Here is a 72,089-nt window from a genome sequence, read left to right on the forward strand (position 1 = left end):
GTCAGGGGTTAATGGGAGTCGTCCCCGTCCCCCCAGTATACGCCCAGAACCATGGACCCGGTACTTGTGGTTCGGACTGTCTCCAACCAGCCATAATGTTGTGAGAGTGAAATTATGTCTAAGTCCAGCTTTGGTACATTAGATGCAACTCTGAAACTTAACCTAAGCGTTTTTCGAAGCTACTTTTTGGCTAACTTCTTATAGGAAGGTCTAGGAGCTCTGAAAATGAAAGTGCGCGTCTTTCACTCTTCCCGAGGGACTTAGAAGAATTTTGTGATATTTTTTATTAAAATGGTGTATAAGGGTATATATATATAAATATATTTTATGCACTGTATATGAGCTGGCGATTTCTAAGTCTGTGGTTCCGAGAGGGGGTAACCAGGCTCACTAATAAAGGTCAAGCCACTTGGCTGCCAGAATGCCCTGCTTCAGCACAGACCAGAAAGGCATTGTGATAAGCGTATCCCCGGTATAGTCAGGGGATAATGGGAGTCGTCCCCGTCCCCCCAGTATACGGCCAGAACCATGGACCCGGTACTTGTGGTTCGGACTCTCTCCAACCAGCCATAATGTTGTGAGAGTGAAATTATGTCTAAGTCCAGCTTTGGTACATTAGAAGCAACTCTGAAACTTAACCTAAGCGTTTTTCGAAGCTACTTTTTGGCTAACTTCTTATAGGAAGGTCTAGGAGCTCTGAAAATGAACGTGCGCGTCTTTCACTCTTCCCGAGGGACTCAGAAGAATTTTGTGATATTTTTTATTAAAATGGCGTATAAGGGTATATATATAAATATATTTTATGCACTGTACAGTATATGAGCTGGCGATTTCTAAATCTGTGGTTCCGAGAGGGGGTAACCAGGCTCACTAATAAAGGTCAAGCCACTTGGCTGCCAGAATGCCCTGCTTCAGCACAGACCAGAAAGGCATTGTGATAAGCGTATCCCCTGTATAGTCAGGGGTTAATGGGAGTCGTCCCCGTTCCCCCAGTATACGTCCAGAACCATGGACCCGGTACTTGTGGTTCGGACTCTCTCCAACCAGCCATAATGTTCTGAAAGTGAAATTATGTCTAAGTCCAGCTTTGGTACATTAGATGCAACTCTGAAACTTAACCTAAGCGTTTTTCGAAGCTACTTTTTGGCTAACTTCTTATAAGAAGGTCTAGGAGCTCTCAAAATGAACGTGCGCGTCTTTCACTCTTCCCGAGGGACTTAGAAGAATTTTGTGATATTTTTTATTAAAATGGTGTATAACGGTATATATATAAATATATTTTATGCACTGTATATGAGCTGGCGATTTCTAAGTCTGTGGTTCCGAGAGGGGGTAACCAGGCTCACTAATAAAGGTCAAGCCACTTGGCTGCCAGAATGCCCTGCTTCAGCACAGACCAGAAAGGCATTGTGATAAGCGTATCCCCGGTATAGTCAGGGGTTAATGGGAGTCGTCCCCGTCCCCCCAGTATACGCCCAGAACCATGGACCCGGTACTTGTGGTTCGGACTGTCTCCAACCAGCCATAATGTTGTGAGAGTGAAATTATGTCTAAGTCCAGCTTTGGTACATTAGATGCAACTCTGAAACTTAACCTAAGCGTTTTTCGAAGCTACTTTTTGGCTAACTTCTTATAGGAAGGTCTAGGAGCTCTGAAAAAAAACGTGCGCGTCTTTCACTCTTCCCGAGGGACTTAGAAGAATTTTGTGATATTTTTTATTAAAATGGTGTATAAGGGTATATATATAAATATATTTTATGCACTGTATATGAGCTGGCGATTTCTAAGTCTGTGGTTCCGAGAGGGGGTAACCAGGCTCACTAATAAAGGTCAAGCCACTTGGCTGCCAGAATGCCCTGCTTCAGCACAGACCAGAAAGGCATTGTGATAAGCGTATCCCCGGTATAGTCAGGGGATAATGGGAGTCGTCCCCGTCCCCCCAGTATACGGCCAGAACCATGGACCCGGTACTTGTGGTTCGGACTGTCTCCAACCAGCCATAATGTTGTGAGAGTGAAATTATGTCTAAGTCCAGCTTTGGTACATTAGATGCAACTCTGAAACTTAACCTAAGCGTTTTTCGAAGCTACTTTTTGGCTAACTTCTTATAGGAAGGTCTAGGAGCTCTGAAAATGAACATGCGCGTCTTTCACTCTTCCCGAGGGACTTAGAAGAATTTTGTGATATTTTTTATTAAAATGGTGTATAAGGGTATATATATATAAATATATTTTATGCACTGTATATGAGCTGGCGATTTCTAAGTCTGTGGTTCCGAGAGGGGGTAACCAGGCTCACTAATAAAGGTCAAGCCACTTGGCTGCCAGAATGCCCTGCTTCAGCACAGACCAGAAAGGCATTGTGATAAGCGTATCCCCGGTATAGTCAGGGGTTAATGGGAGTCGTCCCCGTCCCCCCAGTATACGGCCAGAACCATGGACCCGGTACTTGTGGTTCGGACTGTCTCCAACCAGCCATAATGTTGTGAGAGTGAAATTATGTCTAAGTCCAGCTTTGGTACATTAGATGCAACTCTGAAACTTAACCTAAGCGTTTTTCGAAGCTACTTTTTGGCTAACTTCTTATAGGAAGGTCTAGGAGCTCTGAAAATGAACGTGCGCGTCTTTTACTTTTCCAGAGGGACTTAGAAGAATTTTGTGATATTTTTTATTAAAATGGTGTATAAGGGTATATATATATACATATATTTTATGCACTGTATATGAGCTGGCGATTTCTAAGTCTGTGGTTCCGAGAGGGGGTAACCAGGCTCACTAATAAAGGTCAAGCCACTTGGCTGCCAGAATGCCCTGCTTCAGCACAGACCAGAAAGGCATTGTGATAAGCGTATCCCCGGTATAGTCAGGGGTTAATGGGAGTCGTCCCCGTCCCCCCAGTATACGGCCAGAACCATGGACCCGGTACTTGTGGTTCGGACTCTCTCCAACCAGCCATAATGTTGTGAGAGTGAAATTATGTCTAAGTCCAGCTTTGGTACATTAGAAGCAACTCTGAAACTTAACCTAAGCGTTTTTCGAAGCTACTTTTTGGCTAACTTCTTATAGGAAGGTCTAGGAGCTCTGAAAATGAACGTGCGCGTCTTTCACTCTTCCCGAGGGACTCAGAAGAATTTTGTGATATTTTTTATTAAAATGGCGTATAAGGGTATATATATAAATATATTTTATGCACTGTACAGTATATGAGCTGGCGATTTCTAAATCTGTGGTTCCGAGAGGGGGTAACCAGGCTCACTAATAAAGGTCAAGCCACTTGGCTGCCAGAATGCCCTGCTTCAGCACAGACCAGAAAGGCATTGTGATAAGCGTATCCCCGGTATAGTCAGGGGTTAATGGGAGTCGTCCCCGTTCCCCCAGTATACGTCCAGAACCATGGACCCGGTACTTGTGGTACGGACTGTCTCCAACCAGCCATAATGTTGTGAGAGTGAAATTATGTCTAAGTCCAGCTTGGTACATTAGATGCAACTCTGAAACTTAACCTAAGCGTTTTTCGAAGCTACTTTTTGGCTAACTTCTTATAAGAAGGTCTAGGAGCTCTGAAAATGAACGTGCGCGTCTTTCACTATTCCCGAGGGACTTAGAAGAATTTTGTGATATTTTTTATTAAAATGGTGTATAAGGGTATATATATAAATATATTTTATGCACTGTATATGAGCTGGCGATTTCTAAGTCTGTGGTTCCGAGAGGGGGTAACCAGGCTTACTAATAAAGGTCAAGCCACTTGGCTGCCAGAATGCCCTGCTTCAGCACAGACCAGAAAGGCATTGTGATAAGCGTATCCCCGGTATAGTCAGGGGTTAATGGGAGTCGTCCCCGTCCCCCCAGTATACGGCCAGAACCATGGACCCGGTACTTGTGGTTCGGACTGTCTCCAACCAGCCATAATGTTGTGAGAGTGAAATTATGTCTAAGTCCAGCTTTGGTACATTAGATGCAACTCTGAAACTTAACCTAAGCGTTTTTCGAAGCTACTTTTTGGCTAACTTCTTATAGGAAGGTCTAGGAGCTCTGAAAATGAACGTGCGCGTCTTTCACTCTTCCCGAGGGACTTAGAAGAATTTTGTGATATTTTTTATTAAAATGGTGTATAAGGGTATATATATAAATATATTTTATGCACTGTATATGAGCTGGCGATTTCTAAGTCTGTGGTTCCGAGAGGGGGTAACCAGGCTCACTAATAAAGGTCAAGCCACTTGGCTGCCAGAATGCCCTGCTTCAGCACAGACCAGAAAGCCATTGTGATAAGCGTATCCCCGGTATAGTCAGGGGTTAATGGGAGTCGTCCCCGTCCCCCCAGTATACGGCCAGAACCATGGACCCGGTACTTGTGGTTCGGACTCTCTCCAACCAGCCATAATGTTGTGAGAGTGAAATTATGTCTAAGTCCAGCTTTGGTACATTAGAAGCAACTCTGAAACTTAACCTAAGCGTTTTTCGAAGCTACTTTTTGGCTAACTTCTTATAGGAAGGTCTAGGAGCTCTGAAAATGAACGTGTGCGTCTTTCACTCTTCCCGAGGGACTCAGAAGAATTTTGTGATATTTTTTATTAAAATGGCGTATAAGGGTATATATATAAATATATTTTATGCACTGTACAGTATATGAGCTGGCGATTTCTAAATCTGTGGTTCCGAGAGGGGGTAACCAGGCTCACTAATAAAGGTCAAGCCACTTGGCTGCCAGAATGCCCTGCTTCAGCACAGACCAGAAAGGCATTGTGATAAGCGTATCCCCGGTATAGTCAGGGGTTAATGGGAGTCGTCCCCGTCCCCCCAGTATACGGCCAGAACCATGGACCCGGTACTTGTGGTTCGGACTGTCTCCAACCAGCCATAATGTTGTGAGAGTGAAATTATGTCTAAGTCCAGCTTTGGTACATTAGATGCAACTCTGAAACTTAACCTAAGCGTTTTTCGAAGCTACTTTTTGGCTAACTTCTTATAGGAAGGTCTAGGAGCTCTGAAAATGAACGTGCGCGTCTTTCACTCTTCCCGAGGGACTTAGAAGAATTTTGTGATATTTTTTATTAAAATGGTGTATAAGGGTATATATATATATAAATATTTTATGCACTGTATATGAGCTGGCAATTTCTAAGTCTGTGGTTCCGAGAGGGGGTAACCAGGCTCACTAATAAAGGTCAAGCCACTTGGCTGCCAGAATGCCCTGCTTCAGCACAGACCAGAAAGGCATTGTGATAAGCGTATCCCCGGTATAGTCAGGGGTTAATGGGAGTCGTCCCCGTCCCCCCAGTATACGGCCAGAACCATGGACCCGGTACTTGTGGTTCGGACTCTCTCCAACCAGCCATAATGTTGTGAGACTGAAATTATGTCTAAGTCCAGCTTTGGTACATTAGAAGCAACTCTGAAACTTAACCTAAGCGTTTTTCGAAGCTACTTTTTGGCTAACTTCTTATAGGAAGGTCTAGGAGCTCTGAAAATGAACGTGCGCGTCTTTCACTCTTCCCGAGGGACTCAGAAGAATTTTGTGATATTTTTTATTAAAATGGCGTATAAGGGTATATATATAAATATATTTTATGCACTGTACAGTATATGAGCTGGCGATTTCTAAATCTGTGGTTCTGAGAGGGGGTAACCAGGCCCACTAATAAAGGTCAAGCCACTTGGCTGCCAGAATGCCCTGCTTCAGCACAGACCAGAAAGGCATTGTGATAAGCGTATCCCCGGTGTAGTCAGGGGTTAATGGGAGTCCCCCCCGTCCCCCCAGTATCCGCCCAGAACCATGGACCCGGTACTTGTGGTTCGGACTCTCTCCAACCAGCCATAATGTTCTGAGAGTGAAATTATGTCTAAGTAAAGCTTTGGTACATTAGAAGCAACTCTGAAACTTAACCTAAGCGTTTTTCGAAGCTACTTTTTGGCTAACTTCTTATAGGAAGGTCTAGGAGCTCTGAAAATGAACGTGCGCGTCTTTCTCTCTTCCCGAGGGACTTAGAAGAATTTTGTGATATTTTTTATTAAAATGGTGTATAAGGGTATATATATAAATATATTTTATGCACTGTATATGAGCTGGCGATTTCTAAGTCTGTGGTTCCGAGAGGGGGTAACCAGGCTCACTAATAAAGGTCAAGCCACTTGGCTGCCAGAATGCCCTGCTTCAGCACAGACCAGAAAGGCATTGTGATAAGCGTATCCCCGGTATAGTCAGGGGTTAATGGGAGTCGTCCCCGTCCCCCCAGTATACGGCCAGAACCATGGACCCGGTACTTGTGGTTCGGACTCTCTCCAACCAGCCATAATGTTGTGAGAGTGAAATTATGTCTAAGTCCAGCTTTGGTACATTAGATGCAACTCTGAAACTTAACCTAAGCGTTTTTCGAAGCTACTTTTTGGCTAACTTCTTATAGGAAGGTCTAGGAGCTCTGAAAATGAACGTGCGCGTCTTTCACTCTTCCCGAGGGACTTAGAAGAATTTTGTGATATTTTTTATTAAAATGGTGTATAAGGGTATATATATAAATATATTTTATGCACTGTATATGAGCTGGCGATTTCTAAGTCTGTGGTTCCGAGAGGGGGTAACCAGGCTCACTAATAAAGGTCAAGCCACTTGGCTGCCAGAATGCCCTGCTTCAGCACAGACCAGAAAGGCATTGTGATAAGCGTATCCCCGGTATAGTCAGGGGTTAATGGGAGTCGTCCCCGTCCCCCCAGTATACGGCCAGAACCATGGACCCGGTACTTGTGGTTCGGACTCTCTCCAACCAGCCATAATGTTCTGAGAGTGAAATTATGTCTATGTCCAGCTTTGGTACATTAGAAGCGACTCTGAAACTTAACCTAAGCGTTTTTCGAATCTACTTTTTGGCTAACTTCTTATAGGAAGGTCTAGGAGCTCTGAAAATGAACGTGCGCGTCTTTCACTCTTCCCGAGGGACTTAGAAGAATTTTGTGATATTTTTTATTAAAATGGTGTATAAGGGTATATATATAAATATATTTTATGCACTGTATATGAGCTGGCGATTTCTAGGTCTGTGGTTCCGAGAGGGGGTAACCAGGCTCACTAATAAAGGTCAAGCCACTTGGCTGCCAGAATGCCCTGCTTCAGTACAGACCAGAAAGGCATTGTGATAAGCGTATCCCCGGTATAGTCAGGGGTTAATGGGAGTCGTCCCCGTTCCCCCAGTATACGTCCAGAAAAATGGACCCGGTACTTGTGGTACGGACTGTCTCCAACCAGCCATAATGTTGTGAGAGTGAAATTATGTCTAAGTCCAGCTTTGGTACATTAGATGCAACTCTGAAACTTAACCTAAGCGTTTTTCGAAGCTACTTTTTGGCTAACTTCTTATAAGAAGGTCTAGGAGCTCTCAAAATGAACGTGCGCGTCTTTCACTCTTCCCGAGGGACTTAGAAGAATTTTGTGATATTTTTTATTAAAATGGTGTATAAGGGTATATATATAAATATATTTTATGCACTGTATATGAGCTGGCGATTTCTAAGTCTGTGGTTCCGAGAGGGGGTAACCAGGCTCACTAATAAAGGTCAAGCCACTTGGCTGCCAGAATGCCCTGCTTCAGCACAGACCAGAAAGGCATTGTGATAAGCGTATCCCCGGTATAGTCAGGGGTTAATGGGAGTCGTCCCCGTCCCCCCAGTATACGGCCAGAACCATGGACCCGGTACTTGTGGTTCGGACTCTCTCCAACCAGCCATAATGTTGTGAGAGTGAAATTATGTCTAAGTCCAGCTTTGGTACATTAGAAGCAACTCTGAAACTTAACCTAAGCGTTTTTCAAAGCTACTTTTTGGCTAACTTCTTATAGGAAGGTCTAGGAGCTCTGAAAATGAACGTGCGCGTCTTTCACTCTTCCCGAGGGACTCAGAAGAATTTTGTGATATTTTTTATTAAAATGGCGTATAAGGGTATATATATAAATATATTTTATGCACTGTACAGTATATGAGCTGGCGATTTCTAAATCTGTGGTTCCGAGAGGGGGTAACCAGGCTCACTAATAAAGGTCAAGCCACTTGGCTGCCAGAATGCCCTGCTTCAGCACAGACCAGAAAGGCATTGTGATAAGCGTATCCCCGGTATAGTCAGGGGTTAATGGGAGTCGTCCCCGTCCCCCCAGTATACGGCCAGAACCATGGACCCGGTACTTGTGGTTCGGACTGTCTCCAACCAGCCATAAAGTTGTGAGAGTGAAATTATGTCTAAGTCCAGCTTTGCTACATTAGAAGCAACTCTGAAACTTAACCTAAGCGTTTTTCGAAGCTACTTTTTGGCTAACTTCTTATAGGAAGGTCTAGGAGCTCTGAAAATGAACGTGCGCGTCTTTCACTCTTCCCGAGGGACTTAGAAGAATTTTGTGATATTTTTTATTAAAATGGTGTATAAGGGTATATATATAAATATATTTTATGCACTGTATATGAGCTCGCGATTTCTAAGTCTGTGGTTCCGAGAGGGGGTAACCAGGCTCACTAATAAAGGTCAAGCCACTTGGCTGCCAGAATGCCCTGCTTCAGCACAGACCAGAAAGGCATTGTGATAAGCGTATCCCCGGTATAGTCAGGGGTTATGGAAGTCGTCCCCGTCCCCCCAGTATACGGCCAGAACCATGGACCCGGTACTTGTGGTTCGGACTGTCTCCAACCAGCCATAATGTTGTGAGAGTGAAATTATGTCTAAGTACAGCTTTTGTACATTAGATGCAACTCTGAAACTTAACCTAAGCGTTTTTCGAAGCTACTTTTTGGCTAACTTCTTATAGGAAGGTCTAGGAGCTCTGAAAATGAACGTGCGCGTCTTTCACTCTACTCGAGGGACTTAGAAGAATTTTGTGATATTTTTTATTAAAATGGTGTATAAGGGTATATATATAAATATATTTTATGCACTGTATATGAGCTGGCGAATTCTAAGTCTGTGGTTCCGAGAGGGGGTAACCAGGCTCACTAATAAAGGTCAAGCCACTTGGCTGCCAGAATGCCCTGCTTCAGCACAGACCAGAAAGGCATTGTGATAAGCGTATCCCCGGTATAGTCAGGGGTTAATGGGAGTCGTCCCCGTCCCCCCAGTATACGGCCAGAACCATGGACCCGGTACTTGTGGTTCGGACTCTCTCCAACCAGCCATAATGTTGTGAGAGTGAAATTATGTCTAAGTCCAGCTTTGGTACATTAGAAGCAACTCTGAAACTTAACCTAAGCGTTTTTCGAAGCTACTTTTTGGCTAACTTCTTATAGGAAGGTCTAGGAGCTCTGAAAATGAACGTGCGCGTCTTTCACTCTTCCCGAGGGACTCAGAAGAATTTTGTGATATTTTTTATTAAAATGGCGTATAAGGGTATATATATAAATATATTTTATGCACTGTACAGTATATGAGCTGGCGATTTCTAAATCTGTGGTTCCGAGAGGGGGTAACCAGGCCCACTAATAAAGGTCAAGCCACTTGGCTGCCAGAATGCCCTGCTTCAGCACAGACCAGAAAGGCATTGTGATAAGCGTATCCCCGGTATAGTCAGGGGTTAATGGGAGTCCCCCCCGTCCCCCCAGTATCCGCCCAGAACCATGGACCCGGTACTTGTGGTTCGGACTCTCTCCAACCAGCCATAATGTTCTGAGAGTGAGATTATGTCTAAGTAAAGCTTTGGTACATTAGAAGCAACTCTGAAACTTAACCTAAGCGTTTTTCGAAGCTACTTTTTGGCTAACTTCTTATAGGATGGTCTAGGAGCTCTGAAAATGAACGTGCGCGTCTTTCACTCTTCCCGAGGGACTTAGAAGAATTTTGTGATATTTTTTTATTAAAATGGTGTATAAGGGTATATATATAAATATATTTTATGCACTGTATATGAGCTGGCGATTTCTAAGTCTGTGGTTCCGAGAGGGGGTAACCAGGCTCACTAATAAAGGTCAAGCCACTTGGCTGCCAGAATGCCCTGCTTCAGCACAGACCAGAAAGGCATTGTGATAAGCGTATCCCCGGTATAGTCAGGGGTTAATGGGAGTCGTCCCCGTCCCCCCAGTATACGGCCAGAACCATGGACCCGGTACTTGTGGTTCGGACTCTCTCCAACCAGCCATAATGTTGTGAGAGTGAAATTATGTCTAAGTCCAGCTTTGGTACATTAGATGCAACTCTGAAACTTAACCTAAGCGTTTTTCGAAGCTACTTTTTGGCTAACTTCTTATAGGAAGGTCTAGGAGCTCTGAAAATGAACGTGCGCGTCTTTCACTCTTCCCGAGGGACTTAGAAGAATTTTGTGATATTTTTTATTAAAATGGTGTATAAGGGTATATATATAAATATATTTTATGCACTGTATATGAGCTGGCGATTTCTAAGTCTGTGGTTCCGAGAGGGGGTAACCAGGCTCACTAATAAAGGTCAAGCCACTTGGCTGCCAGAATGCCCTGCTTCAGCACAGACCAGAAAGGCATTGTGATAAGCGTATCCCCGGTATAGTCAGGGGTTAATGGGAGTCGTCCCCGTCCCCCCAGTATACGGCCAGAACCATGGACCCGGTACTTGTGGTTCGGACTCTCTCCAACCAGCCATAATGTTCTGAGAGTGAAATTATGTCTATGTCCAGCTTTGGTACATTAGAAGCGACTCTGAAACTTAACCTAAGCGTTTTTCGAATCTACTTTTTGGCTAACTTCTTATAGGAAGGTCTAGGAGCTCTGAAAATGAACGTGCGCGTCTTTCACTCTTCCCGAGGGACTTAGAAGAATTTTGTGATATTTTTTATTAAAATGGTGTATAAGGGTATATATATAAATATATTTTATGCACTGTATATGAGCTGGCGATTTCTAGGTCTGTGGTTCCGAGAGGGGGTAACCAGGCTCACTAATAAAGGTCAAGCCACTTGGCTGCCAGAATGCCCTGCTTCAGCACAGAACAGAAAGGCATTGTGATAAGCATATTCCCGGTATAGTCAGGGGTTAATTGGAGTCGTCCCCGTCCACCCAGTATACGCCCAGAACCATGGACCCGGTACTTGTGGTTCGGACTGTCTCCAACCAGCCATAATGTTGTGAGAGTGAAATTATGTCTAAGTCCAGCTTTGGTACATTAGAAGCAACTCTGAAACTTAACCTAAGCGTTTTTCGAAGCTACTTTTTGGCTAACTTCTTATAGGAAGGTCTAGGAGCTCTGAAAATGAACGTGCGCGTCTTTCACTCTTCCCGAGGGACTCAGAAGAATTTTGTGATATTTTTTATTAAAATGGCGTATAAGGGTATATATATAAATATATTTTATGCACTGTACAGTATATGAGCTGGCGATTTCTAAATCTGTGGTTCCGAGAGGGGGTAACCAGGCCCACTAATAAAGGTCAAGCCACTTGGCTGCCAGAATGCCCTGCTTCAGCACAGACCAGAAAGGCATTGTGATAAGCGTATCCCCGGTATAGTCAGGGGTTAATGGGAGTCCCCCCCGTCCCCCCAGTATCCGCCCAGAACCATGGACCCGGTACTTGTGGTTCGGACTCTCTCCAACCAGCCATAATGTTCTGAGAGTGAGATTATGTCTAAGTAAAGCTTTGGTACATTAGAAGCAACTCTGAAACTTAACCTAAGCGTTTTTCGAAGCTACTTTTTGGCTAACTTCTTATAGGATGGTCTAGGAGCTCTGAAAATGAACGTGCGCGTCTTTCACTCTTCCCGAGGGACTTAGAAGAATTTTGTGATATTTTTTTATTAAAATGGTGTATAAGGGTATATATATAAATATATTTTATGCACTGTATATGAGCTGGCGATTTCTAAGTCTGTGGTTCCGAGAGGGGGTAACCAGGCTCACTAATAAAGGTCAAGCCACTTGGCTGCCAGAATGCCCTGCTTCAGCACAGACCAGAAAGGCATTGTGATAAGCGTATCCCCGGTATAGTCAGGGGTTAATGGGAGTCGTCCCCGTCCCCCCAGTATACGGCCAGAACCATGGACCCGGTACTTGTGGTTCGGACTCTCTCCAACCAGCCATAATGTTGTGAGAGTGAAATTATGTCTAAGTCCAGCTTTGGTACATTAGAAGCAACTCTGAAACTTAACCTAAGCGTTTTTCGAAGATACTTTTTGGCTAACTTCTTATAGGAAGGTCTAGGAGCTCTGAAAATGAACGTGCGCGTCTTTCACTCTTCCCGAGGGACTCAGAAGAATTTTGTGATATTTTTTATTAAAATGGCGTATAAGGGTATATATATAAATATATTTTATGCACTGTACAGTATATGAGCTGGCGATTTCTAAATCTGTGGTTCCGAGAGGGGGTAACCAGGCCCACTAATAAAGGTCAAGCCACTTGGCTGCCAGAATGCCCTGCTTCAGCACAGACCAGAAAGGCATTGTGATAAGCGTATCCCCGGTATAGTCAGGGGTTAATGGGAGTCCCCCCCGTCCCCCCAGTATCCGCCCAGAACCATGGACCCGGTACTTGTGGTTCGGACTCTCTCCAACCAGCCATAATGTTCTGAGAGTGAGATTATGTCTAAGTAAAGCTTTGGTACATTAGAAGCAACTCTGAAACTTAACCTAAGCGTTTTTCGAAGCTACTTTTTGGCTAACTTCTTATAGGATGGTCTAGGAGCTCTGAAAATGAACGTGCGCGTCTTTCACTCTTCCCGAGGGACTTAGAAGAATTTTGTGATATTTTTTTATTAAAATGGTGTATAAGGGTATATATATAAATATATTTTATGCACTGTATATGAGCTGGCGATTTCTAAGTCTGTGGTTCCGAGAGGGGGTAACCAGGCTCACTAATAAAGGTCAAGCCACTTGGCTGCCAGAATGCCCTGCTTCAGCACAGACCAGAAAGGCATTGTGATAAGCGTATCCCCGGTATAGTCAGGGGTTAATGGGAGTCGTCCCCGTCCCCCCAGTATACGGCCAGAACCATGGACCCGGTACTTGTGGTTCGGACTCTCTCCAACCAGCCATAATGTTGTGAGAGTGAAATTATGTCTAAGTCCAGCTTTGGTACATTAGATGCAACTCTGAAACTTAACCTAAGCGTTTTTCGAAGCTACTTTTTGGCTAACTTCTTATAGGAAGGTCTAGGAGCTCTGAAAATGAACGTGCGCGTCTTTCACTCTTCCCGAGGGACTTAGAAGAATTTTGTGATATTTTTTATTAAAATGGTGTATAAGGGTATATATATAAATATATTTTATGCACTGTATATGAGCTGGCGATTTCTAAGTCTGTGGTTCCGAGAGGGGGTAACCAGGCTCACTAATAAAGGTCAAGCCACTTGGCTGCCAGAATGCCCTGCTTCAGCACAGACCAGAAAGGCATTGTGATAAGCGTATCCCCGGTATAGTCAGGGGTTAATGGGAGTCGTCCCCGTCCCCCCAGTATACGGCCAGAACCATGGACCCGGTACTTGTGGTTCGGACTCTCTCCAACCAGCCATAATGTTCTGAGAGTGAAATTATGTCTATGTCCAGCTTTGGTACATTAGAAGCGACTCTGAAACTTAACCTAAGCGTTTTTCGAATCTACTTTTTGGCTAACTTCTTATAGGAAGGTCTAGGAGCTCTGAAAATGAACGTGCGCGTCTTTCACTCTTCCCGAGGGACTTAGAAGAATTTTGTGATATTTTTTATTAAAATGGTGTATAAGGGTATATATATAAATATATTTTATGCACTGTATATGAGCTGGCGATTTCTAGGTCTGTGGTTCCGAGAGGGGGTAACCAGGCTCACTAATAAAGGTCAAGCCACTTGGCTGCCAGAATGCCCTGCTTCAGCACAGAACAGAAAGGCATTGTGATAAGCATATTCCCGGTATAGTCAGGGGTTAATTGGAGTCGTCCCCGTCCACCCAGTATACGCCCAGAACCATGGACCCGGTACTTGTGGTTCGGACTGTCTCCAACCAGCCATAATGTTGTGAGAGTGAAATTATGTCTAAGTCCAGCTTTGGTACATTAGAAGCAACTCTGAAACTTAACCTAAGCGTTTTTCGAAGCTACTTTTTGGCTAACTTCTTATAGGAAGGTCTAGGAGCTCTGAAAATGAACGTGCGCGTCTTTCACTCTTCCCGAGGGACTCAGAAGAATTTTGTGATATTTTTTATTAAAATGGCGTATAAGGGTATATATATAAATATATTTTATGCACTGTACAGTATATGAGCTGGCGATTTCTAAATCTGTGGTTCCGAGAGGGGGTAACCAGGCCCACTAATAAAGGTCAAGCCACTTGGCTGCCAGAATGCCCTGCTTCAGCACAGACCAGAAAGGCATTGTGATAAGCGTATCCCCGGTATAGTCAGGGGTTAATGGGAGTCCCCCCCGTCCCCCCAGTATCCGCCCAGAACCATGGACCCGGTACTTGTGGTTCGGACTCTCTCCAACCAGCCATAATGTTCTGAGAGTGAGATTATGTCTAAGTAAAGCTTTGGTACATTAGAAGCAACTCTGAAACTTAACCTAAGCGTTTTTCGAAGCTACTTTTTGGCTAACTTCTTATAGGATGGTCTAGGAGCTCTGAAAATGAACGTGCGCGTCTTTCACTCTTCCCGAGGGACTTAGAAGAATTTTGTGATATTTTTTTATTAAAATGGTGTATAAGGGTATATATATAAATATATTTTATGCACTGTATATGAGCTGGCGATTTCTAAGTCTGTGGTTCCGAGAGGGGGTAACCAGGCTCACTAATAAAGGTCAAGCCACTTGGCTGCCAGAATGCCCTGCTTCAGCACAGACCAGAAAGGCATTGTGATAAGCGTATCCCCGGTATAGTCAGGGGTTAATGGGAGTCGTCCCCGTCCCCCCAGTATACGGCCAGAACCATGGACCCGGTACTTGTGGTTCGGACTCTCTCCAACCAGCCATAATGTTGTGAGAGTGAAATTATGTCTAAGTCCAGCTTTGGTACATCAGATGCAACTCTGAAACTTAACCTAAGCGTTTTTCGAAGCTACTTTTTGGCTAACTTCTTATAGGAAGGTCTAGGAGCTCTGAAAATGAACGTGCGCGTCTTTCACTCTTCCCGAGGGACTTAGAAGAATTTTGTGATATTTTTTATTAAAATGGTGTATAAGGGTATATATATAAATATATTTTATGCACTGTATATGAGCTGGCGATTTCTAAGTCTGTGGTTCCGAGAGGGGGTAACCAGGCTCACTAATAAAGGTCAAGCCACTTGGCTGCCAGAATGCCCTGCTTCAGCACAGACCAGAAAGGCATTGTGATAAGCGTATCCCCGGTATAGTCAGGGGTTAATGGGAGTCGTCCCCGTCCCCCCAGTATACGGCCAGAACCATGGACCCGGTACTTGTGGTTCGGACTCTCTCCAACCAGCCATAATGTTCTGAGAGTGAAATTATGTCTATGTCCAGCTTTGGTACATTAGAAGCGACTCTGAAACTTAACCTAAGCGTTTTTCGAATCTACTTTTTGGCTAACTTCTTATAGGAAGGTCTAGGAGCTCTGAAAATGAACGTGCGCGTCTTTCACTCTTCCCGAGGGACTTAGAAGAATTTTGTGATATTTTTTATTAAAATGGTGTATAAGGGTATATATATAAATATATTTTATGCACTGTATATGAGCTGGCGATTTCTAGGTCTGTGGTTCCGAGAGGGGGTAACCAGGCTCACTAATAAAGGTCAAGCCACTTGGCTGCCAGAATGCCCTGCTTCAGTACAGACCAGAAAGGCATTGTGATAAGCGTATCCCCGGTATAGTCAGGGGTTAATGGGAGTCGTCCCCGTTCCCCCAGTATACGTCCAGAAAAATGGACCCGGTACTTGTGGTACGGACTGTCTCCAACCAGCCATAATGTTGTGAGAGTGAAATTATGTCTAAGTCCAGCTTTGGTACATTAGATGCAACTCTGAAACTTAACCTAAGCGTTTTTCGAAGCTACTTTTTGGCTAACTTCTTATAAGAAGGTCTAGGAGCTCTGAAAATGAACGTGCGCGTCTTTCACTCTTCCCGAGGGACTTAGAAGAATTTTGTGATATTTTTTATTAAAATGGTGTATAAGGGTATATATATAAATATATTTTATGCACTGTATATGAGCTGGCGATTTCTAAGTCTGTGGTTCCGAGAGGGGGTAACCAGGCTCACTAATAAAGGTCAAGCCACTTGGCTGCCAGAATGCCCTGCTTCAGCACAGACCAGAAAGGCATTGTGATAAGCGTATCCCCGGTATAGTCAGGGGTTAATGGGAGTCGTCCCCGTCCCCCCAGTATACGGCCAGAACCATGGACCCGGTACTTGTGGTTCGGACTCTCTCCAACCAGCCATAATGTTGTGAGAGTGAAATTATGTCTAAGTCCAGCTTTGGTACATTAGAAGCAACTCTGAAACTTAACCTAAGCGTTTTTCGAAGCTACTTTTTGGCTAACTTCTTATAGGAAGGTCTAGGAGCTCTGAAAATGAACGTGCGCGTCTTTCACTCTTCCCGAGGGACTCAGAAGAATTTTGTGATATTTTTTATTAAAATGGCGTATAAGGGTATATATATAAATATATTTTATGCACTGAACAGTATATGAGCTGGCGATTTCTAAATCTGTGGTTCCGAGAGGGGGTAACCAGGCTCACTAATAAAGGTCAAGCCACTTGGCTGCCAGAATGCCCTGCTTCAGCACAGACCAGAAAGGCATTGTGATAAGCGTATCCCCGGTATAGTCAGGGGTTAATGGGAGTCGTCCCCGTCCCCCCAGTATACGGCCAGAACCATGGACCCGGTACTTGTGGTTCGGACTGTCTCCAACCAGCCATAAAGTTGTGAGAGTGAAATTATGTCTAAGTCCAGCTTTGCTACATTAGAAGCAACTCTGAAACTTAACCTAAGCGTTTTTCGAAGCTACTTTTTGGCTAACTTCTTATAGGAAGGTCTAGGAGCTCTGAAAATGAACGTGCGCGTCTTTCACTCTTCCCGAGGGACTTAGAAGAATTTTGTGATATTTTTTATTAAAATGGTGTATAAGGGTATATATATAAATATATTTTATGCACTGTATATGAGCTGGCGATTTCTAAGTCTGTGGTTCCGAGAGGGGGTAACCAGGCTCACTAATAAAGGTCAAGCCACTTGGCTGCCAGAATGCCCTGCTTCAGCACAGACCAGAAAGGCATTGTGATAAGCGTATCCCCGGTATAGTCAGGGGTTATGGAAGTCGTCCCCGTCCCCCCAGTATACGGCCAGAACCATGGACCCGGTACTTGTGGTTCGGACTGTCTCCAACCAGCCATAATGTTGTGAGAGTGAAATTATGTCTAAGTACAGCTTTTGTACATTAGATGCAACTCTGAAACTTAACCTAAGCGTTTTTCGAAGCTACTTTTTGGCTAACTTCTTATAGGAAGGTCTAGGAGCTCTGAAAATGAACGTGCGCGTCTTTCACTCTTCCCGAGGGACTCAGAAGAATTTTGTGATATTTTTTATTAAAATGGCGTATAAGGGTATATATATAAATATATTTTATGCACTGTACAGTATATGAGCTGGCGATTTCTAAATCTGTGGTTCCGAGAGGGGGTAACCAGGCTCACTAATAAAGGTCAAGCCACTTGGCTGCCAGAATGCCCTGCTTCAGCACAGACCAGAAAGGCATTGTGATAAGCGTATCCCCGGTATAGTCAGGGGTTAATGGGAGTCGTCCCCGTCCCCCCAGTATACGGCCAGAACCATGGACCCGGTACTTGTGGTTCGGACTGTCTCCAACCAGCCATAAAGTTGTGAGAGTGAAATTATGTCTAAGTCCAGCTTTGGTACATTAGAAGCAACTCTGAAACTTAACCTAAGCGTTTTTCGAAGCTACTTTTTGGCTAACTTCTTATAGGAAGGTCTAGGAGCTCTGAAAATGAACGTGCGCGTCTTTCACTCTTCCCGAGGGACTTAGAAGAATTTTGTGATATTTTTTATTAAAATGGTGTATAAGGGTATATATATAAATATATTTTATGCACTGTATATGAGCTGGCGATTTCTAAGTCTGTGGTTCCGAGAGGGGGTAACCAGGCTCACTAATAAAGGTCAAGCCACTTGGCTGCCAGAATGCCCTGCTTCAGCACAGACCAGAAAGGCATTGTGATAAGCGTATCCCCGGTATAGTCAGGGGTTATGGAAGTCGTCCCCGTCCCCCCAGTATACGGCCAGAACCATGGACCCGGTACTTGTGGTTCGGACTGTCTCCAACCAGCCATAATGTTGTGAGAGTGAAATTATGTCTAAGTACAGCTTTTGTACATTAGATGCAACTCTGAAACTTAACCTAAGCGTTTTTCGAAGCTACTTTTTGGCTAACTTCTTATAGGAAGGTCTAGGAGCTCTGAAAATGAACGTGCGCGTCTTTCACTCTACTCGAGGGACTTAGAAGAATTTTGTGATATTTTTTATTAAAATGGTGTATAAGGGTATATATATAAATATATTTTATGCACTGTATATGAGCTGGCGAATTCTAAGTCTGTGGTTCCGAGAGGGGGTAACCAGGCTCACTAATAAAGGTCAAGCCACTTGGCTGCCAGAATGCCCTGCTTCAGCACAGACCAGAAAGGCATTGTGATAAGCGTATCCCCGGTATAGTCAGGGGTTAATGGGAGTCGTCCCCGTCCCCCCAGTATACGGCCAGAACCATGGACCCGGTACTTGTGGTTCGGACTCTCTCCAACCAGCCATAATGTTGTGAGAGTGAAATTATGTCTAAGTCCAGCTTTGGTACATTAGAAGCAACTCTGAAACTTAACCTAAGCGTTTTTCGAAGCTACTTTTTGGCTAACTTCTTATAGGAAGGTCTAGGAGCTCTGAAAATGAACGTGCGCGTCTTTCTCTCTTCCCGAGGGACTCAGAAGAATTTTGTGATATTTTTTATTAAAATGGCGTATAAGGGTATATATATAAATATATTTTATGCACTGTACAGTATATGAGCTGGCGATTTCTAAATCTGTGGTTCCGAGAGGGGGTAACCAGGCCCACTAATAAAGGTCAAGCCACTTGGCTGCCAGAATGCCCTGCTTCAGCACAGACCAGAAAGGCATTGTGATAAGCGTATCCCCGGTATAGTCAGGGGTTAATGGGAGTCCCCCCCGTCCCCCCAGTATCCGCCCAGAACCATGGACCCGGTACTTGTGGTTCGGACTCTCTCCAACCAGCCATAATGTTCTGAGAGTGAGATTATGTCTAAGTAAAGCTTTGGTACATTAGAAGCAACTCTGAAACTTAACCTAAGCGTTTTTCGAAGCTACTTTTTGGCTAACTTCTTATAGGATGGTCTAGGAGCTCTGAAAATGAACGTGCGCGTCTTTCACTCTTCCCGAGGGACTTAGAAGAATTTTGTGATATTTTTTTATTAAAATGGTGTATAAGGGTATATATATAAATATATTTTATGCACTGTATATGAGCTGGCGATTTCTAAGTCTGTGGTTCCGAGAGGGGGTAACCAGGATCACTAATAAAGGTCAAGCCACTTGGCTGCCAGAATGCCCTGCTTCAGCACAGACCAGAAAGGCATTGTGATAAGCGTATCCCCGGTATAGTCAGGGGTTAATGGGAGTCGTCCCCGTCCCCCCAGTATACGGCCAGAACCATGGACCCGGTACTTGTGGTTCGGACTGTCTCCAACCAGCCATAATGTTGTGAGAGTGAAATTATGTCTAAGTCCAGCTTTGGTACATTAGATGCAACTCTGAAACTTAACCTAAGCGTTTTTCGAAGCTACTTTTTGGCTAACTTCTTATAGGAAGGTCTAGGAGCTCTGAAAATGAACGTGCGCGTCTTTCACTCTTCCCGAGGGACTTAGAAGAATTTTGTGATATTTTTTATTAAAATGGTGTATAAGGGTATATATATATAAATATATTTTATGCACTGTATATGAGCTGGCGATTTCTAAGTCTGTGGTTCCGAGAGGGGGTAACCAGGCTCACTAATAAAGGTCAAGCCACTTGGCTGCCAGAATGCCCTGCTTCAGCACAGACCAGAAAGGCATTGTGATAAGCGTATCCCCGGTATAGTCAGGGGTTAATGGGAGTCGTCCCCGTCCCCCCAGTATACGGCCAGAACCATGGACCCGGTACTTGTGGTTCGGACTCTCTCCAACCAGCCATAATGTTGTGAGAGTGAAATTATGTCTAAGTCCAGCTTTGGTACATTAGATGCAACTCTGAAACTTAACCTAAGCGTTTTTCGAAGCTACTTTTTGGCTAACTTCTTATAGGAAGGTCTAGGAGCTCTGAAAATGAACGTGCGCGTCTTTTACTCTTCCCGAGGGACTTAGAAGAATTTTGTGATATTTTTTATTAAAATGGTGTATAAGGGTATATATATAAATATATATTATGCACTGTATATGAGCTGGCGATTTCTAAGTCTGAGGTTCCGAGAGGGGGTAACCAGGCTCACTAATAAAGGTCAAGCCACTTGGCTGCCAGAATGCCCTGCTTCAACACAGACCAGAAAGGCATTGTGATAAGCGTATCCCCGGTATAGTCAGGGGTTAATGGGAGTCGTCCCCATCCCCCCAGTATACGGCCAGAACCATGGACCCGGTACTTGTGGTTCGGACTCTCTCCAACCAGCCATAATGTTGTGAGAGTGAAATTATGTCTAAGTCCAGCTTTGGTACATTAGAAGCAACTCTGAAACTTAACCTAAGCGTTTTTCGAAGCTACTTTTTGGCTAACTTCTTATAGGAAGGTCTAGGAGCTCTGAAAATGAACGTGCGCGTCTTTCACTCTTCCCGAGGGACTTAGAAGAATTTTGTGATATTTTTTATTAAAATGGTGTATAAGGGTATATATATATAAATATATTTTATGCACTGTATATGAGCTGGCGATTTCTAAGTCTGTGGTTCCGAGAGGGGGTAACCAGGCTCACTAATAAAGGTCAAGCCACTTGGCTGCCAGAATGCCCTGCTTCAGCACAGACCAGAAAGGCATTGTGATAAGCGTATCCCCGGTATAGTCAGGGGTTAATGGGAGTCGTCCCCGTCCCCCCAGTATACGGCCAGAACCATGGACCCGGTACTTGTGGTTCGGACTGTCTCCAACCAGCCATAATGTTGTGAGAGTGAAATTATGTCTAAGTCCAGCTTTGGTACATTAGATGCAACTCTGAAACTTAACCTATGCGTTTTTCGAAGCTACTTTTTGGCTAACTTCTTATAGGAAGGTCTAGGAGCTCTGAAAATGAACGTGCGCGTCTTTCACTCTTCCCGAGGGACTTAGAAGAATTTTGTGATATTTTTTATTAAAATGGTGTATAAGGGTATATATACAGTATATAAATATATTTTATGCACTGTATATGAGCTGGCGATTTCTAAGTCTGTGGTTCCGAGAGGGGGTAACCAGGCTCACTAATAAAGGTCAAGCCACTTGGCTGCCAGAATGCCCTGCTTCAGCACAGACCAGAAAGGCATTGTGATAAGCGTATCCCCGGTATAGTCAGGGGTTAATGGGAGTCGTCCCCGTCCCCCCAGTATACGGCCAGAACCATGGACCCGGTACTTGTGGTTCGGACTCTCTCCAACCAGCCATAATGTTGTGAGAGTGAAATTATGTCTAAGTCCAGCTTTGGTACATTAGAAGCAACTCTGAAACTTAACCTAAGCGTTTTTCGAAGCTACTTTTTGGCTAACTTCTTATAGGAAGGTCTAGGAGCTCTGAAAATGAACGTGCGCGTCTTTCACTCTTCCCGAGGGACTTAGAAGAATTTTGTGATATTTTTTATTAAAATGGTGTATAAGGGTATATATATATAAATATATTTTATGCACTGTATATGAGCTGGCGATTTCTAAGTCTGTGGTTCCGAGAGGGGGTAACCAGGCTCACTAATAAAGGTCAAGCCACTTGGCTGCCAGAATGCCCTGCTTCAGCACAGACCAGAAAGGCATTGTGATAAGCGTATCCCCGGTATAGTCAGGGGTTAATGGGAGTCGTCCCCGTCCCCCCAGTATACGGCCAGAACCATGGACCCGGTACTTGTGGTTCGGACTGTCTCCAACCAGCCATAATGTTGTGAGAGTGAAATTATGTCTAAGTCCAGCTTTGGTACATTAGATGCAACTCTGAAACTTAACCTATGCGTTTTTCGAAGCTACTTTTTGGCTAACTTCTTATAGGAAGGTCTAGGAGCTCTGAAAATGAACGTGCGCGTCTTTCACTCTTCCCGAGGGACTTAGAAGAATTTTGTGATATTTTTTATTAAAATGGTGTATAAGGGTATATATATATAAATATATTTTATGCACTGTATATGAGCTGGCGATTTCTAAGTCTGTGGTTCCGAGAGGGGGTAACCAGGCTCACTAATAAAGGTCAAGCCACTTGGCTGCCAGAATGCCCTGCTTCAGCACAGACCAGAAAGGCATTGTGATAAGCGTATCCCCGGTATAGTCAGGGGTTAATGGGAGTCGTCCCCGTCCCCCCAGTATACGGCCAGAACCATGGACCCGGTACTTGTGGTTCGGACTCTCTCCAACCAGCCATAATGTTGTGAGAGTGAAATTATGTCTAAGTCCAGCTTTGGTACATTAGAAGCAACTCTGAAACTTAACCTAAGCGTTTTTCGAAGCTACTTTTTGGCTAACTTCTTATAGGAAGGTCTAGGAGCTCTGAAAATGAACGTGCGCGTCTTTCACTCTTCCCGAGGGACTCAGAAGAATTTTGTGATATTTTTTATTAAAATGGCGTATAAGGTTATATATATAAATATATTTTATGCACTGTACAGTATATGAGCTGGCGATTTCTAAATCTGTGGTTCCGAGAGGGGGTAACCAGGCTCACTAATAAAGGTCAAGCCACTTGGCTGCCAGAATGCCCTGCTTCAGCACAGACCAGAAAGGCATTGTGATAAGCGTATCCCCGGTATAGTCAGGGGTTAATGGGAGTTGTCCCCGTCCCCCCAGTATACGGCCAGAACCATGGACCCGGTACTTGTGGTTCGGACTCTCTCCAACCAGCCATAATGTTGTGAGAGTGAAATTATGTCTAAGTCCAGCTTTGGTACATTAGAAGCAACTCTGAAACTTAACCTAAGCGTTTTTCGAAGCTACTTTTTGGCTAACTTCTTATAGGAAGGTCTAGGAGCTCTGAAAATGAACGTGCGCGTCTTTCACTCTTCCCGAGGGACTTAGAAGAATTTTGTGATATTTTTTATTAAAATGGTGTATAAGGGTATATATAAATATATTTTATGCACTGTATATGAGCTGGCGATTTCTAAGTCTGTGGTTCCGAGAGGGGGTAACCAGGCTCACTAATAAAGGTCAAGCCACTTGGCTGCCAGAATGCCCTGCTTCAGCACAGACCAGAAAGGCATTGTGATAAGCGTATCCCCGGTATAGTCAGGGGTTAATGGGAGTCGTCCCCGTCCCCCCAGTATACGGCCAGAACCATGGACCCGGTACTTGTGGTTCGGACTGTCTCCAACCAGCCATAATGTTGTGAGAGTGAAATTATGTCTAAGTCCAGCTTTGGTACATTAGATGCAACTCTGAAACTTAACCTAAGCGTTTTTCGAAGCTACTTTTTGGCTAACTTCTTATAGGAAGGTCTAGGAGCTCTGAAAATGAACGTGCGCGTCTTTCACTCTTCCCGAGGGACTTAGAAGAATTTTGTGATATTTTTTATTAAAATGGTGTATAAGGGTATATATATATAAATATATTTTATGCACTGTATATGAGCTGGCGATTTCTAAGTCTGTGGTTCCGAGAGGGGGTAACCAGGCTCACTAATAAAGGTCAAGCCACTTGGCTGCCAGAATGCCCTGCTTCAGCACAGACCAGAAAGGCATTGTGATAAGCGTATCCCCGGTATAGTCAGGGGTTAATGGGAGTCGTCCCCGTTCCCCCAGTATACGTCCAGAACCATGGACCCGGTACTTGTGGTACGGACTGTCTCCAACCAGCCATAATGTTGTGAGAGTGAAATTATGTCTAAGTCCAGCTTTGGTACATTAGATGCAACTCTGAAACTTAACCTAAGCGTTTTTCGAAGCTACTTTTTGGCTAACTTCTTATAAGAAGGTCTAGGAGCTCTCAAAATGAACGTGCGCGTCTTTCTCTCTTCCCGAGGGACTTAGAAGAATTTTGTGATATTTTTTATTAAAATGGTGTATAAGGGTATATATATAAATATATATCATGCACTGTATATGAGCTGGCGATTTCTAAGTTTGAGGTTCCGAGAGGGGGTAACCAGGCTCACTAATAAAGGTCAAGCCACTTTGCTGCCAGAATGCCCTGCTTCAGCACAGACCAGAAAGGCATTGTGATAAGCGTATCCCCGGTATAGTCAGGGGTTAATGGGAGTCGTCCCCGTCCCCCCAGTATACGGCCAGAACCATGGACCCGGTACTTGTGGTTCGGACTCTCTCCAACCAGCCATAATGTTGTGAGAGTGAAATTATGTCTAAGTCCAGCTTTGGTACATTAGATGCAACTCTGAAACTTAACCTAAGCGTTTTTCGAAGCTACTTTTTGGCTAACTTCTTATAGGAAGGTCTAGGAGCTCTGAAAATGAACGTGCGCGTCTTTTACTCTTCCCGAGGGACTTAGAAGAATTTTGTGATATTTTTTATTAAAATGGTGTATAAGGGTATATATATAAATATATATTATGCACTGTATATGAGCTGGCGATTTCTAAGTCTGAGGTTCCGAGAGGGGGTAACCAGGCTCACTAATAAAGGTCAAGCCACTTGGCTGCCAGAATGCCCTGCTTCAACACAGACCAGAAAGGCATTGTGATAAGCGTATCCCCGGTATAGTCAGGGGTTAATGGGAGTCGTCCCCGTCCCCCCAGTATACGGCCAGAACCATGGACCCGGTACTTGTGGTTCGGACTCTCTCCAACCAGCCATAATGTTGTGAGAGTGAAATTATGTCTAAGTCCAGCTTTGGTACATTAGAAGCAACTCTGAAACTTAACCTAAGCGTTTTTCGAAGCTACTTTTTGGCTAACTTCTTATAGGAAGGTCTAGGAGCTCTGAAAATGAACGTGCGCGTCTTTCACTCTTCCCGAGGGACTTAGAAGAATTTTGTGATATTTTTTATTAAAATGGTGTATAAGGGTATATATATATAAATATATTTTATGCACTGTATATGAGCTGGCGATTTCTAAGTCTGTGGTTCCGAGAGGGGGTAACCAGGCTCACTAATAAAGGTCAAGCCACTTGGCTGCCAGAATGCCCTGCTTCAGCACAGACCAGAAAGGCATTGTGATAAGCGTATCCCCGGTATAGTCAGGGGTTAATGGGAGTCGTCCCCGTCCCCCCAGTATACGGCCAGAACCATGGACCCGGTACTTGTGGTTCGGACTGTCTCCAACCAGCCATAATGTTGTGAGAGTGAAATTATGTCTAAGTCCAGCTTTGGTACATTAGATGCAACTCTGAAACTTAACCTATGCGTTTTTCGAAGCTACTTTTTGGCTAACTTCTTATAGGAAGGTCTAGGAGCTCTGAAAATGAACGTGCGCGTCTTTCACTCTTCCCGAGGGACTTAGAAGAATTTTGTGATATTTTTTATTAAAATGGTGTATAAGGGTATATATATAAATATATATCATGCACTGTATATGAGCTGGCGATTTCTAAGTTTGAGGTTCCGAGAGGGGGTAACCAGGCTCACTAATAAAGGTCAAGCCACTTTGCTGCCAGAATGCCCTGCTTCAGCACAGACCAGAAAGGCATTGTGATAAGCGTATCCCCGGTATAGTCAGGGGTTAATGGGAGTCGTCCCCGTCCCCCCAGTATACGGCCAGAACCATGGACCCGGTACTTGTGGTTCGGACTCTCTCCAACCAGCCATAATGTTGTGAGAGTGAAATTATGTCTAAGTCCAGCTTTGGTACATTAGATGCAACTCTGAAACTTAACCTAAGCGTTTTTCGAAGCTACTTTTTGGCTAACTTCTTATAGGAAGGTCTAGGAGCTCTGAAAATGAACGTGCGCGTCTTTTACTCTTCCCGAGGGACTTAGAAGAATTTTGTGATATTTTTTATTAAAATGGTGTATAAGGGTATATATATAAATATATATTATGCACTGTATATGAGCTGGCGATTTCTAAGTCTGAGGTTCCGAGAGGGGGTAACCAGGCTCACTAATAAAGGTCAAGCCACTTGGCTGCCAGAATGCCCTGCTTCAACACAGACCAGAAAGGCATTGTGATAAGCGTATCCCCGGTATAGTCAGGGGTTAATGGGAGTCGTCCCCGTCCCCCCAGTATACGGCCAGAACCATGGACCCGGTACTTGTGGTTCGGACTCTCTCCATCCAGCCATAATGTTGTGAGAGTGAAATTATGTCTAAGTCCAGCTTTGGTACATTAGAAGCAACTCTGAAACTTAACCTAAGCGTTTTTCGAAGCTACTTTTTGGCTAACTTCTTATAGGAAGGTCTAGGAGCTCTGAAAATGAACGTGCGCGTCTTTCACTCTTCCCGAGGGACTTAGAAGAATTTTGTGATATTTTTTATTAAAATGGTGTATAAGGGTATATATATATAAATATATTTTATGCACTGTATATGAGCTGGCGATTTCTAAGTCTGTGGTTCCGAGAGGGGGTAACCAGGCTCACTAATAAAGGTCAAGCCACTTGGCTGCCAGAATGCCCTGCTTCAGCACAGACCAGAAAGGCATTGTGATAAGCGTATCCCCGGTATAGTCAGGGGTTAATGGGAGTCGTCCCCGTCCCCCCAGTATACGGCCAGAACCATGGACCCGGTACTTGTGGTTCGGACTGTCTCCAACCAGCCATAATGTTGTGAGAGTGAAATTATGTCTAAGTCCAGCTTTGGTACATTAGATGCAACTCTGAAACTTAACCTATGCGTTTTTCGAAGCTACTTTTTGGCTAACTTCTTATAGGAAGGTCTAGGAGCTCTGAAAATGAACGTGCGCGTCTTTCACTCTTCCCGAGGGACTTAGAAGAATTTTGTGATATTTTTTATTAAAATGGTGTATAAGGGTATATATATATAAATATATTTTATGCACTGTATATGAGCTGGCGATTTCTAAGTCTGTGGTTCCGAGAGGGGGTAACCAGGCTCACTAATAAAGGTCAAGCCACTTGGCTGCCAGAATGCCCTGCTTCAGCACAGACCAGAAAGGCATTGTGATAAGCGTATCCCCGGTATAGTCAGGGGTTAATGGGAGTCGTCCCCGTCCCCCCAGTATACGCCCAGAACCATGGACCCGGTACTTGTGGTTCGGACTCTCTCCAACCAGCCATAATGTTGTGAGAGTGAAATTATGTCTAAGTCCAGCTTTGGTACATTAGAAGCAACTCTGAAACTTAACCTAAGCGTTTTTCGAAGCTACTTTTTGGCTAACTTCTTATAGGAAGGTCTAGGAGCTCTGAAAATGAACGTGCGCGTCTTTCACTCTTCCCGAGGGACTTAGAAGAATTTTGTGATATTTTTTATTAAAATGGTGTATAAGGGTATATATAAATATATTTTATGCACTGTATATGAGCTGGCGATTTCTAAGTCTGTGGTTCCGAGAGGGGGTAACCAGGCTCACTAATAAAGGTCAAGCCACTTGGCTGCCAGAATGCCCTGCTTCAGCACAGACCAGAAAGGCATTGTGATAAGCGTATCCCCGGTATAGTCAGGGGTTAATGGGAGTCGTCCCCGTCCCCCCAGTATACGGCCAGAACCATGGACCCGGTACTTGTGGTTCGGACTGTCTCCAACCAGCCATAATGTTGTGAGAGTGAAATTATGTCTAAGTCCAGCTTTGGTACATTAGATGCAACTCTGAAACTTAACCTAAGCGTTTTTCGAAGCTACTTTTTGGCTAACTTCTTATAGGAAGGTCTAGGAGCTCTGAAAATGAACGTGCGCGTCTTTCACTCTTCCCGAGGGACTTAGAAGAATTTTGTGATATTTTTTATTAAAATGGTGTATAAGGGTATATATATATAAATATATTTTATGCACTGTATATGAGCTGGCGATTTCTAAGTCTGTGGTTCCGAGAGGGGGTAACCAGGCTCACTAATAAAGGTCAAGCCACTTGGCTGCCAGAATGCCCTGCTTCAGCACAGACCAGAAAGGCATTGTGATAAGCGTATCCCCGGTATAGTCAGGGGTTAATGGGAGTCGTCCCCGTTCCCCCAGTATACGTCCAGAACCATGGACCCGGTACTTGTGGTACGGACTGTCTCCAACCAGCCATAATGTTGTGAGAGTGAAATTATGTCTAAGTCCAGCTTTGGTACATTAGATGCAACTCTGAAACTTAACCTAAGCGTTTTTCGAAGCTACTTTTTGGCTAACTTCTTATAAGAAGGTCTAGGAGCTCTCAAAATGAACGTGCGCGTCTTTCTCTCTTCCCGAGGGACTTAGAAGAATTTTGTGATATTTTTTATTAAAATGGTGTATAAGGGTATATATATAAATATATATCATGCACTGTATATGAGCTGGCGATTTCTAAGTTTGAGGTTCCGAGAGGGGGTAACCAGGCTCACTAATAAAGGTCAAGCCACTTGGCTGCCAGAATGCCCTGCTTCAGCACAGACCAGAAAGGCATTGTGATAAGCGTATCCCCGGTATAGTCAGGGGTTAATGGGAGTCGTCCCCGTCCCCCCAGTATACGGCCAGAACCATGGACCCGGTACTTGTGGTTCGGACTCTCTCCAACCAGCCATAATGTTGTGAGAGTGAAATTATGTCTAAGTCCAGCTTTGGTACATTAGATGCAACTCTGAAACTTAACCTAAGCGTTTTTCGAAGCTACTTTTTGGCTAACTTCTTATAGGAAGGTCTAGGAGCTCTGAAAATGAACGTGCGCGTCTTTTACTCTTCCCGAGGGACTTAGAAGAATTTTGTGATATTTTTTATTAAAATGGTGTATAAGGGTATATATATAAATATATATTATGCACTGTATATGAGCTGGCGATTTCTAAGTCTGAGGTTCCGAGAGGGGGTAACCAGGCTCACTAATAAAGGTCAAGCCACTTGGCTGCCAGAATGCCCTGCTTCAACACAGACCAGAAAGGCATTGTGATAAGCGTATCCCCGGTATAGTCAGGGGTTAATGGGAGTCGTCCCCGTCCCCCCAGTATACGGCCAGAACCATGGACCCGGTACTTGTGGTTCGGACTCTCTCCAACCAGCCATAATGTTGTGAGAGTGAAATTATGTCTAAGTCCAGCTTTGGTACATTAGAAGCAACTCTGAAACTTAACCTAAGCGTTTTTCGAAGCTACTTTTTGGCTAACTTCTTATAGGAAGGTCTAGGAGCTCTGAAAATGAACGTGCGCGTCTTTCACTCTTCCCGAGGGACTTAGAAGAATTTTGTGATATTTTTTATTAAAATGGTGTATAAGGGTATATATATATAAATATATTTTATGCACTGTATATGAGCTGGCGATTTCTAAGTCTGTGGTTCCGAGAGGGGGTAACCAGGCTCACTAATAAAGGTCAAGCCACTTGGCTGCCAGAATGCCCTGCTTCAGCACAGACCAGAAAGGCATTGTGATAAGCGTATCCCCGGTATAGTCAGGGGTTAATGGGAGTCGTCCCCGTCCCCCCAGTATACGGCCAGAACCATGGACCCGGTACTTGTGGTTCGGACTGTCTCCAACCAGCCATAATGTTGTGAGAGTGAAATTATGTCTAAGTCCAGCTTTGGTACATTAGATGCAACTCTGAAACTTAACCTATGCGTTTTTCGAAGCTACTTTTTGGCTAACTTCTTATAGGAAGGTCTAGGAGCTCTGAAAATGAACGTGCGCGTCTTTCACTCTTCCCGAGGGACTTAGAAGAATTTTGTGATATTTTTTATTAAAATGGTGTATAAGGGTATACTGTATATATATAAATATATTTTATGCACTGTATATGAGCTGGCGATTTCTAAGTCTGTGGTTCCGAGAGGGGGTAACCAGGCTCACTAATAAAGGTCAAGCCACTTGGCTGCCAGAATGCCCTGCTTCAGCACAGACCAGAAAGGCATTGTGATAAGCGTATCCCCGGTATAGTCAGGGGTTAATGGGAGTCGTCCCCGTCCCCCCAGTATACGGCCAGAACCATGGACCCGGTACTTGTGGTTCGGACTCTCTCCAACCAGCCATAATGTTGTGAGAGTGAAATTATGTCTAAGTCCAGCTTTGGTACATTAGAAGCAACTCTGAAACTTAACCTAAGCGTTTTTCGAAGCTACTTTTTGGCTAACTTCTTATAGGAAGGTCTAGGAGCTCTGAAAATGAACGTGCGCGTCTTTCACTCTTCCCGAGGGACTCAGAAGAATTTTGTGATATTTTTTATTAAAATGGCGTATAAGGTTATATATATAAATATATTTTATGCACTGTACAGTATATGAGCTGGCGATTTCTAAATCTGTGGTTCCGAGAGGGGGTAACCAGGCTCACTAATAAAGGTCAAGCCACTTGGCTGCCAGAATGCCCTGCTTCAGCACAGACCAGAAAGGCATTGTGATAAGCGTATCCCCGGTATAGTCAGGGGTTAATGGGAGTTGTCCCCGTCCCCCCAGTATACGGCCAGAACCATGGACCCGGTACTTGTGGTTCGGACTCTCTCCAACCAGCCATAATGTTGTGAGAGTGAAATTATGTCTAAGTCCAGCTTTGGTACATTAGAAGCAACTCTGAAACTTAACCTAAGCGTTTTTCGAAGCTACTTTTTGGCTAACTTCTTATAGGAAGGTCTAGGAGCTCTGAAAATGAACGTGCGCGTCTTTCACTCTTCCCGAGGGACTTAGAAGAATTTTGTGATATTTTTTATTAAAATGGTGTATAAGGGTATATATAAATATATGTTATGCACTGTATATGAGCTGGCGATTTCTAAGTCTGTGGTTCCGAGAGGGGGTAACCAGGCTCACTAATAAAGGTCAAGCCACTTGGCTGCCAGAATGCCCTGCTTCAGCACAGACCAGAAAGGCATTGTGATAAGCGTATCCCCGGTATAGTCAGGGGTTAATGGGAGTCGTCCCCGTCCCCCCAGTATACGGCCAGAACCATGGACCCGGTACTTGTGGTTCGGACTGTCTCCAACCAGCCATAATGTTGTGAGAGTGAAATTATGTCTAAGTCCAGCTTTGGTACATTAGATGCAACTCTGAAACTTAACCTATGCGTTTTTCGAAGCTACTTTTTGGCTAACTTCTTATAGGAAGGTCTAGGAGCTCTGAAAATGAACGTGCGCGTCTTTCACTCTTCCCGAGGGACTTAGAAGAATTTTGTGATATTTTTTATTAAAATGGTGTATAAGGGTATATATATATAAATATATTTTATGCACTGTATATGAGCTGGCGATTTCTAAGTCTGTGGTTCCGAGAGGGGGTAACCAGGCTCACTAATAAAGGTCAAGCCACTTGGCTGCCAGAATGCCCTGCTTCAGCACAGACCAGAAAGGCATTGTGATAAGCGTATCCCCGGTATAGTCAGGGGTTAATGGGAGTCGTCCCCGTCCCCCCAGTATACGGCCAGAACCATGGACCCGGTACTTGTGGTTCGGACTCTCTCCAACCAGCCATAATGTTGTGAGAGTGAAATTATGTCTAAGTCCAGCTTTGGTACATTAGAAGCAACTCTGAAACTTAACCTAAGCGTTTTTCGAAGCTACTTTTTGGCTAACTTCTTATAGGAAGGTCTAGGAGCTCTGAAAATGAACGTGCGCGTCTTTTACTCTTCCCGAGGGACTTAGAAGAATTTTGTGATATTTTTTATTAAAATGGTGTATAAGGGTATATATATATAAATATATATTATGCACTGTATATGAGCTGGCGATTTCTAAGTCTGAGGTTCCGAGAGGGGGTAACCAGGCTCACTAATAAAGGTCAAGCCACTTGGCTGCCAGAATGCCCTGCTTCAACACAGACCAGAAAGGCATTGTGATAAGCGTATCCCCGGTATAGTCAGGGGTTAATGGGAGTCGTCCCCGTCCCCCCAGTATACGGCCAGAACCATGGACCCGGTACTTGTGGTTCGGACTCTCTCCAACCAGCCATAATGTTGTGAGAGTGAAATTATGTCTAAGTCCAGCTTTGGTACATTAGAAGCAACTCTGAAACTTAACCTAAGCGTTTTTCGAAGCTACTTTTTGGCTAACTTCTTATAGGAAGGTCTAGGAGCTCTGAAAATGAACGTGCGCGTCTTTCACTCTTCCCGAGGGACTTAGAAGAATTTTGTGATATTTTTTATTAAAATGGTGTATAAGGGTATATATATATAAATATATTTTATGCACTGTATATGAGCTGGCGATTTCTAAGTCTGTGGTTCCGAGAGGGGGTAACCAGGCTCACTAATAAAGGTCAAGCCACTTGGCTGCCAGAATGCCCTGCTTCAGCACAGACCAGAAAGGCATTGTGATAAGCGTATCCCCGGTATAGTCAGGGGTTAATGGGAGTCGTCCCCGTCCCCCCAGTATACGGCCAGAACCATGGACCCGGTACTTGTGGTTCGGACTGTCTCCAACCAGCCATAATGTTGTGAGAGTGAAATTATGTCTAAGTCCAGCTTTGGTACATTAGATGCAACTCTGAAACTTAACCTATGCGTTTTTCGAAGCTACTTTTTGGCTAACTTCTTATAGGAAGGTCTAGGAGCTCTGAAAATGAACGTGCGCGTCTTTCACTCTTCCCGAGGGACTTAGAAGAATTTTGTGATATTTTTTATTAAAATGGTGTATAAGGGTATATATATATAAATATATTTTATGCACTGTATATGAGCTGGCGATTTCTAAGTCTGTGGTTCCGAGAGGGGGTAACCAGGCTCACTAATAAAGGTCAAGCCACTTGGCTGCCAGAATGCCCTGCTTCAGCACAGACCAGAAAGGCATTGTGATAAGCGTATCCCCGGTATAGTCAGGGGTTAATGGGAGTCGTCCCCGTCCCCCCAGTATACGGCCAGAACCATGGACCCGGTACTTGTGGTTCGGACTCTCTCCAACCAGCCATAATGTTGTGAGAGTGAAATTATGTCTAAGTCCAGCTTTGGTACATTAGAAGCAACTCTGAAACTTAACCTAAGCGTTTTTCGAAGCTACTTTTTGGCTAACTTCTTATAGGAAGGTCTAGGAGCTCTGAAAATGAACGTGCGCGTCTTTCACTCTTCCCGAGGGACTCAGAAGAATTTTGTGATATTTTTTATTAAAATGGCGTATAAGGTTATATATATAAATATATTTTATGCACTGTACAGTATATGAGCTGGCGATTTCTAAATCTGTGGTTCCGAGAGGGGGTAACCAGGCTCACTAATAAAGGTCAAGCCACTTGGCTGCCAGAATGCCCTGCTTCAGCACAGACCAGAAAGGCATTGTGATAAGCGTATCCCCGGTATAGTCAGGGGTTAATGGGAGTTGTCCCCGTCCCCCCAGTATACGGCCAGAACCATGGACCCGGTACTTGTGGTTCGGACTCTCTCCAACCAGCCATAATGTTGTGAGAGTGAAATTATGTCTAAGTCCAGCTTTGGTACATTAGAAGCAACTCTGAAACTTAACCTAAGCGTTTTTCGAAGCTACTTTTTGGCTAACTTCTTATAGGAAGGTCTAGGAGCTCTGAAAATGAACGTGCGCGTCTTTCACTCTTCCCGAGGGACTTAGAAGAATTTTGTGATATTTTTTATTAAAATGGTGTATAAGGGTATATATAAATATATTTTATGCACTGTATATGAGCTGGCGATTTCTAAGTCTGTGGTTCCGAGAGGGGGTAACCAGGCTCACTAATAAAGGTCAAGCCACTTGGCTGCCAGAATGCCCTGCTTCAGCACAGACCAGAAAGGCATTGTGATAAGCGTATCCCCGGTATAGTCAGGGGTTAATGGGAGTCGTCCCCGTCCCCCCAGTATACGGCCAGAACCATGGACCCGGTACTTGTGGTTCGGACTCTCTCCAACCAGCCATAATGTTGTGAGAGTGAAATTATGTCTAAGTCCAGCTTTGGTACATTAGAAGCAACTCTGAAACTTAACCTAAGCGTTTTTCGAAGCTACTTTTTGGCTAACTTCTTATAGGAAGGTCTAGGAGCTCTGAAAATGAACGTGCGCGTCTTTCACTCTTCCCGAGGGACTCAGAAGAATTTTGTGATATTTTTTATTAAAATGGCGTATAAGGTTATATATATAAATATATTTTATGCACTGTACAGTATATGAGCTGGCGATTTCTAAATCTGTGGTTCCGAGAGGGGGTAACCAGGCTCACTAATAAAGGTCAAGCCACTTGGCTGCCAGAATGCCCTGCTTCAGCACAGACCAGAAAGGCATTGTGATAAGCGTATCCCCGGTAAAGACAGGGGTTAATGGGAGTCCCCCCCGTCCCCCCAGTATCCGCAAAGAACCATGGACCCGGTACTTGTGGTTCGGACTCTCTCCAACCAGCCATAATGTTCTGAGAGTGAAATTATGTCTAAGTCCAGCTTTGGTACATTAGAAGCAACTCTGAAACTTAACCTAAGCGTTTTTCGAAGCTACTTTTTGGCTAACTTCTTATAGGAAGGTCTAGGAGCTCTGAAAATGAACGTGCGCGTCTTTCACTCTTCCCGAGGGACTTAGAAGAATTTTGTGATATTTTTTATTAAAATGGTGTATAAGGGTATATATATATAAATATATTTTATGCACTGTATATGAGCTGGCGATTTCTAAGTCTGTGGTTCCGAGAGGGGGTAACCAGGCTCACTAATAAAGGTCAAGCCACTTGGCTGCCAGAATGCCCTGCTTCAGCACAGACCAGAAAGGCATTGTGATAAGCGTATCCCCGGTATAGTCAGGGGTTAATGGGAGTCGTCCCCGTCCCCCCAGTATACGGCCAGAACCATGGACCCGGTACTTGTGGTTCGGACTGTCTCCAACCAGCCATAATGTTGTGAGAGTGAAATTATGTCTAAGTCCAGCTTTGGTACATTAGATGCAACTCTGAAACTTAACCTATGCGTTTTTCGAAGCTACTTTTTGGCTAACTTCTTATAGGAAGGTCTAGGAGCTCTGAAAATGAACGTGCGCGTCTTTCACTCTTCCCGAGGGACTTAGAAGAATTTTGTGATATTTTTTATTAAAATGGTGTATAAGGGTATATATATATAAATATATTTTATGCACTGTATATGAGCTGGCGATTTCTAAGTCTGTGGTTCCGAGAGGGGGTAACCAGGCTCACTAATAAAGGTCAAGCCACTTGGCTGCCAGAATGCCCTGCTTCAGCACAGACCAGAAAGGCATTGTGATAAGCGTATCCCCGGTATAGTCAGGGGTTAATGGGAGTCGTCCCCGTCCCCCCAGTATACGGCCAGAACCATGGACCCGGTACTTGTGGTTCGGACTCTCTCCAACCAGCCATAATGTTGTGAGAGTGAAATTATGTCTAAGTCCAGCTTTGGTACATTAGAAGCAACTCTGAAACTTAACCTAAGCGTTTTTCGAAGCTACTTTTTGGCTAACTTCTTATAGGAAGGTCTAGGAGCTCTGAAAATGAACGTGCGCGTCTTTCACTCTTCCCGAGGGACTCAGAAGAATTTTGTGATATTTTTTATTAAAATGGCGTATAAGGTTATATATATAAATATATTTTATGCACTGTACAGTATATGAGCTGGCGATTTCTAAATCTGTGGTTCCGAGAGGGGGTAACCAGGCTCACTAATAAAGGTCAAGCCACTTGGCTGCCAGAATGCCCTGCTTCAGCACAGACCAGAAAGGCATTGTGATAAGCGTATCCCCGGTATAGTCAGGGGTTAATGGGAGTTGTCCCCGTCCCCCCAGTATACGGCCAGAACCATGGACCCGGTACTTGTGGTTCGGACTCTCTCCAACCAGCCATAATGTTGTGAGAGTGAAATTATGTCTAAGTCCAGCTTTGGTACATTAGAAGCAACTCTGAAACTTAACCTAAGCGTTTTTCGAAGCTACTTTTTGGCTAACTTCTTATAGGAAGGTCTAGGAGCTCTGAAAATGAACGTGCGCGTCTTTCACTCTTCCCGAGGGACTTAGAAGAATTTTGTGATATTTTTTATTAAAATGGTGTATAAGGGTATATATAAATATATTTTATGCACTGTATATGAGCTGGCGATTTCTAAGTCTGTGGTTCCGAGAGGGGGTAACCAGGCTCACTAATAAAGGTCAAGCCACTTGGCTGCCAGAATGCCCTGCTTCAGCACAGACCAGAAAGGCATTGTGATAAGCGTATCCCCGGTATAGTCAGGGGTTAATGGGAGTCGTCCCCGTCCCCCCAGTATACGGCCAGAACCATGGACCCGGTACTTGTGGTTCGGACTCTCTCCAACCAGCCATAATGTTGTGAGAGTGAAATTATGTCTAAGTCCAGCTTTGGTACATTAGAAGCAACTCTGAAACTTAACCTAAGCGTTTTTCGAAGCTACTTTTTGGCTAACTTCTTATAGGAAGGTCTAGGAGCTCTGAAAATGAACGTGCGCGTCTTTCACTCTTCCCGAGGGACTCAGAAGAATTTTGTGATATTTTTTATTAAAATGGCGTATAAGGTTATATATATAAATATATTTTATGCACTGTACAGTATATGAGCTGGCGATTTCTAAATCTGTGGTTCCGAGAGGGGGTAACCAGGCTCACTAATAAAGGTCAAGCCACTTGGCTGCCAGAATGCCCTGCTTCAGCACAGACCAGAAAGGCATTGTGATAAGCGTATCCCCGGTAAAGACAGGGGTTAATGGGAGTCCCCCCCGTCCCCCCAGTATCCGCAAAGAACCATGGACCCGGTACTTGTGGTTCGGACTCTCTCCAACCAGCCATAATGTTCTGAGAGTGAAATTATGTCTAAGTCCAGCTTTGGTACATTAGAAGCAACTCTGAAACTTAACCTAAGCGTTTTTCGAAGCTACTTTTTGGCTAACTTCTTATAGGAAGGTCTAGGAGCTCTGAAAATGAACGTGCGCGTCTTTCACTCTTCCCGAGGGACTTAGAAGAATTTTGTGATATTTTTTATTAAAATGGTGTATAAGGGTATATATATAAATATATTTTATGCACTGTATATGAGCTGGCGATTTCTAAGTCTGTGGTTCCGAGAGGGGGTAACCAGGCTCACTAATAAAGGTCAAGCCACTTGGCTGCCAGAATGCCCTGCTTCAGCACAGACCAGAAAGGCATTGTGATAAGCGTATCCCCGGTATAGTCAGGGGTTAATGGGAGTCGTCCCCGTCCCCCAGTATACGGCCAGAACCATGGACCCGGTACTTGTGGTTCGGACTCTCTCCAACCAGCCATAATGTTGTGAGAGTGAAATTATGTCTAAGTCCAGCTTTGGTACATTAGAAGCAACTCTGAAACTTAACCTAAGCGTTTTTCGAAGCTACTTTTTGGCTAACTTCTTATAGGAAGGTCTAGGAGCTCTGAAAATGAACGTGCGCGTCTTTCACTCTTCCCGAGGGACTCAGAAGAATTTTGTGATATTTTTTATTAAAATGGCGTATAAGGTTATATATATAAATATATTTTATGCACTGTACAGTATATGAGCTGGCGATTTCTAAATCTGTGGTTCCGAGAGGGGGTAACCAGGCTCACTAATAAAGGTCAAGCCACTTGGCTGCCAGAATGCCCTGCTTCAGCACAGACCAGAAAGGCATTGTGATAAGCGTATCCCCGGTAAAGACAGGGGTTAATGGGAGTCCCCCCCGTCCCCCCAGTATCCGCAAAGAACCATGGACCCGGTACTTGTGGTTCGGACTCTCTCCAACCAGCCATAATGTTCTGAGAGTGAAATTATGTCTAAGTCCAGCTTTGGTACATTAGAAGCAACTCTGAAACTTAACCTAAGCGTTTTTCGAAGCTACTTTTTGGCTAACTTCTTATAGGAAGGTCTAGGAGCTCTGAAAATGAACGTGCGCGTCTTTCACTCTTCCCGAGGGACTTAGAAGAATTTTGTGATATTTTTTATTAAAATGGTGTATAAGGGTATATATATAAATATATTTTATGCACTGTATATGAGCTGGCGATTTCTAAGTCTGTGGTTCCGAGAGGGGGTAACCAGGCTCACTAATAAAGGTCAAGCCACTTGGCTGCCAGAATGCCCTGCTTCAGCACAGACCAGAAAGGCATTGTGATAAGCGTATCCCCGGTATAGTCAGGGGTTAATGGGAGTCGTCCCCGTCCCCCCAGTATACGGCCAGAACCATGGACCCGGTACTTGTGGTTCGGACTGTCTCCAACCAGCCATAATGTTGTGAGAGTGAAATTATGTCTGAGTCCAGCTTTGGTACATTAGATGCAACTCTGAAACTTAACCTAAGCGTTTTTCGAAGCTACTTTTTGGCTAACTTCTTATAGGAAGGTCTAGGAGCTCTGAAAATGAACGTGCGCGTCTTTCACTCTTCCCGAGGGACTTAGAAGAATTTTGTGATATTTTTTATTAAAATGGTGTATAAGGGTATATATATATAAATATATTTTATGCACTGTATATGAGCTGGCGATTTCTAAGTCTGTGGTTCCGAGAGGGGGTAACCAGGCTCACTAATAAAGGTCAAGCCACTTGGCTGCCAGAATGCCCTGCTTCAGCACAGACCAGAAAGGCATTGTGATAAGCGTATCCCCGGTATAGTCAGGGGTTAATGGGAGTCGTCCCCGTCCCCCCAGTATACGGCCAGAACCATGGACCCGGTACTTGTGGTTCGGACTCTCTCCAACCAGCCATAATGTTGTGAGAGTGAAATTATGTCTAAGTCCAGCTTTGGTACATTAGAAGCAACTCTGAAACTTAACCTAAGCGTTTTTCGAAGCTACTTTTTGGCTAACTTCTTATAGGAAGGTCTAGGAGCTCTGAAAATGAACGTGCGCGTCTTTCACTCTTCCCGAGGGACTCAGAAGAATTTTGTGATATTTTTTATTAAAATGGCGTATAAGGGTATATATATAAATATATTTTATGCACTGTACAGTATATGAGCTGGCGATTTCTAAATCTGTGGTTCCGAGAGGGGGTAACCAGGCTCACTAATAAAGGTCAAGCCACTTGGCTGCCAGAATGCCCTGCTTCAGCACAGACCAGAAAGGCATTGTGATAAGCGTATCCCCGGTAAAGACAGGGGTTAATGGGAGTCCCCCCCGTCCCCCCAGTATCCGCAAAGAACCATGGACCCGGTACTTGTGGTTCGGACTCTCTCCAACCAGCCATAATGTTCTGAGAGTGAAATTATGTCTAAGTCCAGCTTTGGTACATTAGAAGCAACTCTGAAACTTAACCTAAGCGTTTTTCGAAGCTACTTTTTGGCTAACTTCTTATAGGAAGGTCTAGGAGCTCTGAAAATGAACGTGCGCGTCTTTCACTCTTCCCGAGGGACTTAGAAGAATTTTGTGATATTTTTTATTAAAATGGTGTATAAGGGTATATATATAAATATATTTTATGCACTGTATATGAGCTCGCGATTTCTAAGTCTGTGGTTCCGAGAGGGGGTAACCAGGCTCACTAATAAAGGTCAAGCCACTTGGCTGCCAGAATGCCCTGCTTCAGCACAGACCAGAAAGGCATTGTGATAAGCGTATCCCCGGTATAGTCAGGGGTTAATGGGAGTCGTCCCCGTCCCCCCAGTATACGGCCAGAACCATGGACCCGGTACTTGTGGTTCGGACTGTCTCCAACCAGCCATAATGTTGTGAGAGTGAAATTATGTCTAAGTCCAGCTTTGGTACATTAGATGCAACTCTGAAACTTAACCTAAGCGTTTTTCGAAGCTACTTTTTGGCTAACTTCTTATAGGAAGGTCTAGGAGCTCTGAAAATGAACGTGCGCGTCTTTCACTCTTCCCGAGGGACTCAGAAGAATTTTGTGATATTTTTTATTAAAATGGCGTATAAGGGTATATATATAAATATATTTTATGCACTGTACAGTATATGAGCTGGCGATTTCTAAATCTGTGGTTCCGAGAGGGGGTAACCAGGCCCACTAATAAAGGTCAAGCCACTTGGCTGCCAGAATGCCCTGCTTCAGCACAGACCAGAAAGGCATTGTGATAAGCGTATCCCCGGTATAGTCAGGGGTTAATGGGAGTCCCCCCCGTCCCCCCAGTATCCGCCCAGAACCATGGACCCGGTACTTGTGGTTCGGACTCTCTCCAACCAGCCATAATGTTCTGAGAGTGAGATTATGTCTAAGTAAAGCTTTGGTACATTAGAAGCAACTCTGAAACTTAACCTAAGCGTTTTTCGAAGCTACTTTTTGGCTAACTTCTTATAGGATGGTCTAGGAGCTCTGAAAATGAACGTGCGCGTCTTTCACTCTTCCCGAGGGACTTAGAAGAATTTTGAGATATTTTTTTATTAAAATGGTGTATAAGGGTATATATATAAATATATTTTATGCACTGTATATGAGCTGGCGATTTCTAAGTCTGTGGTTCCGAGAGGGGGTAACCAGGCTCACTAATAAAGGTCAAGCCACTTGGCTGCCAGAATGCCCTGCTTCAGCACAGACCAGAAAGGCATTGTGATAAGCGTATCCCCGGTATAGTCAGGGGTTAATGGGAGTCGTCCCCGTCCCCCCAGTATACGGCCAGAACCATGGACCCGGTACTTGTGGTTCGGACTGTCTCCAACCAGCCATAATGTTGTGAGAGTGAAATTATGTCTAAGTCCAGCTTTGGTACATTAGATGCAACTCTGAAACTTAACCTAAGCGTTTTTCGAAGCTACTTTTTGGCTAACTTCTTATAGGAAGGTCTAGGAGCTCTGAAAATGAACGTGCGCGTCTTTCACTCTTCCCGAGGGACTTAGAAGAATTTTGTGATATTTTTTATTAAAATGGTGTATAAGGGTATATATATATATAAATATATTTTATGCACTGTATATGAGCTGGCGATTTCTAAGTCTGTGGTTCCGAGAGGGGGTAACCAGGCTCACTAATAAAGGTCAAGCCACTTGGCTGCCAGAATGCCCTGCTTCAGCACAGACCAGAAAGGCATTGTGATAAGCGTATCCCCGGTATAGTCAGGGGTTAATGGGAGTCGTCCCCGTTCCCCCAGTATACGTCCAGAACCATGGACCCGGTACTTGTGGTACGGACTGTCTCCAACCAGCCATAATGTTGTGAGAGTGAAATTATGTCTAAGTCCAGCTTTGGTACATTAGATGCAACTCTGAAACTTAACCTAAGCGTTTTTCGAAGCTACTTTTTGGCTAACTTCTTATAAGAAGGTCTAGGAGCTCTCAAAATGAACGTGCGCGTCTTTCTCTCTTCCCGAGGGACTTAGAAGAATTTTGTGATATTTTTTATTAAAATGGTGTATAAGGGTATATATATAAATATATATTATGCACTGTATATGAGCTGGCGATTTCTAAGTCTGAGGTTCCGAGAGGGGGTAACCAGGCTCACTAATAAAGGTCAAGCCACTTGGCTGCCAGAATGCCCTGCTTCAGCACAGACCAGAAAGGCATTGTGATAAGCGTATCCCCGGTATAGTCAGGGGTTAATGGGAGTCGTCCCCGTCCCCCCAGTATACGGCCAGAACCATGGACCCGGTACTTGTGGTTCGGACTCTCTCCAACCAGCCATAATGTTGTGAGAGTGAAATTATGTCTAAGTCCAGCTTTGGTACATTAGATGCAACTCTGAAACTTAACCTAAGCGTTTTTCGAAGCTACTTTTTGGCTAACTTCTTATAGGAAGGTCTAGGAGCTCTGAAAATGAACGTGCGCGTCTTTTACTCTTCCCGAGGGACTTAGAAGAATTTTGTGATATTTTTTATTAAAATGGTGTAAGGGTATATATATAAATATATATTATGCACTGTATATGAGCTGGCGATTTCTAAGTCTGAGGTTCCGAGAGGGGGTAACCAGGCTCACTAATAAAGGTCAAGCCACTTGGCTGCCAGAATGCCCTGCTTCAACACAGACCAGAAAGGCATTGTGATAAGCGTATCCCCGGTATAGTCAGGGGTTAATGGGAGTCGTCCCCGTCCCCCCAGTATACGGCCAGAACCATGGACCCGGTACTTGTGGTTCGGACTCTCTCCAACCAGCCATAATGTTGTGAGAGTGAAATTATGTCTAAGTCCAGCTTTGGTACATTAGAAGCAACTCTGAAACTTAACCTAAGCGTTTTTCGAAGCTACTTTTTGGCTAACTTCTTATAGGAAGGTCTAGGAGCTCTGAAAATGAACGTGCGCGTCTTTCACTCTTCCCGAGGGACTTAGAAGAATTTTGTGATATTTTTTATTAAAATGGTGTATAAGGGTATATATATATAAATATATTTTATGCACTGTATATGAGCTGGCGATTTCTAAGTCTGTGGTTCAGAGAGGGGGTAACCAGGCTCACTAATAAAGGTCAAGCCACTTGGCTGCCAGAATGCCCTGCTTCAGCACAGACCAGAAAGGCATTGTGATAAGCGTATCCCCGGTATAGTCAGGGGTTAATGGGAGTCGTCCCCGTCCCCCCAGTATACGGCCAGAACCATGGACCCGGTACTTGTGGTTCGGACTGTCTCCAACCAGCCATAATGTTGTGAGAGTGAAATTATGTCTAAGTCCAGCTTTGGTACATTAGATGCAACTCTGAAACTTAACCTATGCGTTTTTCGAAGCTACTTTTTGGCTAACTTCTTATAGGAAGGTCTAGGAGCTCTGAAAATGAACGTGCGCGTCTTTCACTCTTCCCGAGGGACTTAGAAGAATTTTGTGATATTTTTTATTAAAATGGTGTATAAGGGTATATATATATAAATATATTTTATGCACTGTATATGAGCTGGCGATTTCTAAGTCTGTGGTTCCGAGAGGGGGTAACCAGGCTCACTAATAAAGGTCAAGCCACTTGGCTGCCAGAATGCCCTGCTTCAGCACAGACCAGAAAGGCATTGTGATAAGCGTATCCCCGGTATAGTCAGGGGTTAATGGGAGTCGTCCCCGTCCCCCCAGTATACGGCCAGAACCATGGACCCGGTACTTGTGGTTCGGACTCTCTCCAACCAGCCATAATGTTGTGAGAGTGAAATTATGTCTAAGTCCAGCTTTGGTACATTAGAAGCAACTCTGAAACTTAACCTAAGCGTTTTTCGAAGCTACTTTTTGGCTAACTTCTTATAGGAAGGTCTAGGAGCTCTGAAAATGAACGTGCGCGTCTTTCACTCTTCCCGAGGGACTCAGAAGAATTTTGTGATATTTTTTATTAAAATGGCGTATAAGGTTATATATATAAATATATTTTATGCACTGTACAGTATATGAGCTGGCGATTTCTAAATCTGTGGTTCCGAGAGGGGGTAACCAGGCTCACTAATAAAGGTCAAGCCACTTGGCTGCCAGAATGCCCTGCTTCAGCACAGACCAGAAAGGCATTGTGATAAGCGTATCCCCGGTAAAGACAGGGGTTAATGGGAGTCCCCCCCGTCCCCCCAGTATCCGCAAAGAACCATGGACCCGGTACTTGTGGTTCGGACTCTCTCCAACCAGCCATAATGTTCTGAGAGTGAAATTATGTCTAAGTCCAGCTTTGGTACATTAGAAGCAACTCTGAAACTTAACCTAAGCGTTTTTCGAAGCTACTTTTTGGCTAACTTCTTATAGGAAGGTCTAGGAGCTCTGAAAATGAACGTGCGCGTCTTTCACTCTTCCCGAGGGACTTAGAATAATTTTGTGATATTTTTTATTAAAATGGTGTATAAGGGTATATATATAAATATATTTTATGCACTGTATATGAGCTGGCGATTTCTAAGTCTGTGGTTCCGAGAGGGGGTAACCAGGCTCACTAATAAAGGTCAAGCCACTTGGCTGCCAGAATGCCCTGCTTCAGCACAGACCAGAAAGGCATTGTGATAAGCGTATCCCCGGTATAGTCAGGGGTTAATGGGAGTCGTCCCCGTCCCCCCAGTATACGGCCAGAACCATGGACCCGGTACTTGTGGTTCGGACTCTCTCCAACCAGCCATAATGTTGTGAGAGTGAAATTATGTCTAAGTCCAGCTTTGGTACATTAGAAGCAACTCTGAAACTTAACCTAAGCGTTTTTCGAAGCTACTTTTTGGCTAACTTCTTATAGGAAGGTCTAGGAGCTCTGAAAATGAACGTGCGCGTCTTTCACTCTTCCCGAGGGACTTAGAAGAATTTTGTGATATTTTTTATTAAAATGGTGTATAAGGGTATATATACTGTATATAAATATATTTTATGCACTGTATATGAGCTGGCGATTTCTAAGTCTGTGGTTCCGAGAGGGGGTAACCAGGCTCACTAATAAAGGTCAAGCCACTTGGCTGCCAGAATGCCCTGCTTCAGCACAGACCAGAAAGGCATTGTGATAAGCGTATCCCCGGTATAGTCAGGGGTTAATGGGAGTCGTCCCCGTCCCCCCAGTATACGGCCAGAACCATGGACCCGGTACTTGTGGTTCGGACTGTCTCCAACCAGCCATAATGATGTGAGAGTGAAATTATGTCTAAGTCCAGCTTTGGTACATTAGATGCAACTCTGAAACTTAACCTAAGCGTTTTTCGAAGCTACTTTTTGGCTAACTTCTTATAGGAAGGTCTAGGAGCTCTGAAAATGAACGTGCGCGTCTTTCACTCTTCCCGAGGGACTTAGAAGAATTTTGTGATATTTTTTATTAAAATGGTGTATAAGGGTATATATATATAAATATATTTTATGCACTGTATATGAGCTGGCGATTTCTAAGTCTGTGGTTCCGAGAGGGGGTAACCAGGCTCACTAATAAAGGTCAAGCCACTTGGCTGCCAGAATGCCCTGCTTCAGCACAGACCAGAAAGGCATTGTGATAAGCGTATCCCCGGTATAGTCAGGGGTTAATGGGAGTCGTCCCCGTCCCCCCAGTATACGGCCAGAACCATGGACCCGGTACTTGTGGTTCGGACTGTCTCCAACCAGCCATAATGTTGTGAGAGTGAAATTATGTCTAAGTCCAGCTTTGGTACATTAGAAGCAACTCTGAAACTTAACCTAAGCGTTTTTCGAAGCTACTTTTTGGCTAACTTCTTATAGGAAGGTCTAGGAGCTCTGAAAATGAACGTGCGCGTCTTTCACTCTTCCCGAGGGACTCAGAAGAATTTTGTGATATTTTTTATTAAAATGGCGTATAAGGGTATATATATAAATATATTTTATGCACTGTACAGTATATGAGCTGGCGATTTCTAAATCTGTGGTTCCGAGAGGGGGTAACCAGGCTCACTAATAAAGGTCAAGCCACTTGGCTGCCAGAATGCCCTGCTTCAGCACAGACCAGAAAGGCATTGTGATAAGCGTATCCCCGGTAAAGACAGGGGTTAATGGGAGTCCCCCCCGTCCCCCCAGTATCCGCAAAGAACCATGGACCCGGTACTTGTGGTTCGGACTCTCTCCAACCAGCCATAATGTTCTGAGAGTGAAATTATGTCTAAGTCCAGCTTTGGTACATTAGAAGCAACTGTGAAACTTAACCTAAGCGTTTTTCGAAGCTACTTTTTGGCTAACTTCTTATAGGAAGGTCTAGGAGCTCTGAAAATGAACGTGCGCGTCTTTCACTCTTCCCGAGGGACTTAGAAGAATTTTGTGATATTTTTTATTAAAATGGTGTATAAGGGTATATATATAAATATATTTTATGCACTGTATATGAGCTCGCGATTTCTAAGTCTGTGGTTCCGAGAGGGGGTAACCAGGCTCACTAATAAAGGTCAAGCCACTTGGCTGCCAGAATGCCCTGCTTCAGCACAGACCAGAAAGGCATTGTGATAAGCGTATCCCCGGTATAGTCAGGGGTTAATGGGAGTCGTCCCCGTCCCCCCAGTATACGGCCAGAACCATGGACCCGGTACTTGTGGTTCGGACTGTCTCCAACCAGCCATAATGTTGTGAGAGTGAAATTATGTCTAAGTCCAGCTTTGGTACATTAGATGCAACTCTGAAACTTAACCTAAGCGTTTTTCGAAGCTACTTTTTGGCTAACTTCTTATAGGAAGGTCTAGGAGCTCTGAAAATGAACGTGCGCGTCTTTCACTCTTCCCGAGGGACTCAGAAGAATTTTGTGATATTTTTGATTAAAATGGCGTATAAGGGTATATATAAATATATTTTATGCACTGTACAGTATATGAGCTGGCGATTTCTAAATCTGTGGTTCCGAGAGGGGGTAACCAGGCTCACTAATAAAGGTCAAGCCACTTGGCTGCCAGAATGCCCTGCTTCAGCACAGACCAGAAAGGCATTGTGATAAGCGTATCCCCGGTATAGTCAGGGGTTAATGGGAGTCCCCCCCGTCCCCCCAGTATCCGCCCAGAACCATGGACCCGGTACTTGTGGTTCGGACTCTCTCCAACCAGCCATAATGTTGTGAGAGTGAAATTATGTCTAAGTCCAGCTTTGGTACATTAGAAGCAACTCTGAAACTTAACCTAAGCGTTTTTCGAAGCTACTTTTTGGCTAACTTCTTATAGGAAGGTCTAGGAGCTCTGAAAATGAACGTGCGCGTCTTTCACTCTTCCCGAGGGACTTAGAAGAATTTTGTGATATTTTTTATTAAAATGGTGTATAAGGGTATATATATAAATATATTTTATGCACTGTATATGAGCTGGCGATTTCTAAGTCTGTGGTTCCGAGAGGGGGTAACCAGGCTCACTAATAAAGGTCAAGCCACTTGGCTGCCAGAATGCCCTGCTTCAGCACAGACCAGAAAGGCATTGTGATAAGCGTATCCCCGGTATAGTCAGGGGTTAATGGGAGTCGTCCCCGTCCCCCCAGTATACGGCCAGAACCATGGACCCTGTACTTGTGGTTCGGACTGTCTCCAACCAGCCATAATGTTGTGAGAGTGAAATTATGTCTAAGTCCAGCATTGGTACATTAGATGCAACTCTGAAACTTAACCTAAGCGTTTTTCGAAGCTACTTTTTGGCTAACTTCTTATAGGAAGGTCTTGGAGCTCTGAAAATGAACGTGCGCGTCTTTCACTCTTCCCGAGGGACTTAGAAGAATTTTGTGATATTTTTTATTAAAATGGTGTATAAGGGTATATATATATAAATATATTTTATGCACTGTATATGAGCTGGCGATTTCTAAGTCTGTGGTTCCGAGAGGGGGTAACCAGGCTCACTAATAAAGGTCAAGCCACTTGGCTGCCAGAATGCCCTGCTTCAGCACAGACCAGAAAGGCATTGTGATAAGCGTATCCCCGGTATAGTCAGGGGTTAATGGGAGTCGTCCCCGTCCCCCCAGTATACGGCCAGAACCATGGACCCGGTACTTGTGTTTCGGACTCTCTCCAACCAGCCATAATGTTGTGAGAGTGAAATTATGTCTAAGTCCAGCTTTGGTACATTAGAAGCAACTCTGAAACTTAACCTAAGCGTTTTTCGAAGCTACTTTTTGGCTAACTTCTTATAGGAAGGTCTAGGAGCTCTGAAAATGAACGTGCGCGTCTTTCACTCTTCCCGAGGGACTCAGAAGAATTTTGTGATATTTTTTATTAAAATGGCGTATAAGGGTATATATATAAATATATTTTATGCACTGTACAGTATATGAGCTGGCGATTTCTAAATCTGTGGTTCCGAGAGGGGGTAACCAGGCTCACTAATAAAGGTCAAGCCACTTGGCTGCCAGAATGCCCTGCTTCAGCACAGACCAGAAAGGCATTGTGATAAGCGTATCCCCGGTAAAGACAGGGGTTAATGGGAGTCCCCCCCGTCCCCCCAGTATCCGCAAAGAACCATGGACCCGGTACTTGTGGTTCGGACTCTCTCCAACCAGCCATAATGTTCTGAGAGTGAAATTATGTCTAAGTCCAGCTTTGGTACATTAGAAGCAACTCTGAAACTTAACCTAAGCGTTTTTCGAAGCTACTTTTTGGCTAACTTCTTATAGGAAGGTCTAGGAGCTCTGAAAATGAACGTGCGCGTCTTTCACTCTTCCCGAGGGACTTAGAAGAATTTTGTGATATTTTTTATTAAAATGGTGTATAAGGGTATATATATAAATATATTTTATGCACTGTATATGAGCTCGCGATTTCTAAGTCTGTGGTTCCGAGAGGGGGTAACCAGGCTCACTAATAAAGGTCAAGCCACTTGGCTGCCAGAATGCCCTGCTTCAGCACAGACCAGAAAGGCATTGTGATAAGCGTATCCCCGGTATAGTCAGGGGTTAATGGGAGTCGTCCCCGTCCCCCCAGTATACGGCCAGAACCATGGACCCGGTACTTGTGGTTCGGACTGTCTCCAACCAGCCATAATGTTGTGAGAGTGAAATTATGTCTAAGTCCAGCTTTGGTACATTAGATGCAACTCTGAAACTTAACCTAAGCGTTTTTCGAAGCTACTTTTTGGCTAACTTCTTATAGGAAGGTCTAGGAGCTCTGAAAATGAACGTGCGCGTCTTTCACTCTTCCCGAGGGACTCAGAAGAATTTTGTGATATTTTTTATTAAAATGGCGTATAAGGGTATATATAAATATATTTTATGCACCGTACAGTATATGAGCTGGCGATTTCTAAATCTGTGGTTCCGAGAGGGGGTAACCAGGCTCACTAATAAAGGTCAAGCCACTTGGCTGCCAGAATGCCCTGCTTCAGCACAGACCAGAAAGGCATTGTGATAAGCGTATCCCCGGTATAGTCAGGGGTTAATGGGAGTCGTCCCCGTCCCCCCAGTATCCGCCCAGAACCATGGACCCGGTACTTGTGGTTCGGACTCTCTCCAACCAGCCATAATGTTGTGAGAGTGAAATTATGTCTAAGTCCAGCTTTGGTACATTAGAAGCAACTCTGAAACTTAACCTAAGCGTTTTTCGAAGCTACTTTTTGGCTAACTTCTTATAGGAAGGTCTACCTGTAGGAGCTCTGAAAATGAACGTGCGCGTCTTTCACTCTTCCCGAGGGACTCAGAAGAATTTTGTGATATTTTTTATTAAAATGGCGTATAAGGGTATATATATAAATATATTTTATGCACTGTACAGTATATGAGCTGGCGATTTCTAAATCTGTGGTTCCGAGAGGGGGTAACCAGGCTCACTAATAAAGGTCAAGCCACTTGGCTGCCAGAATGCCCTGCTTCAGCACAGACCAGAAAGGCATTGTGATAAGCGTATCCCCGGTAAAGACAGGGGTTAATGGTAGTCCCCCCCGTCCCCCCAGTATCCGCAAAGAATCATGGACCCGGTACTTGTGGTTCGGACTCTCTCCAACCAGCCATAATGTTCTGAGAGTGAAATTATGTCTAAGTCCAGCTTTGGTACATTAGAAGCAACTCTGAAACTTAACCTAAGCGTTTTTCGAAGCTACTTTTTGGCTAACTTCTTATAGGAAGGTCTAGGAGCTCTGAAAATGAACGTGCGCGTCTTTCACTCTTCCCGAGGGACTTAGAAGAATTTTGTGATATTTTTTATTAAAATGGTGTATAAGGGTATATATATAAATATATTTTATGCACTGTATATGAGCTCGCGATTTCTAAGTCTGTGGTTCCGAGAGGGGGTAACCAGGCTCACTAATAAAGGTCAAGCCACTTGGCTGCCAGAATGCCCTGCTTCAGCACAGACCAGAAAGGCATTGTGATAAGCGTATCCCCGGTATAGTCAGGGGTTAATGGGAGTCGTCCCCGTCCCCCCAGTATACGGCCAGAACCATGGACCCGGTACTTGTGGTTCGGACTGTCTCCAACCAGCCATAATGTTGTGAGAGTGAAATTATGTCTAAGTCCAGCTTTGGTACATTAGATGCAACTCTGAAACTTAACCTAAGCGTTTTTCGAAGCTACTTTTTGGCTAACTTCTTATAGGAAGGTCTAGGAGCTCTGAAAATGAACGTGCGCGTCTTTCACTCTTCCCGAGGGACTCAGAAGAATTTTGTGATATTTTTGATTAAAATGGCGTATAAGGGTATATATAAATATATTTTATGCACTGTACAGTATATGAGCTGGCGATTTCTAAATCTGTGGTTCCGAGAGGGGGTAACCAGGCTCACTAATAAAGGTCAAGCCACTTGGCTGCCAGAATGCCCTGCTTCAGCACAGACCAGAAAGGCATTGTGATAAGCGTATCCCCGGTATAGTCAGGGGTTAATGGGAGTCGTCCCCGTCCCCCCAGTATCCGCCCAGAACCATGGACCCGGTACTTGTGGTTCGGACTCTCTCCAACCAGCCATAATGTTGTGAGAGTGAAATTATGTCTAAGTCCAGCTTTGGTACATTAGAAGCAACTCTGAAACTTAACCTAAGCGTTTTTCGAAGCTACTTTTTGGCTAACTTCTTATAGGAAGGTCTAGGAGCTCTGAAAATGAACGTGCGCGTCTTTCACTCTTCCCGAGGGACTTAGAAGAATTTTGTGATATTTTTTATTAAAATGGTGTATAAGGGTATATATATAAATATATTTTATGCACTGTATATGAGCTGGCGATTTCTAAGTCTGTGGTTCCGAGAGGGGGTAACCAGGCTCACTAATAAAGGTCAAGCCACTTGGCTGCCAGAATGCCCTGCTTCAGCACAGACCAGAAAGGCATTGTGATAAGCGTATCCCCGGTATAGTCAGGGGTTAATGGGAGTCGTCCCCGTCCCCCCAGTATACGGCCAGAACCATGGACCCGGTACTTGTGGTTCGGACTGTCTCCAACCAGCCATAATGTTGTGAGAGTGAAATTATGTCTAAGTCCAGCTTTGGTACATTAGATGCAACTCTGAAACTTAACCTAAGCGTTTTTCGAAGCTACTTTTTGGCTAACTTCTTATAGGAAGGTCTTGGAGCTCTGAAAATGAACGTGCGCGTCTTTCACTCTTCCCGAGGGACTTAGAAGAATTTTGTGATATTTTTTATTAAAATGGTGTATAAGGGTATATATATAAATATATTTTATGCACTGTATATGAGCTGGCGATTTCTAAGTCTGTGGTTCCGAGAGGGGGTAACCAGGCTCACTAATAAAGGTCAAGCCACTTGGCTGCCAGAATGCCCTGCTTCAGCACAGACCAGAAAGGCATTGTGATAAGCGTATCCCCGTTATAGTCAGGGGTTAATGGGAGTCGTCCCCGTCCCCCCAGTATACGGCCAGAACCATGGACCCGGTACTTGTGGTTCGGACTGTCTCCAACCAGCCATAATGTTGTGAGAGTGAAATTATGTCTAAGTCCAGCTTTGGTACATTAGAAGCAACTCTGAAACTTAACCTAAGCGTTTTTCGAAGCTACTTTTTGGCTAACTTCTTATAGGAAGGTCTAGCAGCTCTGAAAATGAACGTGCACGTCTTTCACTCTTCCCGAGGGACTTAGAAGAATTTTGTGATATTTTTTATTAAAATGGCGTTTAAGGGTATATATATAAATATATTTTATGCACTGTATATGAGCTGGCGATTTCTAAGTCTGTGGTTCCGAGAGGGGGTAACCAGGCTCACTAATAAAGGTCAAGCCACTTGGCTGCCAGAATGCCCTGCTTCAGCACAGACCAGAAAGGCATTGTGATAAGCGTATCCCCGGTATAGTCAGGGGTTATTGGGAGTCGTCCCCGTCCCCCCAGTATACGGCCAGAACCATGGACCCGGTACTTGTGGTTCGGACTCTCTCCAACCAGCCATAATGTTGTGAGAGTGAAATTATGTCTAAGTCCAGCTTTGGTACATTAGAAGCAACTCTGAAACTTAACCTAAGCGTTTTTCGAAGCTACTTTTTGGCTAACTTCTTATAGGAAGGTCTAGGAGCTCTGAAAATGAACGTGCGCGTCTTTCACTCTTCCCGAGGGACTCAGAAGAATTTTGTGATATTTTTTATTAAAATGGCGTATAAGGGTATATTTTTAAATATATTTCATGCACTGTACAGTATATGAGCTGGCGATTTCTAAATCTGTGGTTCCGAGAGGGGTTAACCAGGCTCACTAATAAAGGTCAAGCCACTTGGCTGCCAGAATGCCCTGCTTCAGCACAGACCAGAAAGGCATTGTGATAAGCGTATCCCCGGTATAGTCAGGGGTTAATGGGAGTCCCCCCCGTCCCCCCAGTATCCGCCCAGAACCATGGACCCGGTACTTGTGGTTCGGACTCTCTCCAACCAGCCATAATGTTCTGAGAGTGAAATTATGTCTAAGTCCAGCTTTGGTACATTAGAAGCAACTCTGAAACTTAACCTAAGCGTTTTTCGAAGCTACTTTTTGGCTAACTTCTTATAGGAAGGTCTAGGAGCTCTGAAAATGAACGTGCGCGTCTTTCACTCTTCCCGAGGGACTTAGAAGAATTTTGTGATATTTTTTATTAAAATGGTGTATAAGGGTATATATATAAATATATTTTATGCACTGTATATGAGCTGGCGATTTCTAAGTCTGTGGTTCCGAGAGGGGGTAACCAGGCTCACTAATAAAGGTCAAGCCACTTGGCTGCCAGAATGCCCTGCTTCAGCACAGACCAGAAAGGCATTGTGATAAGCGTATCCCCGGTATAGTCAGGGGTTAATGGGAGTCGTCCCCGTCCCCCCAGTATACGGCCAGAACCATGGACCCGGTACTTGTGGTTCGGACTGTCTCCAACCAGCCATAATGTTGTGAGAGTGAAATTATGTCTAAGTCCAGCTTTGGTACATTAGAAGCAACTCTGAAACTTAACCTAAGCGTTTTTCGAAGCTACTTTTTGGCTAACTTCTTATAGGAAGGTCTAGCAGCTCTGAAAATGAACGTGCACGTCTTTCACTCTTCCCGAGGGACTTAGAAGAATTTTGTGATATTTTTTATTAAAATGGCGTTTAAGGGTATATATATAAATATATTTTATGCACTGTATATGAGCTGGCGATTTCTAAGTCTGTGGTTCCGAGAGGGGGTAACCAGGCTCACTAATAAAGGTCAAGCCACTTGGCTGCCAGAATGCCCTGATTCAGCACAGACCAGAAAGGCATTGTGATAAGCGTATCCCCGGTATAGTCAGGGGTTAATGGGAGTCGTCCCCGTCCCCCCAGTATACGCCCAGAACCATGGACCCGGTACTTGTGGTTCGGGCTGTCTCCAACCAGCCATAATGTTGTGAGAGTGAAATTATGTCTAAGTCCAGCTTTGGTACATTAGAAACAACTCTGAAACTTAACCTAAGCGTTTTTCGAAGCTACTTTTTGGCTAACTTCTTATAGGAAGGTCTAGGAGCTCTGAAAATGAACGTGCGCGTCTTTCACTCTTCCCGAGGGACTCAGAAGAATTTTGTGATATTTTTTATTAAAATGGCGTATAAGGGTATATATATAAATATATTTTATGCACTGTACAGTATATGAGCTGGCGATTTCTAAATCTGTGGTTCCGAGAGGGGGTAACCAGGCTCACTAATAAAGGTCAAGCCACTTGGCTGCCAGAATGCCCTGCTTCAGCACAGACCAGAAAGGCATTGTGATAAGCGTATCCCCGGTATAGTCAGGGGTTAATGGGAGTCGTCCCCGTCCCCCCAGTATACGGCCAGAACCATGGACCCGGTACTTGTGGTTCGGACTCTCTCCAACCAGCCATAATGTTGTGAGAGTGAAATTATGTCTAAGTCCAGCTTTGGTACATTAGAAGCAACTCTGAAACTTAACCTAAGCGTTTTTCGAAGCTACTTTTTGGCTAACTTCTTATAGGAAGGTCTAGGAGCTCTGAAAATGAACGTGCGCGTCTTTCACTCTTCCCGAGGGACTCAGAAGAATTTTGTGATATTTTTTATTAAAATGGCGTATAAGGGTATATTTTTAAATATATTTTATGCACTGTACAGTATATGAGCTGGCGATTTCTAAATCTGTGGTTCCGAGAGGGGTTAACCAGGCTCACTAATAAAGGTCAAGCCACTTGGCTGCCAGAATGCCCTGCTTCAGCACAGACCAGAAAGGCATTGTGATAAGCGTATCCCCGGTATAGTCAGGGGTTAATGGGAGTCCCCCCCGTCCCCCCAGTATCCGCCCAGAACCATGGACCCGGTACTTGTGGTTCGGACTCTCTCCAACCAGCCATAATGTTCTGAGAGTGAAATTATGTCTAAGTCCAGCTTTGGTACATTAGAAGCAACTCTGAAACTTAACCTAAGCGTTTTTCGAAGCTACTTTTTGGCTAACTTCTTATAGGAAGGTCTAGGAGCTCTGAAAATGAACGTGCGCGTCTTTCACTCTTCCCGAGGGACTTAGAAGAATTTTGTGATATTTTTTATTAAAATGGTGTATAAGGGTATATATATAAATATATTTTATGCACTGTATATGAGCTGGCGATTTCTAAGTCTGTGGTTCCGAGAGGGGGTAACCAGGCTCACTAATAAAGGTCAAGCCACTTGGCTGCCAGAATGCACTGCTTCAGCACAGACCAGAAAGGCATTGTGATAAGCGTATCCCCGGTATAGTCAGGGGTTAATGGGAGTCGTCCCCGTCCCCCCAGTATACGGCCAGAACCATGGACCCGGTACTTGTGGTTCGGACTGTCTCCAACCAGCCATAATGTTGTGAGAGTGAAATTATGTCTAAGTCCAGCTTTGGTACATTAGAAGCAACTCTGAAACTTAACCTAAGCGTTTTTCGAAGCTACTTTTTGGCTAACTTCTTATAGGAAGGTCTAGCAGCTCTGAAAATGAACGTGCACGTCTTTCACTCTTCCCGAGGGACTTAGAAGAATTTTGTGATATTTTTTATTAAAATGGCGTTTAAGGGTATATATATAAATATATTTTATGCACTGTATATGAGCTGGCGATTTCTAAGTCTGTGGTTCCGAGAGGGGGTAACCAGGCTCACTAATAAAGGTCAAGCCACTTGGCTGCCAGAATGCCCTGATTCAGCACAGACCAGAAAGGCATTGTGATAAGCGTATCCCCGGTATAGTCAGGGGTTAATGGGAGTCGTCCCCGTCCCCCCAGTATACGGCCAGAACCATGGACCCGGTACTTGTGGTTCGGGCTGTCTCAAACCAGCCATAATGTTGTGAGAGTGAAATTATGTCTAAGTCCAGCTTTGGTACATTAGAAGCAACTCTGAAACTTAACCTAAGCGTTTTTCGAAGCTACTTTTTGGCTAACTTCTTATAGGAAGGTCTAGGAGCTCTGAAAATGAACGTGCGCGTCTTTCACTCTTCCCGAGGGACTCAGAAGAATTTTGTGATATTTTTTATTAAAATGGCGTATAAGGGTATATATATAAATATATTTTATGCACTGTACAGTATATGAGCTGGCGATTTCTAAATCTGTGGTTCCGAGAGGGGGTAACCAGGCTCACTAATAAAGGTCAAGCCACTTGGCTGCCAGAATGCCCTGCTTCAGCACAGACCAGAAAGGCATTGTGATAAGCGTATCCCCGGTATAGTCAGGGGTTAATGGGAGTCGTCCCCGTCCCCCCAGTATACGGCCAGAACCATGGACCCGGTACTTGTGGTTCGGACTCTCTCCAACCAGCCATAATGTTGTGAGAGTGAAATTATGTCTAAGTCCAGCTTTGGTACATTAGAAGCAACTCTGAAACTTAACCTAAGCGTTTTTCGAAGCTACTTTTTGGCTAACTTCTTATAGGAAGGTCTAGGAGCTCTGAAAATGAACGTGCGCGTCTTTCACTCTTCCCGAGGGACTCAGAAGAATTTTGTGATATTTTTTATTAAAATGGCGTATAAGGGTATATTTTTAAATATATTTTATGCACTGTACAGTATATGAGCTGGCGATTTCTAAATCTGTGGTTCCGAGAGGGGTTAACCAGGCTCACTAATAAAGGTCAAGCCACTTGGCTGCCAGAATGCCCTGCTTCAGCACAGACCAGAAAGGCATTGTGATAAGCGTATCCCCGGTATAGTCAGGGGTTAATGGGAGTCCCCCCCGTCCCCCCAGTATCCGCCCAGAACCATGGACCCGGTACTTGTGGTTCGGACTCTCTCCAACCAGCCATAATGTTCTGAGAGTGAAATTATGTCTAAGTCCAGCTTTGGTACATTAGAAGCAACTCTGAAACTTAACCTAAGCGTTTTTCGAAGCTACTTTTTGGCTAACTTCTTATAGGAAGGTCTAGGAGCTCTGAAAATGAACGTGCGCGTCTTTCACTCTTCCCGAGGGACTTAGAAGAATTTTGTGATATTTTTTATTAAAATGGTGTATAAGGGTATATATATAAATATATTTTATGCACTGTATATGAGCTGGCGATTTCTAAGTCTGTGGTTCCGAGAGGGGGTAACCAGGCTCACTAATAAAGGTCAAGCCACTTGGCTGCCAGAATGCACTGCTTCAGCACAGACCAGAAAGGCATTGTGATAAGCGTATCCCCGGTATAGTCAGGGGTTAATGGGAGTCGTCCCCGTCCCCCCAGTATACGGCCAGAACCATGGACCCGGTACTTGTGGTTCGGACTGTCTCCAACCAGCCATAATGTTGTGAGAGTGAAATTATGTCTAAGTCCAGCTTTGGTACATTAGAAGCAACTCTGAAACTTAACCTAAGCGTTTTTCGAAGCTACTTTTTGGCTAACTTCTTATAGGAAGGTCTAGCAGCTCTGAAAATGAACGTGCACGTCTTTCACTCTTCCCGAGGGACTTAGAAGAATTTTGTGATATTTTTTATTAAAATGGCGTTTAAGGGTATATATATAAATATATTTTATGCACTGTATATGAGCTGGCGATTTCTAAGTCTGTGGTTCCGAGAGGGGGTAACCAGGCTCACTAATAAAGGTCAAGCCACTTGGCTGCCAGAATGCCCTGATTCAGCACAGACCAGAAAGGCATTGTGATAAGCGTATCCCCGGTATAGTCAGGGGTTAATGGGAGTCGTCCCCGTCCCCCCAGTATACGGCCAGAACCATGGACCCGGTACTTGTGGTTCGGGCTGTCTCAAACCAGCCATAATGTTGTGAGAGTGAAATTATGTCTAAGTCCAGCTTTGGTACATTTGATTCAACTCTGAAACTTAACCTAAGCGTTTTTCGAAGCTACTTTTTGGCTAACTTCTTATAGGAAGGTCTAGGAGCTCTGAAAATGAACGTGCGCGTCTTTCACTCTTCCCGAGGGACTCAGAAGAATTTTGTGATATTTTTTATTAAAATGGCGTATAAGGGTATATATATAAATATATTTTATGCACTGTACAGTATATGAGCTGGCGATTTCTAAATCTGTGGTTCCGAGAGGGGGTAACCAGGCTCACTAATAAAGGTCAAGCCACTTGGCTGCCAGAATGCCCTGCTTCAGCACAGACCAGAAAGGCATTGTGATAAGCGTATCCCCGGTATAGTCAGGGGTTAATGGGAGTCGTCCCCGTTCCCCCAGTATACGTCCAGAACCATGGACCCGGTACTTGTGGTACGGACTGTCTCCAACCAGCCATAATGTTGTGAGAGTGAAATTATGTCTAAGTCCAGCTTTGGTACATTAGATGCAACTCTGAAACTTAACCTAAGCGTTTTTCGAAGCTACTTTTTGGCTAACTTCTTATAAGAAGGTCTTGGAGCTCTGAAAATGAACGTGCGCGTCTTTCACTCTTCCCGAGGGACTTAGAAGAATTTTGTGATATTTTTTATTAAAATGGTGTATAAGGGTATATATATAAATATATTTTATGCACTGTATATGAGCTGGCGATTTCTAAGTCTGTGGTTCCGAGAGGGGGTAACCAGGCTCACTAATAAAGGTCAAGCCACTTGGCTGCCAGAATGCCCTGCTTCAGCACAGACCAGAAAGGCATTGTGATAAGCGTATCCCCGGTATAGTCAGGGGTTAATGGGAGTCATCCCCGTCCCCCCAGTATCCGCCCAGAACCATGGACCCGGTACTTGTGGTTCGGACTCTCTCCAACCAGCCATAATGTTCTGAGAGTGAAATTATGTCTAAGTCCAGCTTTGGTACATTAGAAGCAACTCTGAAACTTAACCTAAGCGTTTTTCGAAGCTACTTTTTGGCTAACTTCTTATAGGAAGGTCTAGCAGCTCTGAAAATGAACGTGCACGTCTTTCACTCTTCCCGAGGGACTTAGAAGAATTTTGTGATATTTTTTATTAAAATGGCGTTTAAGGGTATATATATAAATATATTTTATGCACTGTATATGAGCTGGCGATTTCTAAGTCTGTGGTTCCGAGAGGGGGTAACCAGGCTCACTAATAAAGGTCAAGCCACTTGGCTGCCAGAATGCCCTGATTCAGCACAGACCAGAAAGGCATTGTGATAAGCGTATCCCCGGTATAGTCAGGGGTTAATGGGAGTCGTCCCCGTCCCCCCAGTATACGGCCAGAACCATGGACCCGGTACTTGTGGTTCGGGCTGTCTCAAACCAGCCATAATGTTGTGAGAGTAAAATTATGTCTAAGTCCAGCTTTGGTACATTAGAAGCAACTCTGAAACTTAACCTAAGCGTTTTTCGAAGCTACTTTTTGGCTAACTTCTTATAGGAAGGTCTAGGAGCTCTGAAAATGAACGTGCGCGTCTTTCACTCTTCCCGAGGGACTCAGAAGAATTTTGTGATATTTTTTATTAAAATGGCGTATAAGGGTATATTTTTAAATATATTTTATGCACTGTACAGTATATGAGCTGGCGATTTCTAAATCTGTGGTTCCGAGAGGGGTTAACCAGGCTCACTAATAAAGGTCAAGCCACTTGGTTGCCAGAATGCCCTGCTTCAGCACAGACCAGAAAGGCATTGTGATAAGCGTATCCCCGGTATAGTCAGGGGTTAATGGGAGTCCCCCCCGTCCCCCCAGTATCCGCCCAGAACCATGGACCCGGTACTTGTGGTTCGGACTCTCTCCAACCAGCCATAATGTTCTGAGAGTGAAATTATGTCTAAGTCCAGCTTTGGTACATTAGAAGCAACTCTGAAACTTAACCTAAGCGTTTTTCGAAGCTACTTTTTGGCTAACTTTTTATAGGAAGGTCTAGGAGCTCTGAAAATGAACGTGCGCGTCTTTCACTCTTCCCGAGGGACTTAGAAGAATTTTGTGATATTTTTTATTAAAATGGTGTATAAGGGTATATATATATAAATATATTTTATGCACTGTATATGAGCTGGCGATTTCTAAGTCTGTGGTTCCGAGAGGGGGTAACCAGGCTCACTAATAAAGGTCAAGCCACTTGGCTGCCAGAATGCCCTGCTTCAGCACAGACCAGAAAGGCATTGTGATAAGCGTATCCCCGGTATAGTCAGGGGTTAATGGGAGTCGTCCCCGTCCCCCCAGTATACGGCCAGAACCATGGACCCGGTACTTGTGGTTCGGACTGTCTCCAACCAGCCATAATGTTGTGAGAGTGAAATTATGTCTAAGTCCAGCTTTGGTACATTAGAAGCAACTCTGAAACTTAACCTAAGCGTTTTTCGAAGCTACTTTTTGGCTAACTTCTTATAGGAAGGTCTAGCAGCTCTGAAAATGAACGTGCACGTCTTTCACTCTTCCCGAGGGACTTAGAAGAATTTTGTGATATTTTTTATTAAAATGGCGTTTAAGGGTATATATATAAATATATTTTATGCACTGTATATGAGCTGGCGATTTCTAAGTCTGTGGTTCCGAGAGGGGGTAACCAGGCTCACTAATAAAGGTCAAGCCACTTGGCTGCCAGAATGCCCTGATTCAGCACAGACCAGAAAGGCATTGTGATAAGCGTATCCCCGGTATAGTCAGGGGTTAATGGGAGTCGTCCCCGTCCCCCCAGTATACGGCCAGAACCATGGACCCGGTACTTGTGGTTCGGGCTGTCTCAAACCAGCCATAATGTTGTGAGAGTGAAATTATGTCTAAGTCCAGCTTTGGTACATTAGAAGCAACTCTGAAACTTAACCTAAGCGTTTTTCGAAGCTACTTTTTGGCTAACTTCTTATAGGAAGGTCTAGGAGCTCTGAAAATGAACGTGCGCGTCTTTCACTCTTCCCGAGGGACTCAGAAGAATTTTGTGATATTTTTTATTAAAATGGCGTATAAGGGTATATTTTTAAATATATTTTATGCACTGTACAGTATATGAGCTGGCGATTTCTAAATCTGTGGTTCCGAGAGGGGTTAACCAGGCTCACTAATAAAGGTCAAGCCACTTGGCTGCCAGAATGCCCTGCTTCAGCACAGACCAGAAAGGCATTGTGATAAGCGTATCCCCGGTATAGTCAGGGGTTAATGGGAGTCCCCCCCGTCCCCCCAGTATCCGCCCAGAACCATGGACCCGGTACTTGTGGTTCGGACTCTCTCCAACCAGCCATAATGTTCTGAGAGTGAAATTATGTCTAAGTCCAGCTTTGGTACATTAGAAGCAACTCTGAAACTTAACCTAAGCGTTTTTCGAAGCTACTTTTTGGCTAACTTCTTATAGGAAGGTCTAGGAGCTCTGAAAATGAACGTGCGCGTCTTTCACTCTTCCCGAGGGACTTAGAAGAATTTTGTGATATTTTTTATTAAAATGGTGTATAAGGGTATATATATAAATATATTTTATGCACTGTATATGAGCTGGCGATTTCTAAGTCTGTGGTTCCGAGAGGGGGTAACCAGGCTCACTAATAAAGGTCAAGCCACTTGGCTGCCAGAATGCCCTGCTTCAGCACAGACCAGAAAGGCATTGTGATAAGCGTATCCCCGGTATAGTCAGGGGTTAATGGGAGTCGTCCCCGTTCCCCCAGTATACGTCCAGAACCATGGACCCGGTACTTGTGGTTCGGACTCTCTCCAACCAGCCATAATGTTCTGAGAGTGAAATTATGTCTAAGTCCAGCTTTGGTACATTAGATGCAACTCTGAAACTTAACCTAAGCGTTATTCGAAGCTACTTTTTGGCTAACTTCTTATAAGAAGGTCTAGGAGCTCTCAAAATGAACGTGCGCGTCTTTCACTCTTCCCGAGGGACTTAGAAGAATTTTGTGATATTTTTTATTAAAATGGTGTATAAGGGTATATATATATAAATATATTTTATGCACTGTATATGAGCTGGCGATTTCTAAGTCTGTGGTTCCGAGAGGGGGTAACCAGGCTCACTAATAAAGGTCAAGCCACTTGGCTGCCAGAATGCCCTGCTTCAGCACAGACCAGAAAGGCATTGTGATAAGCGTATCCCCGGTATAGTCAGGGGTTAATGGGAGTCGTCCCCGTCCCCCCAGTATACGGCCAGAACCATGGACCCGGTACTTGTGGTTCGGACTGTCTCCAACCAGCCATAATGTTGTGAGAGTGAAATTATGTCTAAGTCCAGCTTTGGTACATTAGATGCAACTCTGAAACTTAACCTAAGCGTTTTTCGAAGCTACTTTTTGGCTAACTTCTTATAGGAAGGTCTAGGAGCTCTGAAAATGAACGTGCGCGTCTTTCACTCTTCCCGAGGGACTTAGAAGAATTTTGTGATATTTTTTATTAAAATGGTGTATAAGGGTATATATATAAATATATTTTATGCACTGTATATGAGCTGGCGATTTCTAAGTCTGTGGTTCCGAGAGGGGGTAACCAGGCTCACTAATAAAGGTCAAGCCACTTGGCTGCCAGAATGCCCTGCTTCAGCACAGACCAGAAAGGCATTGTGATAAGCGTATCCCCGGTATAGTCAGGGGTTAATGGGAGTCGTCCCCGTCCCCCCAGTATACGGCCAGAACCATGGACCCGGTACTTGTGGTTCGGACTGTCTCCAACCAGCCATAATGTTGTGAGAGTGAAATTATGTCTAAGTCCAGCTTTGGTACATTAGATGCAACTCTGAAACTTAACCTAAGCGTTTTTCGAAGCTACTTTTTGGCTAACTTCTTATAGGAAGGTCTAGGAGCTCTGAAAATGAACGTGCGCGTCTTTCACTCTTCCCGAGGGACTTAGAAGAATTTTGTGATATTTTTTATTAAAATGGTGTATAAGGGTATATATATATAAATATATTTTATGCACTGTATATGAGCTGGCGATTTCTAAGTCTGTGGTTCCGAGAGGGGGTAACCAGGCTCACTAATAAAGGTCAAGACACTTGGCTGCCAGAATGCCCTGCTCAGCACAGACCAGAAAGGCATTGTGATAAGCGTATCCCCGGTATAGTCAGGGGTTAATGGGAGTCGTCCCCGTTCCCCCAGTATACGTCCAGAACCATGGACCCGGTACTTGTGGTTCGGACTCTCTCCAACCAGCCATAATGTTCTGAGAGTGAAATTATGTCTAAGTCCAGCTTTGGTACATTAGAAGCAACTCTGAAACTTAACCTAAGCGTTTTTCGAAGCTACTTTTTGGCTAACTTCTTATAGGAAGGTCTAGGAGCTCTGAAAATGAACGTGCGCGTCTTTCACTCTTCCCGAGGGACTTAGAAGAATTTTGTGATATTTTTTATTAAAATGGTGTATAAGGGTATATATATAAATATATTTTATGCACTGTATATGAGCTGGCGATTTCTAAGTCTGTGGTTCCGAGAGGGGGTAACCAGGCTCACTAATAAAGGTCAAGCCACTTGGCTGCCAGAATACCCTGCTTCAGCACAGACCAGAAAGGCATTGTGATAAGCGTATCCCCGGTATAGTCAGGGGTTAATGGGAGTCGTCCCCGTCCCCCCAGTATACGGCCAGAACCATGGACCCGGTACTTGTGGTTCGGACTGTCTCCAACCAGCCATAATGTTGTGAGAGTGAAATTATGTCTAAGTCCAGCTTTGGTACATTTGATGCAACTCTGAAACTTAACCTAAGCGTTTTTCGAAGCTACTTTTTGGCTAACTTCTTATAGGAAGGTCTAGGAGCTCTGAAAATGAACGTGCGCGTCTTTCACTCTTCCCGAGGGACTCAGAAGAATTTTGTGATATTTTTTATTAAAATGGCGTATAAGGGTATATTTTTAAATATATTTTATGCACTGTACAGTATATGAGCTGGCGATTTCTAAATCTGTGGTTCCGAGAGGGGTTAACCAGGCTCACTAATAAAGGTCAAGCCACTTGGCTGCCAGAATGCCCTGCTTCAGCACAGACCAGAAAGGCATTGTGATAAGCGTATCCCCGGTATAGTCAGGGGTTAATGGGAGTCCCCCCCGTCCCCCCAGTATCCGCCCAGAACCATGGACCCGGTACTTGTGGTTCGGACTCTCTCCAACCAGCCATAATGTTCTGAGAGTGAAATTATGTCTAAGTCCAGCTTTGGTACATTAGAAGCAACTCTGAAACTTAACCTACAGTAAGCGTTTTTCGAAGCTACTTTTTGGCTAACTTCTTATAGGAAGGTCTAGGAGCTCTGAAAATGAACGTGCGCGTCATTCACTCTTCCCGAGGGACTTAGAAGAATTTTGTGATATTTTTTATTAAAATGGTGTATAAGGGTATATATATAAATATATTTTATGCACTGTATATGAGCTGGCGATTTCTAAGTCTGTGGTTCCGAGAGGGGGTAACCAGGCTCACTAATAAAGGTCAAGCCACTTGGCTGCCAGAATGCCCTGCTTCAGCACAGACCAGAAAGGCATTGTGATAAGCGTATCCCCGGTATAGTCAGGGGTTAATGGGAGTCGTCCCCGTCCCCCCAGTATACGGCCAGAACCATGGACCCGGTACTTGTGGTTCGGACTGTCTCCAACCAGCCATAATGTTGTGAGAGTGAAATTATGTCTAAGTCCAGCTTTGGTACATTAGAAGCAACTCTGAAACTTAACCTAAGCGTTTTTCGAAGCTACTTTTTGGCTAACTTCTTATAGGAAGGTCTAGCAGCTCTGAAAATGAACGTGCACGTCTTTCACTCTTCCCGAGGGACTTAGAAGAATTTTGTGATATTTTTTATTAAAATGGCGTTTAAGGGTATATATATAAATATATTTTATGCACTGTATATGAGCTGGCGATTTCTAAGTCTGTGGTTCCGAGAGGGGGTAACCAGGCTCACTAATAAAGGTCAAGCCACTTGGCTGCCAGAATGCCCTGATTCAGCACAGACCAGAAAGGCATTGTGATAAGCGTATCCCCGGTATAGTCAGGGGTTAATGGGAGTCGTCCCCGTCCCCCCAGTATACGGCCAGAACCATGGACCCGGTACTTGTGGTTCGGGCTGTCTCAAACCAGCCATAATGTTGTGAGAGTGAAATTATGTCTAAGTCCAGCTTTGGTACATTAGATGCAACTCTGAAACTTAACCTAAGCGTTTTTCGAAGCTACTTTTTGGCTAACTTCTTATAGGAAGGTCTAGGAGCTCTGAAAATGAACGTGCGCGTCTTTCACTCTTCCCGAGGGACTTAGAAGAATTTTGTGATATTTTTTATTAAAATGGTGTATAAGGGTATATATATATAAATATATTTTATGCACTGTATATGAGCTGGCGATTTCTAAGTCTGTGGTTCCGAGAGGGGGTAACCAGGCTCACTAATAAAGGTCAAGCCACTTGGCTGCCAGAATGCCCTGCTTCAGCACAGACCAGAAAGGCATTGTGATAAGCGTATCCCCGGTATAGTCAGGGGTTAATGGGAGTCGTCCCCGTTCCCCCAGTATACGTCCAGAACCATGGACCCGGTACTTGTGGTTCGGACTCTCTCCAACCAGCCATAATGTTCTGAGAGTGAAATTATGTCTAAGTCCAGCTTTGGTACATTAGATGCAACTCTGAAACTTAACCTAAGCGTTATTCGAAGCTACTTTTTGGCTAACTTCTTATAAGAAGGTCTAGGAGCTCTCAAAATGAACGTGCGCGTCTTTCACTCTTCCCGAGGGACTTAGAAGAATTTTGTGATATTTTTTATTAAAATGGTGTATAAGGGTATATATATAAATATATTTTATGCACTGTATATGAGCTGGCGATTTCTAAGTCTGTGGTTCCGAGAGGGGGTAACCAGGCTCACTAATAAAGGTCAAGCCACTTGGCTGCCAGAATGCCCTGCTTCAGCACAGACCAGAAAGGCATTGTGATAAGCGTATCCCCGGTATAGTCAGGGGTTAATGGGAGTCGTCCCCGTCCCCCCAGTATACGGCCAGAACCATGGACCCGGTACTTGTGGTTCGGACTGTCTCCAACCAGCCATAATGTTGTGAGAGTGAAATTATGTCTAAGTCCAGCTTTGGTACATTAGATGCAACTCTGAAACTTAACCTAAGCGTTTTTCGAAGCTACTTTTTGGCTAACTTCTTATAGGAAGGTCTAGGAGCTCTGAAAATGAACGTGCGCGTCTTTCACTCTTCCCGAGGGACTTAGAAGAATTTTGTGATATTTTTTATTAAAATGGTGTATAAGGGTATATATATAAATATATTTTATGCACTGTATATGAGCTGGCGATTTCTAAGTCTGTGGTTCCGAGAGGGGGTAACCAGGCTCACTAATAAAGGTCAAGCCACTTGGCTGCCAGAATGCCCTGCTTCAGCACAGACCAGAAAGGCATTGTGATAAGCGTATCCCCGGTATAGTCAGGGGTTAATGGGAGTCGTCCCCGTCCCCCCAGTATACGGCCAGAACCATGGACCCGGTACTTGTGGTTCGGACTGTCTCCAACCAGCCATAATGTTGTGAGAGTGAAATTATGTCTAAGTCCAGCTTTGGTACATTAGATGCAACTCTGAAACTTAACCTAAGCGTTTTTCGAAGCTACTTTTTGGCTAACTTCTTATAGGAAGGTCTAGGAGCTCTGAAAATGAACGTGCGCGTCTTTCACTCTTCCCGAGGGACTTAGAAGAATTTTGTGATATTTTTTATTAAAATGGTGTATAAGGGTATATATATATAAATATATTTTATGCACTGTATATGAGCTGGCGATTTCTAAGTCTGTGGTTCCGAGAGGGGGTAACCAGGCGCACTAATAAAGGTCAAGCCACTTGGCTGCCAGAATACCCTGCTTCAGCACAGACCAGAAAGGCATTGTGATAAGCGTATCCCCGGTATAGTCAGGGGTTAATGGGAGTCGTCCCCGTCCCCCCAGTATACGGCCAGAACCATGGACCCGGTACTTGTGGTTCGGACTGTCTCCAACCAGCCATAATGTTGTGAGAGTGAAATTATGTCTAAGTCCAGCTTTGGTACATTTGATGCAACTCTGAAACTTAACCTAAGCGTTTTTCGAAGATACTTTTTGGCTAACTTCTTATAGGAAGGTCTAGGAGCTCTGAAAATGAACGTGCGCGTCTTTCACTCTTCCCGAGGGACTCAGAAGAATTTTGTGATATTTTTTATTAAAATGGCGTATAAGGGTATATATATAAATATATTTTATGCACTGTACAGTATATGAGCTGGCGATTTCTAAATCTGTGGTTCCGAGAGGGGGTAACCAGGCTCACTAATAAAGGTCAAGCCACTTGGCTGCCAGAATGCCCTGCTTCAGCACAGACCAGAAAGGCATTGTGATAAGCGTATCCCCGGTATAGTCAGGGGTTAATGGGAGTCCCCCCCGTCCCCCCAGTATCCGCCCAGAACCATGGACCCGGTACTTGTGGTTCGGACTCTCTCCAACCAGCCATAATGTTCTGAGAGTGAAATTATGTCTAAGTCCAGCTTTGGTACATTAGAAGCAACTCTGAAACTTAACCTAAGCGTTTTTCGAAGCTACTTTTTGGCTAACTTCTTATAGGAAGGTCTAGGAGCTCTGAAAATGAAAGTGCGCGTCTTTCACTCTTCCCGAGGGACTTAGAAGAATTTTGAGATATTTTTTATTAAAATGGTGTATAAGGGTATATATATAAATATATTTTATGCACTGTATATGAGCTGGCGATTTCTAAGTCTGTGGTTCCGAGAGGGGGTAACCAGGCTCACTAATAAAGGTCAAGCCACTTGGCTGCCAGAATGCCCTGCTTCAGCACAGACCAGAAAGTCATTGTGATAAGCGTATCCCCGGTATAGTCAGGGGTTAATGGGAGTCGTCCCCGTTCCCCCAGTATACGTCCAGAACCATGGACCCGGTACTTGTGGTACGGACTCTCTCCAACCAGCCATAATGTTCTGAAAGTGAAATTATGTCTAAGTCCAGCTTTGGTACATTAGATGCAACTCTGAAACTTAACCTAAGCGTTTTTCGAAGCTACTTTTTGGCTAACTTCTTATAAGAAGGTCTAGGAGCTCTCAAAATGAACGTGCGCGTCTTTCACTCTTCCCGAGGGACTTAGAAGAATTTTGTGATATTTTTTATTAAAATGGTGTATAAGGGTATATATATAAATATATTTTATGCACTGTATATGAGCTGGCGATTTCTAAGTCTGTGGTTCCGAGAGGGGGTAACCAGGCTCACTAATAAAGGTCAAGCCACTTGGCTGCCAGAATGCCCTGCTTCAGCACAGACCAGAAAGGCATTGTGATAAGCGTATCCCCGGTATAGTCAGGGGTTAATGGGAGTCGTCCCCGTCCCCCCAGTATACGGCCAGAACCATGGACCCGGTACTTGTGGTTCGGACTGTCTCCAACCAGCCATAATGTTGTGAGAGTGAAATTATGTCTAAGTCCAGCTTTGGTACATTAGAAGCAACTCTGAAACTTAACCTAAGCGTTTTTCGAAGCTACTTTTTGGCTAACTTCTTATAGGAAGGTCTAGCAGCTCTGAAAATGAACGTGCACGTCTTTCACTCTTCCCGAGGGACTTAGAAGAATTTTGTGATATTTTTTATTAAAATGGCGTTTAAGGGTATATATATAAATATATTTTATGCACTGTATATGAGCTGGCGATTTCTAAGTCTGTGGTTCCGAGAGGGGGTAACCAGGCTCACTAATAAAGGTCAAGCCACTTGGCTGCCAGAATGCCCTGATTCAGCACAGACCAGAAAGGCATTGTGATAAGCGTATTCCGGGTATAGTCAGGGGTTAATGGGAGTCGTCCCCGTCCCCCCAGTACACGCCCAGAACCATGGACCCGGTACTTGTGGTTCGGGCTGTCTCCAACCAGCCATAATGTTGTGAGAGTGAAATTATGTCTAAGTCCAGCTTTGGTACATTAGATGCAACTCTGAAACTTAACCTAAGCGTTTTTCGAAGCTACTTTTTGGCTAACTTCTTATAGGAAGGTCTAGGAGCTCTGAAAATGAACGTGCGCGTCTTTCACTCTTCCCGAGGGACTTAGAAGAATTTTGTGATATTTTTTATTAAAATGGTGTATAAGGGTATATATATATAAATATATTTTATGCACTGTATATGAGCTGGCGATTTCTAAGTCTGTGGTTCCGAGAGGGGGTAACCAGGCTCACTAATAAAGGTCAAGCCACTTGGCTGCCAGAATACCCTGCTTCAGCACAGACCAGAAAGGCATTGTGATAAGCGTATCCCCGGTATAGTCAGGGGTTAATGGGAGTCGTCCCCGTTCCCCCAGTATACGTCCAGAACCATGGACCCGGTACTTGTGGTTCGGACTCTCTCCAACCAGCCATAATGTTCTGAGAGTGAAATTATGTCTAAGTCCAGCTTTGGTACATTAGATGCAACTCTGAAACTTAACCTAAGCGTTTTTCGAAGCTACTTTTTGGCTAACTTCTTATAAGAAGGTCTAGGAGCTCTCAAAATGAACGTGCGCGTCTTTCACTCTTCCCGAGGGACTTAGAAGAATTTTGTGATATTTTTATTAAAATGGTGTATAAGGGTATATACAGTATATAAATATATTTTATGCACTGTATATGAGCTGGCGATTTCTAAGTCTGTGGTTCCGAGAGGGGGTAACCAGGCTCACTAATAAAGGTCAAGCCACTTGGCTGCCAGAATGCCCTGCTTCAGCACAGACCAGAAAGGCATTGTGATAAGCGTATCCCCGGTATAGTCAGGGGTTAATGGGAGTCGTCCCCGTCCCCCCAGTATACGGCCAGAACCATGGACCCGGTACTTGTGGTTCGGACTGTCTCCAACCAGCCATAATGTTGTGAGAGTGAAATTATGTCTAAGTCCAGCTTTGGTACATTAGATGCAACTCTGAAACTTAACCTAAGCGTTTTTCGAAGCTACTTTTTGGCTAACTTCTTATAGGAAGGTCTAGGAGCTCTGAAAATGAACGTGCGCGTCTTTCACTCTTCCCGAGGGACTTAGAAGAATTTTGTGATATTTTTTATTAAAATGGTGTATAAGGGTATATATATATATAAATATTTTATGCACTGTATATGAGCTGGCGATTTCTAAGTCTGTGGTTCCGAGAGGGGGTAACCAGGCTCACTAATAAAGGTCAAGCCACTTGGCTGCCAGAATGCCCTGCTTCAGCACAGACCAGAAAGTCATTGTGATAAGCGTATCCCCGGTATAGTCAGGGGTTAATGGGAGTCGTCCCCGTTCCCCCAGTATACGTCCAGAACCATGGACCCGGTACTTGTGGTACGGACTCTCTCCAACCAGCCATAATGTTCTGAGAGTGAAATTATGTCTAAGTCCAGCTTTGGTACATTAGATGCAACTCTGAAACTTAACCTAAGCGTTTTTCGAAGCTACTTTTTGGCTAACTTCTTATAAGAAGGTCTAGGAGCTCTCAAAATGAACGTGCGCGTCTTTCACTCTTCCCGAGGGACTTAGAAGAATTTTGTGATATTTTTTATTAAAATGGTGTATAAGGGTATACAGTATATATAAATATATTTTATGCACTGTATATGAGCTGGCGATTTCTAAGTCTGTGGTTCCGAGAGGGGGTAACCAGGCTCACTAATAAAGGTCAAGCCACTTGGCTGCCAGAATGCCCTGCTTCAGCACAGACCAGAAAGTCATTGTGATAAGCGTATCCCCGGTATAGTCAGGGGTTAATGGGAGTCGTCCCCGTCCCCCCAGTATACGGCCAGAACCATGGACCCGGTACTTGTGGTTCGGACTGTCTCCAACCAGCCATAATGTTGTGAGAGTGAAATTATGTCTAAGTCCAGCTTTGGTACATTAGAAGCAACTCTGAAACTTAACCTAAGCGTTTTTCGAAGCTACTTTTTGGCTAACTTCTTATAGGAAGGTCTAGCAGCTCTGAAAATGAACGTGCACGTCTTTCACTCTTCCCGAGGGACTTAGAAGAATTTTGTGATATTTTTTATTAAAATGGCGTTTAAGGGTATATATATAAATATATTTTATGCACTGTATATGAGCTGGCGATTTCTAAGTCTGTGGTTCCGAGAGGGGGTAACCAGGCTCACTAATAAAGGTCAAGCCACTTGGCTGCCAGAATGCCCTGATTCAGCACAGACCAGAAAGGCATTGTGATAAGCGTATCCCCGGTATAGTCAGGGGTTAATGGGAGTCGTCCCCGTCCCCCCAGTACACGCCCAGAACCATGGACCCGGTACTTGTGGTTCGGGCTGTCTCCAACCAGCCATAATGTTGTGAGAGTGAAATTATGTCTAAGTCCAGCTTTGGTACATTAGATGCAACTCTGAAACTTAACCTAAGCGTTTTTCGAAGCTACTTTTTGGCTAACTTCTTATAGGAAGGTCTAGGAGCTCTGAAAATGAACGTGCGCGTCTTTCACTCTTCCCGAGGGACTTAGAAGAATTTTGTGATATTTTTTATTAAAATGGTGTATAAGGGTATATATATATAAATATATTTTATGCACTGTATATGAGCTGGCGATTTCTAAGTCTGTGGTTCCGAGAGGGGGTAACCAGGCTCACTAATAAAGGTCAAGCCACTTGGCTGCCAGAATACCCTGCTTCAGCACAGACCAGAAAGGCATTGTGATAAGCATATCCCCGGTATAGTCAGGGGTTAATGGGAGTCGTCCCCGTTCCCCCAGTATACGTCCAGAACCATGGACCCGGTACTTGTGGTTCGGACTCTCTCCAACCAGCCATAATGTTCTGAGAGTGAAATTATGTCTAAGTCCAGCTTTGGTACATTAGATGCAACTCTGAAACTTAACCTAAGCGTTTTTCGAAGCTACTTTTTGGCTAACTTCTTATAAGAAGGTCTAGGAGCTCTCAAAATGAACGTGCGCGTCTTTCACTCTTCCCGAGGGACTTAGAAGAATTTTGTGATATTTTTTATTAAAATGGTGTATAAGGGTATATATATAAATATATTTTATGCACTGTATATGAGCTGGCGATTTCTAAGTCTGTGGTTCCGAGAGGGGGTAACCAGGCTCACTAATAAAGGTCAAGCCACTTGGCTGCCAGAATGCCCTGCTTCAGCACAGACCAGAAAGGCATTGTGATAAGCGTATCCCCGGTATAGTCAGGGGTTAATGGGAGTCGTCCCCGTCCCCCCAGTATACGGCCAGAACCATGGACCCGGTACTTGTGGTTCGGACTGTCTCCAACCAGCCATAATGTTGTGAGAGTGAAATTATGTCTAAGTCCAGCTTTGGTACATTAGATGCAACTCTGAAACTTAACCTAAGCGTTTTTCGAAGCTACTTTTTGGCTAACTTCTTATAGGAAGGTCTAGGAGCTCTGAAAATGAACGTGCGCGTCTTTCACTCTTCCCGAGGGACTTAGAAGAATTTTGTGATATTTTTTATTAAAATGGTGTATAAGGGTATATATATATATAAATATTTTATGCACTGTATATGAGCTGGCGATTTCTAAGTCTGTGGTTCCGAGAGGGGGTAACCAGGCTCACTAATAAAGGTCAAGCCACTTGGCTGCCAGAATGCCCTGCTTCAGCACAGACCAGAAAGTCATTGTGATAAGCGTATCCCCGGTATAGTCAGGGGTTAATGGGAGTCGTCCCCGTTCCCCCAGTATACGTCCAGAACCATGGACCCGGTACTTGTGGTACGGACTCTCTCCAACCAGCCATAATGTTCTGAGAGTGAAATTATGTCTAAGTCCAGCTTTGGTACATTAGATGCAACTCTGAAACTTAACCTAAGCGTTTTTCGAAGCTACTTTTTGGCTAACTTCTTATAAGAAGGTCTAGGAGCTCTCAAAATGAACGTGCGCGTCTTTCACTCTTCCCGAGGGACTTAGAAGAATTTTGTGATATTTTTTATTAAAATGGTGTATAAGGGTATATATATAAATATATTTTATGCACTGTATATGAGCTGGCGATTTCTAAGTCTGTGGTTCCGAGAGGGGGTAACCAGGCTCACTAATAAAGGTCAAGCCACTTGGCTGCCAGAATGCCCTGCTTCAGCACAGACCAGAAAGGCATTGTGATAAGCGTATCCCCGGTATAGTCAGGGGTTAATGGGAGTCGTCCCCGTCCCCCCAGTATACGGCCAGAACCATGGACCCGGTACTTGTGGTTCGGACTG

The sequence above is a fragment of the Ascaphus truei genome, chromosome 1 (assembly GCF_040206685.1).
Source record: "Ascaphus truei isolate aAscTru1 chromosome 1, aAscTru1.hap1, whole genome shotgun sequence".
Lineage (NCBI taxonomy): Eukaryota > Metazoa > Chordata > Amphibia > Anura > Ascaphidae > Ascaphus > Ascaphus truei.